Consider the following 64,960-nt stretch of genomic DNA (forward strand, 5'->3'; position numbering starts at 1 on the left):
CGTGAAAAGGCCCCAACAGGTTATTTTGAGGAAAAGCTGAACATGGACAAAGCTGCAGTGTTTATAATAATAATAATCCCTCAGTGCACAAGAGAACCTTGTGATTAACTATAGTGGTTTAGTAGTTTGAAGTTGAATTGACCTGTATATTGCAAATAATCTTTACAGGATATATTTTAAAGGGATAGTTGGGAACCAAGGTGGGACGATGTTGTCTGCTTTCACTAAAAAAACATGATGTCAACAGGGACAGCAAATATACTTTGGGGCTTTTTTTTTGCCTTTATTGGACAGTGAAGAGAGAGCGGGAAGACAAGCAGCAAAAGACCACAGGAGGAATTGAATCCTGCAAATGGGATCTTTGCCCTACAGGTGGCACCATCCGGCACCCTGGAAAACAGATTTTAGCCACTTAACAAAAGGCTTCTCTGATAAATTCTGCTTAAAGGGACAATGTGTAGTATTTATGGGTTTATATAACCCAAAATCCACTTTTTTATACATATTATGTGCTCCTGCATTGTCTAGTCGTTGTATAATAGTTTTTGTTTCATTTTCGTAGTGTTTCAAAAAGTCATGTAAAATAACATGGCCGCGGTTGCATTGCAACTGTTAGCAGCGAGACGCCATGTTTCTACCGGAGCCTGTAAGGACAAACGCGAGAGAACAAATCAAGCGTCTCTTTACTTGTAGCGGAAGTCCCGCCTCCTCTCTCTCCGCTTCGTCTGCTACGGCCGCGGTAGCTCGCCCTCTCCCTCGCCTCACGAACCTCATCTGCTGACACGGAGAAAGATGACGAGGACGACATTTGACCAGCTGAGGATACCGTAGCGCTCAGGGAAGGGAGGGGGTGAGCAGAGCAGCAGGTCTTTGTTGTAAATTTCAGCCTCTCCTCTAGATGGCACTATAAACTACTTATTTCCCCTTCAAGTCTGCGGTGTAATAATAGCAATATGTTCAGTACTTTATATCACCCATTAGACAACCCTTTTCCAACTGGAATCCATAGAGCAAATTGTGTTGCACAGGTGTTGTTGATCCACATCTGTCTCCATCAGAAAGTTGAAATGCAGTAGACCGGCGTGTCTTCTCATGTCCTCGCAAGCTACAATCACAAATTTACTATATGGGCTAAATGGGAGGAGAGTGAACGGTTTACAATCTTTAGTTGCCAGTCTGAAAAGGTTAATGGCGAGATAAAACGGAAAACATATTTTCAAGATGTCATGGACTTAATTGGCCATAGCAGCGGTTTTATTAGATGAGCCTTTTGTTACACGACTAAACTCGTTTTTTTTTTTTTCTCATTTCCCTGCTGGCGGCCGTGTCGTCATTGAGAGCAAGTGAACCGAACACAATAAAAAACAACGGAAATCACCTTAATTAACCGTTATCCACTTTATCAAATTTAGGTCTATTAGGGTGCTTTCACACCGACAGCATTTGGTGCGCACCAAACGTGTTGGTAATCTCGGTCCTTTGGTGCGCACCAAATCAACTGGTCCGAGACCTGCCTGAAGGGGTGATCACGGACCGCTTTATCCGCCCTACTTCGGTACGGTTCCTCTGGTGTGAAAGCGACCAAAGCAAATGGGACAAAACGGTCTAGTTTAATGCATTATGGGTTTGAGATACGGTGCCGATGGTCATCGCGGTCTGTTTTGGTTCATTTAGAACTATGCATATGTGGAAGCAAACCGTACCCACGTCTGTTTGCTACATTGTAAAATTTTTCTGACTGGTGCAGACCAAAGCAATCGAACTATCGGTGTGAAAATGCCCTTAGATTAATCTTCCATTTGGTTACCTGATTATTACTGTACACTTGTGATGTGTTCACCTTACCTTCTTTTGCCTTATCAAAATTATAAGAGACATTAAAATTGTGTTTTCTATTTTCTTATTATTATGCCTCCACACAGACAATAACCTTAGCCAGAGGCATCATATTTTCTTGAATTAATTCTTCATCTGTTGCAATTTCTTGAGGCTATGTTATGGAATTTGGCACAAACCTCACTTGGATTCGATTTTTTTTTTGGTGGTGCCAGTTTAAAGTCCAATGTGACCTCACAAATTGGTTTGTGTTATCTAACCAACGTCTTGCAGAGGATCCTTTCAAATTTGCCAAAAATGTTCGCGATCCGACTCACGGATTAACTGCTGAGATTTGGGTGGCCAAAGATAAAAAAAAAAAAAATTATTTGGCAAGGTCAATTTGGCCTCACGAAATCATGCGTTTGACCTTTTATTTAAACGTGAAATTCTTTTATATGCATGTTCTGTAGGTTGGAGGATATAAATGTAGACTGAAAGTGTTGGTCACTGGGGGCCTACAACTGCTGGGTGGTATTTCTAGTTGCTGGAAAATTGATTATAGTTAACTGTCAAAAGATTTTCTGTTGTTTATTACTTCCCTTTAACTGCAGTGAGGCTATTGTGCTCCCATTTTTCAACAATGAACCACCTGAATACTTTGCTTATAATATGTATAGTGTTATGTAATGAATTATATTTATCCTTTAAGTGATAAAACTTTTAATGGTCCGTGGGCATATATTCAGCTTCGCCAAGCTGTTTGTCTGGGTTTTAGAATAATCCTTTGATTATTATTTTCACTGGTAACTAAGTCTACCCTCAGCAATTGTTAGACCAGCAAACCCACAAGAAAAAAAAATCTTGAGTTGCCCCCAGTTTACTCCCTCCCCAGAGGCCTGACTCAGACCGTCTGCTTTTCTGTCTGAACTCGGAGAATGCGGAAGTGCAGACTCGACCATCTCAGCCGTCAGACGGGGAGGTTTGCGTACCCACAAGGGCCCGCACCACAACTCCCATGACTGCCACGGAATTTAAAAATACCCCAGCCTTGCCGTTTCTCATGCAAAGAGAGTGAGAACCGAGGCGGGAGATTGATCAGTGGCAGTATTCTTGCCGTCTCTGTTTGATCTTCACTTTGCTTTTTTTTCTTGTGGTCCGGCTGAAAGCAATTTTCTCATTTCTCCTCCTTCCTTATTCCCTCCCTCGACCACCCCCTCCCCCCTCGTCATCCTGTTTGTCTCACCATCTCATTTAAGTCAGTGACATTTGATGTGAAGTGGCAGAGGCCCAAGAGCTTATATAGGCACTGACTCATAAAAACACACATGCGCATGGAGAACTTGATGTGGAGGGAAAAGGTCAGGCCTGCTCTCTGAGGGCCTAATCACCCACTCTCATTGAGTGGCTTGCTCACTCAGTCACACTTGATTAAGTGTGTGTGTGTGTGTGTGTGTGTGAGAGAGAGAGAGAGAGAGAGAGAGAGAGTGAAATGTGACCATGGGTGTGACTTACTTGCATATAGGTAAACGTAGTGCGATCAAGGGATAGATTCCGCGGTGACTGGTGTGTGAAAGTGTGCCGCTTATCAGAAAATGTGACTTCCCCGACTTCTGAATGTCAGATTAGCAGGTGACTGTTGTGGGTCAGGTGACGCACTTACGAAATGTGCACGCAAACATACACAAGCAATCCTCTTGCCTGAACATGTGGTGTAATCAGCAGCCTTGTCAGGGGAACTGTGGGGCTGTAACAGGCTCAGTAACTTCTCCCTGAGCCTTTTTTTCTTTTTAGAGGGGGAATAGGCGAGATGAGTAGGCCACACTTCCCTCTACCGTCTCTTAATACAGTCTATTATCGGCTGAGTTTTTGCGATAAGTGGTTGTGCACGTTTGTGCATGTATGCGGAACGGTCCCCTTTGCCTCAAACCTCCATCTCTCATGTTTCTGTGCTTATTCCATCATTAGTGGACTTTCACTGCCGCCCCATCATAGCTTATTTTAGAGCAGAGGCAGCAGGGATTAAGTATTAAAGAGCCTCAGCTGCTCTGGGGCTCCTCTAGCTCAGTGTTTGACCACTGAGGTCTGATAATGGTGTTTGTTTAGCCATTAGTCAGGCCCTACTTAGCAGCTCTCTTCCCCCTGGATGCAGCAGCACCGATAGATGATGTATGGAGATGGTAAGGGTCGGTGAAAATTGGGATGGTCGTTGAGCGGAGTGGTTTTGATATCATCAAGAACATTTGGTGGAAGTTATGTGACGCTAAGGAGAGGTGGTGGAGGGAATCCAAGTAAATATTATATGTGAGGGAAGGAGAAAGTTTGAAAGTGCTCTTATGATGTGGGTTAAGATTTTGTGTTGAGGCGCACACACACACACACACACACACACACCTTTTTATCATAATCTCCCTTTCCTGTGATTAGGTCTTGCCATCTAACTAATTAAAAATGGCCCGGTCTATTTCCCTCCACATGACTCGCAGAGAAGTACTCCTTCTCGTTGAAAGCTGTTTAATTTCATGAGTTTTTTTTGGTTTTTTTTGCAGCTAATTTAGCCATTACCTTTTAAGCTCCAAACGTGACCTTTTTCCAAAATGTTGAAAACATGCAAGATAATCTGCGGGCCCATTACCTGATAAGGGTTTAGTCATGACCAAAAGCTGGAATCCTTCTGGGCCTCAGCCTTCATATTCCCCGTCCTCACAATACTGTCTACACTCTGACTCACCGTCACGAGTGACAGGCACCTGCCAACTCCAACAAAGAAGCGACTGTGACTCAGTCAAAAAATGTGTGGTTTACAATCTTCTGTTCTTCCTTCGATCATCTCTCCCCAAACACTGCCTCCTCTCCCGAGGTCACCGATTTTTCTCGTTCAGCTTTCGCAGCTCTGGACAGAAATGGGAGAGATTTTATATTAGTCACAGCTTGTGCAACTATTCATACACCAACCCTGCCTGTGTTTGAAGGAGGCGGCAAACTTATTTTTTTTTGTGGATTCGCTCAGTTGCTTCCTCTCCAGAGTTCAAGCCTAAATTTCTTGGCGGTGTACGGTAACCCAGTTTCTAATCTGTCTTCAACACATATTTCTTTTTAAAACTACACGTGCAGAATAACAGAATAAGTAACAAGTAGGAGGAAGAGAGAGATGAGATTTATATAATTTTTTCCCAAGGTCCAACCAAAACTTAAATGAACACTAGGCATCCTGTAGATGTGTAAGGTACTTATGCTGACCCTGTGTTGGGATTGGTGCAGAAAAGTACATGTTTTTTTGCGTTTCCATTACAAATATTACAGAAATAACCAGCCTCATACTGTTAATTTTTTTGACACCCTACCTTCAAGGTACCAGAGTAAAAATTCTGATTACCCGACAGACTTTTCTGTTTTTTCAGCTTTTCTGTCATTTCATCGCCCGAGGTTTATTCTCATACAAATCTCGATGTCTTACTGAGACAATTTTCTCGTTTCACCAGTACGACACAATGGCACTTATCTCGCTACACCTGTTCTGTTCTTACCCAAGTTGCATAGAAGCACCAAACTAAATTGTACATCCATCCATCATCTACCGCTTTATCCTCCACCATAAGGTCGTGGGGGGGTGGGGGTGCTGTGCCTATCGCAGCTGACATAGGGTGATAGGCGGGGTACACCCTGGACAGTTTGCCAGTCTATCACAGGGACACATATAGAGACAAACAACCATTCACTCACTCATACTCTCTCACCTACGCTCAATTTAGAGTGACCAAATCACCTAATCCCAAAATCTGCATGTTTTTGGACTGTGGGAGGAAGCCCGGAGAACCTGGAGAAAACCCCCACACACACGGGGAGAACATGCAAACTCCTTGAAGAAATGCCCTTATTCCACAAAATTTTACATTTTATTTCTATCCCAACAACAACTATAAATGAGAAATAACCTCCTCACACCCTAATTACAAAGTAAAGGGGAAAAAACCCCCCGCCATTACAGTGTTTAGTAAATCAAGAATTATTAGTTCTATTGTGTCTTCTGTAACAATTGGAAAAACTGCTATCAGTAATTGTAAACATTTCCATTATGAACACTACATTCGAATGTACAACATGTCATCCTAAGCTCTTCTTCTGTACCTCAGCTGTGATATCCTCTGTCGTAGCCAGCGCTTGGTTCCGTTTGTTTTTTGCCAAGTTTTACATTTTATATGCACTATAAAATCGCTTATATTTGGACGAGCGCACATTTTCTCCCCGGAGCAGCATAATGTTGTTAGTATTAAGCCATAAATATGTACTGAAGAGACGATTCAAAAAGGCTTAATAAATCAGGAATTAGATGAGCAAATTGAATGTCTTTCATTCATGTGTACTAATTAAAGAAACATACAGTATTGCATTCTAAGCTTCTAAATATGTCAGTGGCTGTCATTGTTTCTCTCTACTTTTAGTGTTTATTCCAACATCAGCTTACGTCAGCTCAGTATTTAGGCTCAAGACTTGATGTCGGTGTCGCTTTCCTGTGCTCAGTTTTTGAAAAGAAAGCAAATATACATAGCACCGGAAATGCTGACGCAGTCCCCCGAGACCAAATCTCCTTTAAACACACACCGGCTTCACGTCGTTGTCTACAGTTCATTGTGAATTCCTGTTAGAGGCAGAGTAGGCAAGTCATTAGTCACCATGAGATCAGTATTCCCCTTGAAACCAAAGGAAAAGCCGGGTTGTGTGTGAGACTAAACCACATTACAAGATACCTTCATGGCTCATTGGCGTTTATTCTGGTGAAGTGAAATCATTATAACCAATAAGGTGTGTAATGGATTCCTTCCCAGCAGTCAATCTGACTGCCTGACTTCTTAATCGCGGCTGCATGTGTTTTGGAACGTGAGTGTGTGTGCTGTACGCAAGTGGACTTGTACACTTGTAGAAAGAGAGGGTGGAGTGTAGTTCAGCGGACCTCCAACCAGAGGACGCAGGGATTTGTGTGTGTGTGTGCGCGCCTGAATCACTAACTGATTAACTGAATAAGATTTCTCGACTCCATAGATATTTAACAAAGATGTGGGAGTTGCAGGTCGGGAAAATTGATAACAATTTTTTCATAATCAATCATTTATTCACTTCAAACAACAGCGACTGCCTGAGCAGCGGGGAACGAGTTTGCGTTTGTTGATGATGATCTTATCTGATTCAGGCTCGCGGGGCATGCGATGTTTCCACTCTGTAGATGGTCATCAATAATCGTAATAGTCCTCGATTTTTGACTACTCCTACGAGTGAGGAGAAATAAATGTAAATTTCCTCCCCGTGGTGGCACTAAAAAAAAGATTATCTTATCTAAATAAGCAGAAAACAGTCCTATGAGATAAACGCCCCGGGCTGAATTTCATTCAAGCCCTGTCTTGTAACATGAAATTTTATACCATTTTTATAAATTGATTTTGGATGCAGAAAACCTCATTCTGGAAAATGGTCATTTTTCCGACTTTAAAGACTTGCAAAACAACTCGGTTGCTGTGTAAGCACAGTATTTCACATACGGTGTTGGATTTCTGCCGCATATCGTTGTGAGTGCATCGCTGTCCCTTCAACTGTTTCTGTGTATTTGCAATTGTCTGGACAGGGGTGACAGTGTTGGAATAGCCATTGGCTTCTGAAAGTAGCTTTTTTTTTTTTTTTTTTTTCTGCCAGGCCAAGCCATTAAATCAGGTTCCCCACATCTGCCAGCTGTGTCCACACACAGCAAACAACCATTCTGTCCCTGCTGGAGAGCTGCAACATCCAGCTGGGGGTGGGGAAGGCCAGTTAGCAGTGGGAGATTAGCCCAAGCTGCTGCTGTCCAGACAGAGAGAGAGAGAGAGAGAGGGAAAGAGAGGCTGCATTTGTGTGCTCACAAACAGAGATTGAACGATTACAAAAGACAGTGAAGTCAGTGGTCGAGAAAGGTATACGGCAGAGAATGATGTCTCGTCGCGAGTGCGTATCTCTGCAACAAAAAAATTAAATGTTTGTTCTGCTCAAGTAAGTTTGTGTGTGTGTGTGTGTGTGTGCCTGTGATTGTGCACTCTTGCCGCTCAAGTGTCCAGCTGGCAGAGAGCAGATAGCTGGAGCCTTGAAAATGGTGACAGAGCGCCGGCAAACAGACACACACGAACAACCTATCGGTCCTAATGAGGAAAAGTGCTGTGCCGAGAAGGATGTGGCGTGTGGGTGTGTGCGTGCGTGCGTGCGTGCGCTTGCACCTGCCTGGACGTATGCATTTGATGTCCACACCTTCTGACTTGTGGTAATACATCATAACTGATACATATACAAGAGGCCAGAGACGGGAATGCACACATGAGGGAAAAACAAGCCACATATGAGAAAGAAACGCACGCCCACAGAATAGAAAAAAAGTGAGACTCGCACTCTCCTCGGGGTCACGGGGCTGACTTTAAAGGTGTTAGCATATTTAGGCCAGAGCAGCTGGATCTCAGTAAAAAATGGACCAGGTCCATCAATCCCTTTGCCTGTGCCTGGTGCCATGAACACAATGGCTGCCTAGGAGAGCGTGGTTCTCCCAGTCAGTCAAATTGAAATAAATGAACTGCCAACCCTGACGGCAGGGTAATTGTTCATATGGAAATTGGATTGTCGCCGTCACACCAGCCTCCTATTGCAACTGGTGAAGAAGAAAAAAAAAAAAATTCCACAGTAAAGATGGGATAAGAGTGTTTGCATGTCAAAAATAAAATTGAGATGGGAGACATGCAGAGAAAGAAAGAAAGAGAGCTCTCCACACTTCATGTTTCATCTTAAACAATGCCGCTTGTTCTTGCCTAAGCCTTCCCTCAGTTAAGGTGGGGAAAAAATAAAGGACGGGGATCCGCCCCTTCATTTCCGGGTCCTTGTTTTCCTCGTTGTCATGTCGCCTTTTATCCAGCACTCAACATGCTGCAAGAGACACACGGAGAGATTTGTTTTGGAGTATTAACCCCTCGCTCACCTCATCCCCCCCAGAGCCTGAGGTCTCTGGGGGGACATGCGAGTAATTTAATAGCATTTCACTTTTATCAGTGTGTAACACTGAAAGCAGATTCAATATGATACACCCCCCCCCCCCCCCACCCTGAAAGTCAGTGTCAGAACCTCTGTCATCTGTCAAAGCCAGCTTCCCCGATGAAGAAAGTGCTGAATATGAATGATCCCAGCATGGGGTGATATCCTATTATGTTTCCAGGGCAGGGTGTCTGTTTCCCTTTTTTATTTATTATATGAGCTTCCTTCCGGTATCCGTTTTAATGAGTGAGCGGGAGCGCTCATGCTGCCTCGAAAACTTACCAGGTCAGCAGTTGTGCTACTGTTTTGTGCGTGTGTGTGATCTAATGATTGCACACACATATGCACTCCTTTATCATCTCCCCGTCTCTTCGCTCCCTTTCTTTCCCCTCATTTACTCTCTCTCTCTCTAGCTCCATCCATCAGATTGTCTTGCACACCTTCCCGGTGGCTATTGTCCGAAAATCCTAAAAATAGGAAGATTGGCGTGAGGAGTAGCCGAGGAGCATGCGGACTACCGTGCTGGGTTTTAGTGGCCCTGTGTCAAAGAAACACACAGCGTGGCTTTTTGAAAGAGAAGAGTGTCTCTGTGTGGTCGGAGTAGGATTACCTTGTCAGCACTTCAAACTGTGCTGGCGCACATATTGGTGTGTGCACTTGTGTCTCTAAGCCTATGAGTCTGTGTGTGTGTGTGTGTGTCTGTGTGCACACCTGTCATTTTTCAATTATCTTTCATTTTCCTCTGCTGAGAGCTGCTTTTCCTGTCCAGACATGCCCCGACTGGTGGAGGGAGGAAGAGAGACGGTACAACTCCCAGTTATCAACAAAAGGAGTGTGTGTGTGTGCCTGTGTGTGACGACAAGTCGGCCAACAATGGGATACACCTCTGTGTGCTATTTTCAAGTCTGTGCATGTGGTACCGCACCAGCTTTTCTTTAACGTTTATTTGCCCTCCAAGCAAAGAAATAAACTTGAGTGGGGAAAATTACGACTCATTGAGTCGAATCATGACTAAGCTGTTTATTTACTCTACTTAAATCGTCGTTAAGTACGCCACAGTGTACAGCGCCGATTCTGACTGATAATTCCCCACATCAGTAGCAGCTGGTTAAAGCTTCTAAAGTCCAACCGCTGACCCGCGCAATTACTGTTTAACGTGTAGAACAGAACAAATGATATTAAATAGCATTTGTTCTGTTCCTGGAGTGGAACAAAAACCTGTATCAAGATGGAGAAAAGCATTCGCTTGGCCTGTACGAGATGGAAGTTTTCCCTATTCTCGTTCTTCTGCACCCAATATTTTTTTGGGAATCGAGGTTCGCTCTCGTTCCAAGTCTTATTTGCTGGACCCTGTTGATTTGTCGTAAATCCCTCAGCGCTGCCTGATAAATGGGGCCCCGCTTGCGAGCAGGTGTCGTTCCGCGAGGTTTGATTTGTGGTTTTACGGCCGACGTGTTTTTAACTAAGGAATGCAAGGAGGAAGCCTGGTCCAGTGTGTCCGTGTGCAGGTTTCATTCATAGAAATCGTAAAGAGAAACATGTTGTGTGTCTAGATAAAGGAAAAGAAAGATGGGAGGTAACTGAAGGGATGAGAGAGAAGAGACCTGCAGGCAAATATCATGACAAAACGATGTAAATTTGCAGGCCATTTTGTACCTCTTTATCCTCCCCACGAGAGGGTCGTGGGGGGTGCTGTGGGGGGTGCTGTGCCTATCTCAGCTGACATAGAGCGATAGGCGGGGTCACACTCTGGACAGTTTGCCAGTCCATCACAGGGCCACATATAGAGACAAACAACCATTCACTCTCACACCTACGGTCAATTTAGAGTGACCAATTTTCCCTAATTGCATGTTTTTGGACTGTGGGAGAAAGCCGGAGAACCCGGAGAAAACCACGCAGAAAGGTCCTTGTTCCGAACTGGGTTGGACCCAGGTCTTCTTGCTGCAAAGGCAAGAGTACTAACCACAGCTCACAACCAGTGTCCACGAAAGAAAATCTCTCTATATTCTGTAGGGGCGTGCCAAAAAAATCGATTCACATAAGAATCGCGATTCTCATTTACTACAATTCAGATAGATAGATAGATAGATGATAGATAGATAGATAGATACTTTATTCATCTCACAGAGAAATTCACAGAATTCAGAATCCATATAAAAGAGCCTCCAGGGCCACTTTTATTTGTGTTACTTATGCAAAATGTGATATTGCTTTCATGCAACAGTTACAACAATTCCATCTAAGCATGGATAAATGTTTAAAACTTCACTCCATTTGTCATTCTGTCTTACAAACCTCACTGGAGTAGATCATCCTTTGCACACCTATAGATTGAAGCAGAAATCATTATGAATCAAATGGTTTTGGATCGAATCGTAGCCCCAAAATTTGGAATCGAATCAAATCGTGAGATAGTAAAAGATCACCACCCCTAATATCTGTTTCTGTTGGTTGTTTGTCTTTAAATATAGTAATCTGTTAGATGATTTGTGGCCTGCTTCTTGCATTCTCAACTAAATAATCAGCAGTCAAACTACATTAAATCAACAAATGGTTGCCAAAATAAGGTTTTTACTCCTTACTTTAGATGAGTAGATCAAAAGCAGGTGTTGTTGTTGTTTATCACAGCAGAGCTGACAACAGTGCTCTGGTTCCCCTGTGAGGGGAGCTCCACTGCCACACAGAGTCGGTGACGGCGACGATTCAGGTTAGACATTTTACTTTTGTTCTCGATATAAAGTGAAGTACGGACTGAAGCAATTAGTCAAGATCCCCCTTCAGCCGCTCAACCGTGACAATCAAGCTGTTTTTAATTCAACAATTGTCAGTCACACAGTCCCATCTTTCATGTGCCAGCTTCATTAGCACATGATGTGTTTCATTACTGTTTATCCCAGGCCATTGGAGGCTTCATTAGCTGAAGGCTGGTGCAGCACACGGCTTCTAAATTTAGCCGCTTTTTTATTTATTCACAATGGCCATGTGTTGGATGGTGTACCCAGTCGTCGTCGTCGTCGTCGTCGTCGTGTGTTTCTCGCAGCAGCTAAGAGAAGAGATTGAGGATAGAGAGGTGGGCTGACCAGGGGGAGAAATTGAGTGGGCCTCGTCTCACCTGTCTCTACCCCCCCCCCCCCCACCACCACCACCACCGCCACCACCACCACCAGATGTCTGCCTCTCCTCGGCTCTTTGAAGCCTTTAATTCCACCGTTCAGGATTAAACCCGTGGAAAAAAAAAAGGATGAAAAATGATAGGGAGCGACAGAAGGAGACATCCTTGGCGAGAACGGGCTCCTTTGAAATATGTTGCGAATTTAATTTGCACTGACCCACAATGCAGCATCTTAAGGCATAGTTGTGTAACACCGTCGTCTGATTGGGGGTTCCGTGTGTGTGGGATTTGCATGAATAGAAGTCAGACTTTTTGAAGTCATGGATGTAAGTGAAGTTTTCCTAAGTCTAAATGAGTGCTTTGGGACCATTGTCCTTGTATTGTTAATTGCAGTATGATAAAGTTGCTTTGTCAAAGCATGTGTGATTGGATGTCAAGGGATTTTTTATTTTTTTTGACATAATCCACCATTTCTAAACTGTCTCTCACTATTTCTCTGCCTGCGTGGTCTGTACATATACATATATATATATATATATATATATATATATGGATATTACCGTTCTTTGTGGAGAGCACACTTTCAAAGAAGCAGTTGAGCTTCATTTACTGTCTATACTCTAGGAGATAAATACTTATACACATAACAAATACATATACACTATACATACATACAGCATTTGCTATTTGTTTGCTATATTATAATTGTTTGACTTTAAGATAATAATAATAAAAAAAAGCCTACACAATGAAAGCTAATAATAACAATAATCCTCGCGTTCGCGTATTGTGGCACCTTTCCGAAATATAAATCAATACGTAATAAGAAAACAGAGGTGGATAGAAAAGTGATAAGAGGCTGAAAGCATGCAGGTTTGGTAAAGGAAGGTGAGAGAAGGCATTTATATGGATGAGGGCCAGTGCTATTCACGCCTCAGAGTTCACACCCACTGTGCACGATGAAGTGTCATATAATGATTGCAAAAATGCCACTTGTCTGTTATTGCAGGGAGTGTGTTAATGTCATCATTTTTTTTTTTTCACTGAGGCCCAGATTATTATTTTGTTGTCATCTTATTTTTTGAGTCATGTTTATTCAGTCACACAGGTCCTGCAAAGTCATCATTTAATTCTATGGTCATTTTTTGTTGTTGTCTGAACCTTTTTTTGCTTTTGCCACCCCATTTTTTTTTAAGTGCTTAGTTGTGTTTTGCTTATGCTGTCAATATTTTGAGGTGGCAAGAAACATTTTGCAGCTTGAGCATTTTTTTTTTGTGATGTTTTCCTTTAAAAAGTCCAGCATAAAAGTGAGTAGCGCCCTCTTAGAGCTGACACATGCTTGTAATTGTCATTCAACTTTGCCTGTGGACATGTCTTGGTAATTGAAGTTTTGTTACTTCAGAGCTGACATTATTGTTGATTGTTGGCCATCCAGGTTCTTTGAATCTCTTCTTCTTAAAGGGGAAATATTATGCAAAACTTTTTAATAATTTGTATACTTATATTTGGGACTCTGGAGGCCCTATGAGTCACAAAGTGTGAAAAAAGACTCACTCACTGTTTTTGTGGTCCGCCTCAGTCTAAGTACAGGAGATAAAACACGCGATGTTGACTTCCGCACTCATTGCTACGTCGCGATAATACATTCCTGGAATTGTTGTCTCGTGGAGCTCCGCTTTGTACCTAAAAAAAAAAACGAGAGAGTGTAGGCGATGGCAATAGTATCCGGAAGAGCGGAAGTCCGCAAAGTTTTCTTTTCTTGGCTGCACAGTGCAGCACAGAGTTCTACACAAACTTCCAGCCTCAGAGGATTTACGTGTCCAGTGGATACATGTTATATATGACGGCAATGTGCCGACTAGAGTCGGCAAATGATTGCTTTTCCAAATGCTAACTGCTCTTTGCTGCCGGAGCCTCAGTGACACTGACGTAGTTTCCTGTGTCTCATTTGCATTTAAAGAGACAGGCACTCAAAACAGAGCGTTCTGAACAGGGCTGTTTTGGCACAGTGATGAAAGCTGCTGTGGTGCTTCATCCTTAAGGTATTTTGACCAAAGCATGTCACAGACATGTTCATTAGGACACCAGGGAACTAGGTTAACTTGTAGAAAGAGGGTATAATATGTTAAAAGTTCGCACAAGCCTGTCTGCCTCTCCCTATTAATTAAAGTTGTCAAAGGAAAAAAAAAAAACACACAACCACACATATTTCTGTCCTCAAAAAGACAGATGGGAAGTTTTATCACACCATTTCTATTTTAAGGGGAATATTTAAGGTCGTCAAATAAAAAAAAAGGGCACAATACATGAATGCGGTGAAATGGGTTTTGAGGGGATGGAGGCCTGAGGTAGTAAATGAGAGGAAAAATAACACCATCAATTCAAGTAGTGGGCACTTGGGTGTTGGCAGTGAATTTAACTGCATCCCTTAAGGGCAAATGTCTAATCAGTGGCCTCCCCACTCAGCCGAGTGAGGGAAAGCACACAAACAACTTCCCAGAAAGTTTCATCAGGACGAGGTTTGACACATGCCAATAGATGTGACTGAAGAGGTGAACCCGCTCGCAAACGTAGACACATATTTTCTGTGTGGGCAAAAGCCGCCTCGAAGCCACCTGCAGTTCCATATTTACCACAGCCTGGGCAAACGGCAGTGAGCGAGGACTCCGCAGGCACCTGCTGTTTGCCGATACATGACGCTGTCTCTATTGTGCGGGGGATATAATGTTGTATGATCGTGTTACCTGAGACAAAACAGTGTTCTTCCAGAGCATGCTGCGTTTGGATGAGTTGTTAAAGACCAAAAAAAAAAAGCACAGTGCAAATGAAGTTGGAACGCAGCCAAGCCTTTCAAATAGGCTTTTAATGTGTTATGGTTTCAGATCTAGTTCTTGGCTTTAATCTCTCCCTGCTTCCATTCAGAGCAGGTTTATAATTCACCAGTGATCACTCCTGATATTAACTCAATTAAATCTAAAATAACATGCCCTTTATAGAACTGGAACACAAAGATGCATCAGACACCAACAGCGTAAAATGCACTGTTGGCTTGGAGAAGTGTTTTACTCCACTGTTATAAATCTATATATTAAAATGCTTTATATTTTTTTTACAAATAGTGAATAAAAACCATCTTGATTTTATTTGCCAAGTGTTTTAGATCAATATAAATACTGTATCACAGTTGCACGTAAGCTCTGTGTTTTTATAGAGGAAATATGCTGCTGTTTCTCCGGACATTGCTTTGTGAACAAAAGCTTCCCGCGTGAGATCCGTCAGTCAGATCGACTGGGATACTTTTGCTACTCGGAGATGCAGCAGCCAAAATTAAATTTACCTCAAATAGATTGGAGTGACTGGAGTTCAATTCAGAGACTGATATCTTAAAACCCTGCCAAAATTGATTAGATGCAACAAAAGGAAAAAGAAGAAAGAGCGTTGTAGATTCAGTGAAGGGGGGAACAATTTCACAAGAAAATAGAAGGGAAGCTCCATATCATTTTTAATATTTGCATGGTTTTGAAGACAGAGCAAGGATACGGTTAACTTAGCCGAAGGTCTGGAATAAGTGCGGGCAAATAGCCTGGCTGTGTTTAAAAGCTGATTTTGCCTTTGAACAACCCACTCACCATCTACCGATCTACCTACTACCTCTTTGAAACCTCAATAATTAAGTTTGTTCCATGTTCACTCTGTGCAAAAAGGGAAGTGAAAAGTCTATTTCCCAAACTGTAGCATTGTAATCATATATGACATTTTATTCTCTGCATACATCTGCGTGTGTACCGTCGCTCATAATAAAACGACTCTCTCTTTCTGTTCCCTGTAGAGATGGCAAGCTGGGTCTCCCTTCTCCTCTTCCTTTTCTGTCAATCGATCTCACGAGCCCAGGACGAGGGCAGCGACATTTCCATCCTGGTGTTCGTCTCGGAGACGCCCATCAACAATGTCGTCCAAGACCCCCACACTGGCCGCATCTACTTGGGATCGGTCAACACCATCTACCAGCTGGGACCGTCGCTCCGCCTGGAGGCTCGTGCTGAGACGGGCCCCAAAGAGGACGCGCGCACCTGTACGCCCCCTGCCTCGGCCTGCCAGGACACGAAGCTCATGCCCAATCTCAACAAGCTTCTGTTGATCCACCCGTCCAACGGTTCTCTCATAGTCTGTGGAAGCCGCTACCGAGGCATCTGCTCCCTCCTCAGCCTGACCAATGTGGAACAGCAGGTGTATTACAGCGACAGCAAAGGAGAGAGGACTTATGTGGCGAGCATCGAGGATAGCGTGAACGTGGTGGGCGTCATGTCCACCTACTCTAAAGACGCGCACAACTTCAGTGTGTTTGTTGTCGGGAAGGGCTACGGAAGCCTGGACAGCACAAAACTCATCAGCACGCGCATCCTCGAGGACTACGGGGACTGGGTTGTGTTCGAGAGCATCATCGAGGCGTCCACGGTGCAGACGACGCCGTTTGTTCCCAAGTACCTGCATGACTTCCGCCACGCCTTCAAAGAGGACGGGTTTGTTTATTTCCTCTTTTCGCGGACACTCGACGGTGGAGACAATAAAAACTTGACCTTTGTGTCTCGTCTTTGCGAAGTAGACCCTCACTATTATTCCCACACGGAGCTCCAGTTAGACTGCGGTCCAAACAACCGATACAACAAGGTCCAAGCCGCATATGTGGCGTCTCCAGGGAAAGAGCTGGCACGGCTCATGACGGAGTTCAGTAAGTATGGAAAGGTCAACTCCTGGAACAAGGTTCTGTTCATGGTGGCGAGTCCAGATGACGACGACAGCGAGTCTGCCCTCTGCATGTATCCACTCAACTCCATCAATGAGCGGCTGGTGGACATTATCGGTGCCTGCTACAGTGATTCGGGGAAGATTTCCGGGTTCGCTGCTGTGGACATTCCCTACTCATCTAAAACTGATGAATTCTGCACGTCAAAAATTGCAGTAAGTGTTTTTATATTGTCAAAATTAGGTTTGCAAAATTCCGGGAATTTTCAAAGTGGAAAACTTTCCATGGGAATTAATGGGAATAAACAGGAAATGTTCAAAGTTGGAGGTGGGGAACATAAAAATATTTGGTAAAAAATATATATTGTAGCAGCTATTCCTTAGCCACTAAAATGACTTACTGCAGGTCTATTGAGGCCACGCCCCCTACATGCATTGTAGAGGGCTTTTTTTTTAGATGGGATGGGGGTTTTGAAGTTTTGAACGTGAACATTCACATTTTTTGGGGGGTCAGTAAAAGAACAAATTCTTCGATGAAAGACGGAGGTGTTCCTAAAGTTCTATGTACGAATAAATATGACTCAGTTTCTTTAAATTGTCCAAAATTCCCAGTTACTTGCAGTGGAAAGTTTCTAATTTGGAACATTTCTAAATTTACAAACTCAAGTTTCCATGGAAAGTTTCTGGAAATTTACTGTGAATTTTCCGTCCCTTTGCAACCCTTGTCAAAATCTATGCTTATTAAATAGGGAGGTTGGAACTCTACTATCAATAATGCACCGATGTGTCACCGTTTAATTTAATGTCCGTGTTTGCTGCTCTGTTTGAAAATTCTGCCCGACACATTTTTTTCCTCCCAATGCCCTCCACTCATCCAGTACAAAAGTCCTGCATATAGAAATGTTCGGGAACATTTCTGCCCATGGTCTAATCTGCCCCTCTAGAGTATTTGGACCATAGCCTGGAAACCAGACCAATCAGCAAGCTCATGTTGATTTGCATCCACTGATGGGTCTGGTCCCATGCCCTCTGAGACAGATTCCCATCTGTCAGGAGACAGGTTGGTGCAATCACAAACTTTTGATTTGGTACCGTGGCTAACACGGGGGAGCACCGCTGAAGCATTTTCAACCAATAACACGCAAGGATTGTTTTCACAAATCTATTCTTGAAAACTATTTAAATAAGTTTCTATCTAGTCGTGTTCCCACAAAAAGAAAGGACGTCTATGGCTGAGAAAAACAGGTCCGTGTTTATCCCTAACAGCTGTCACTCTCCATGCAGCTTATTTATCCCACAACGCTGCCAACAAGTTAGATTCCCACATAGTTCCTTTCCTTATTTTTGAATTCAAGTGCACAGTGTGCGACCAATCTTTTATTCCTCATTTATTTTCTCTTTGCAGAAAGATACTTTGGAAAACTTTAAGTGTGGTGCAGACTTTCTGCCCTCCCCTCTGGCCAGCAAGCCAAGATTTGCCTTAAAGGCAGATGCAGTACTGACCATGTCGGGCCTTCTGACCGCTGCGGCTGTTGCTGTTGAGAATGACCATACCATCGCCTTCTTGGGGAATAACCAAGGAGAGGTCTTCAAGGTGGGGGGTTGTCTTTTGATCTTTTGCTCTTCTGTATATTTTTTATTTTGGACCTTTACTTGAGAGAAGGAGGGGAAATAAACCTCCAATTTGACTGTTTTGTTTTCTGCTCAGGTACACTTGACTGCAGAGCCATACGTGTACAGCAAGACTCCTGGTGAGACCGTGGGAGAGAAGGTCAACAAGAACCTTTTCTTTGACCTCAGTCACCTCTACGTTACCACTGAGAAAAAGGTATGGATGGCGGCACCGTTCTCTCACTGCTGTTGTGCGACCGAGAGAAACGGCGCTTTGGGTAATGAGAGTCGATGCCGGTGAAGGCTGCATTGATTAAAATAGATCGGTATCTCTTACCTGGTTATTCTGCTGCAGGCAAAACACGCGTTCTCCCAAAAGCATTCTGTGTGGACATGTGCGAGGAAGATAATTGTGTTCCTCATGTTTGTCAATCAACAGATGAATATGTTTTTTTTTAAAGGAGATACAAACAAAGCGAGATGTCTGGCTTGTTTTTTTAATATACATAATCTGTATTTACCATTTCCTAAAAGGATTAATTGAGCCTCATTAGTCATAACACTGAAAAATACATTTTGACTGTTAATCAGCTATTTGTTGTACAGGCTTGTTCAACTGTGGAGAATGAGCACGTCTACACTGACGCATTCACTGCAGAAATACACAAACGTATGTGGATGATATCAAAGATGATACTGGGAATAGTGATAATAGTGCTGCACCGCTCGCAATCTAATTAGAGATGTAGCATCATTTAGTTATTTTAAGATAATTGTATCTCATGGAGCACTGAAATGCGACCTAATTTGTTTTGATTCATGTAAATTTGAGGAAGTGGGCAGGGATAAACGAGCTAAGACGGCGTGACAGACGATTTTGGTGGACGAGGCCTCTGCGTTTTATACCCATCTGGGTACCACTTTATAATAAGTACACATTATAAGCACTAGTTAAGCATTAATAAATATTGAATTCATTATTCATGCGTTCATTTATAACGCATGAATACTCATTAGTATGTAGTTTACAAACACAGTTATAAATGTTTTACTCATGTCCTGAGCGACTGCTGGACACACAGAGAGGTGAGAGAGCATTCCCTTGTAAGTCGATCAAAGAGCTCGTTTGTTGGAGGTGGATGCTGATTGGCTGCTTGAGTACAGCAGCTATTTGGACACAGTAAAACATTTATAACTGTGTTTATATACACATAATGAGTATTCATGTGTTATAAATGATGAATTTAATATTTATTAATGCTTAACTAATGCTAAAAGTGTGTACTACCTTTTCTGCAGTCACACCCTCATGATGTTACTTAATGCTTACACACTGGACCTTTTAAACAATGCTTAATATTTTATGCTGCGTTACCTTTAATGTGTACGACGAGCTCATATTCCATGTCGTAATGCTCCAGATCATCAAGGTGCCCGTGCAGACGTGCCTCCAAAACAAAGACTGCCAATCATGCGTGCAGCTGAGGGACCCGTACTGTGGCTGGTGTGTCCTGGAGGGCAGGTGAGTATCCGGCGCTCGCACACACACACACACACACACACGCATGCATCCAATTACAAACGCACACGCACTGCGACAGACGAACACAAACATCCGCACATGCAGTTCCATCTGTAAAACACAGCGGGGGTATTTGTTCAGTATTTTATTGCAGACACTTTTAGTACCCCCTGGTGTTTATATTCCATCTCCTGTTGTCCGTGCAGCCATGAGGAATTAAAGCTGTTTGTCAGCCTCATGCGGTGAAGGCAGTCTGTGCAATTTACTCTCATCAGCCTATATTTATCAGGGTCTGGAGGGTAGAAGGGGTTGAAATGTGTCATTTTTTTTTTTTACTCGGATGCGATCAGGAATAAGGACAAAAGCAGAAAACCAATTATGTCTCAGTCTCTTTCATACTCTGCACAACCTATACAGTTGTAATGATAAGTTTATGCATCCGTAAGTCAGCTGACATCATTTTATAATCATTGGATAATGGCAGAGTTGGTGACACAGTATAGGGGACATTGTCATTTTGTTTCAACCAGTTCCAGAAATATCTTCATTGTTCATTAAAGCTGGCAATTATCAACAATTAGTTTGAACAATGTCACGTCCAGTCATCGCGCTGACGTCATCAAATTGCAATTGTTTTCCCCCCCATGCATCTGTTCAAAAATAAAAAACCTTTAATTTAATGTCATCCACATAAAATTCGATGTCATCCACATATAATTTAATGTCATCCACATATAATCCGTGTTGTAACGCAGGCTGCAACGTTTACTGGAAATTTTAATTGTAATTGTGAAACAAAAAAACAAATGCAAAACCTTTGGTAACACATAAAGGTGCATTATGTAATAAATCTAAAGCAACTGGCCATAACATCCTCCTAATATGTCAGAGACTCAGGAATAATGTTCATATAACAAACTGAACTCACCAACAACAACAGTACAGACAAATGATTTGCATGAAAACATTTTTTGCAGACTGAAAATCATGTTTATGTTTTCAAATCATGTTTTGGCATGTGGCGCCACCTACCGCCGTCTACGAATCATTGCAGTCAGTAGAGTCTCAGCTGCCGAGCAACCACGGGTTGCCAGTTACGTCAGAAAACGAAACCTAAAAGAGCTCTGTATTCTGAATTTGAATGTAGTAACCGTTTTGGGCCACATTCTTACATATGGCACCTTTAACGTAACAATTGTATAACCAGGAAGTTATATAATGATATTACGTCTTATTTCTGTAGTAATCAAGTACTAGTTTGGTAATAAAAATAGAAAATATGAGAAGGGCATAAGGGAGGATGGAAGTGATCAATTCATTCTTGTTACCAAGTTGCATGGAAATATGATTTCTTTATTACCACACTATTACATTGTAAAAAACAAGTGTTACCAAAACTTTATTTAAAAAAAATCTGTGTTTGTCCGTGCGTGAAGTCACTTGGGTTCGTTACTCACAACAGTACAGTGAAAAACAGTTGGGACTCCAAAGGCTTTGTCTTCGCCGAGACTTTGTGGAAAGCGTTCAGGGGGATGTGGAGCAGGGGCTGATGGGGGAACTTTTTCATCCCTCGTCTGAAGGTGTACCAGGAGGTCTGAGTGCCGACGGGCTGAGGAGAAGAATGGCTGGCTGTGGAGCCCGAGGCAGCAGTGTGTCAAGATTGTCTCCTTCTATCCCCCAAACCTTTCCTGCAATAAGACTCAGAAGGTACAGCGATGCTTCTCTTCTCGCTCACTTTTTTGTCCTTTGTTCTCCACACCTCTTTTTCTCTCTCGCTGCAGTACACCACCCCACTTACCCGTGCATCGCACATACATGCACAGCCTGAGTAATAAACTGTTTCCATTGTGAATCAGAGACCTGGGCTCTAGGTCTTCCTGCTCTGTATTGATCCATCCAAAAAAACTCCATCCTGGCTTATTATAACTGACCTGGTTGATTCTGCTCACAACCTGAAGATGGAGAGCATCTTTTTTATGTGTTTTTTTTTTCCCTCCCTCAGTTTTTTCTTTCATTTGCTCCCTCAGTACTTCTCTGTACCTTCCCTTTCTGACTCACGTGAGTATCTTCATCAATCTCTCCCCCCGTCTCCTCTTCAATCAATCTTCTGCCTTTCAGAAGTGAACACTATTTCTGTCTTTGTATCGTCACGGATAAAGCGATTTGAAAAATTTGTTTGGCTCGGGAGAAAATACTATGCAGCAAAACTTAACCCATGATTAACCTGAATGATTCATCTTGAAAGACAGTTGTCTGCCTTTTATTCACTTTTCTGCATATTGTCTCATCAGGTGAGTATAAACATCCCCTCCTTGCCTCAAATCGGAGCCTCCGACCGCCTGCACTGCACCATCGAGTCGTTCAAGAGCGACGGAGTCATGTCTGAACCTGGTCAGGTCTCCTGCAATCTACCCCAACCCTCACTTATACCACAAACACCTGAGGGCCAAGGTATTATCTCTATAATTTGTTATATCCTGCCATGCACTGTTATAACTGATTTTGCATTACTAACTTGGTAAACTGGGCAAATGTCCTGGTGCTCGAGACCTTATTGTTACTCAGCGTCAATTAGCTACTTTGCAAATAGTGCTGAACGATTTTGAATAAATACCTAAAAGCGATCATTTCAACAGAAATGCGAGGGAATGGTACATTTTTTTTTACATCATTATTCTCAATTAATTTTCATTCAAAAACAGATTTAAAAGGATTAATGTGTGATATTTGTTCAGCTCTGTGAGAATCAAAGATGTACTCTTCACTCTGTAGAATAAGATGTGTATAGATCAAGATAATAATTCATCTAAAATTGTATTTTGACACACATTTTGGCTTGAATAAATATTGCCCTATTTGCAAATGCGTTTAAACACAGATGAATCTTCCATGTCTAACTAAACTGATCAGGAGAAGAGAGGTCCTATGCCTTTTTTTTTTTACATCACCTAAATTGCTGTTTGTGTATTCTACATTGCCTTTCTCTATGAAAACTAAGAACATGGAAGGGAGAGGCAGAACTTTGGGACAGACGCTGCCGCTTCACATCGCTCCTCTGATTCCGTAACACTAGCAATAATATGTAAAATCGCACTCTGTGGGCAGCTTTATATCGGCTTTGTTTGTGTGCAGTTTAACAATGAAGAGCCGGCACAACAAGGCCTTCTTTTTCATCTCTGTTTAAAAACAGGCTATTATCAAAATGGCCTCCCACAGCATCCACAGTGTTAAATTACGGCCTTCTTCTTCCTCATCCTCCTCCTCCCTGTCTGTTCTCCCTGTGTTGTTTTACCTTCAAATACACAAGTGACATCTATTAATAAACTGCTACTTTGCAAAAAGATGCCATCTCCTACCCATGCGTGTCTATAAATGTGTTTTCGTGCAGCACATGATAACCCTCTCCCCCCTCTCTGCCGTTTCGTCAGACTTTGTTGCTGTGGCTGTGAGCGTCTTCGTCAATGAGACAGTGGAGTTGGCCACGCGGGAGTACAAGTTCTACAACTGTGCTGCCACAGTGTGGAAATCTGAAAACACGCCGTGAGTAAAACCTGTTGTTTTAACTTATGTTTATACATTTTTATTAAGGTTTTTTATCTTACCACAATTATTTGTGTTGTTACGTACTAGTGCAGTGCCTGTAGAAAGTATGTATTTCCTATAGTGGGAGCTGAAGAAGATTTTTCATTTATGGTAATGCATGATAAGGAACATAAAGGCTAACATAATACATATCCCCAGCGTGGCTAGCTGTTTTGTGACTGTCAGCCACGCCAGTTTGCGTTGGTTGCACAGTGTTTGTATTATGCTAGCCCTACGCTAATCCTAATCGTAGCCTGGCTAGCTCACCTTTGGAAGCAGGTTTCGCCAAGTTAGCTGCAAAATAGCAGCATGCTAATGCTAAATAAATATGCGCTTGCTTATTGGTGAATGGATTCGTCATTTCAGTATAACACCATGTTCTGCGTTTGTACCGTGTGAAATGAGCCGCTGCCACATTCCTGACGCGCTGCCTGGTGTAGCATGTTGGTGTAGCAACATGCTACACCAGGCATTTTTTTAGGTTTTAGGGTGATCTGACCGTCGGTGAGATATGCCCCGTCACAGACAGACAGACACACGGACACAACTTGCTTTATAGATAGATACTGAAATAATACCATGACTAAGAAGGGTAGAAAAAAACATCAAAGACCTTCTGAACCCTCATGTATAATATTTATCATTTTTCATTTTAATTTTTATTACAAGAAACCACATTCATATTACAGGCTAACCACTCAGTGTGAAATTGGACCCAAACTAGAGCCTTACTCCTTATTCTTATGAAGTATACACTCATCTACTATGTGTTTTTACTGCACAGTGTGTCTATATATTGTTCTATCCGTCATCGCGACGCCTACTGTGATTACAGAAGGTTCTCCAATAAGTCATACTCTTAATCCATCAGTTCTGCTCTGTCACTCGCTGAAAGTACACAGTGACACTGAACACAGTATCAGCTGACAACCTTGATGTAAACGTATCACCATGCATGAGCAGATGAGAGATCAAGGCTCTGTTTGTAAATTGTGATGCATGGCGCTTTTGAATGCACCTCTTGCATTTTCTCCACTCCTTTTATTACCGTGCCGAGGAAATTGCCTCAGTTTCCTTTTCATTAATCAAAAAATGAAAGTCGATTTTTGCCATTTTCCCCCCCCCGCTCTCTGTGTTTTTTCCCTTTCATTTCTTTTAAGCCAAGGAGTTTGTGATGAACGAGTCCTGCTTATGTGAAGTTGCAGAGATCTATTTCATTGTCAGCAGCATGGATTTTTGTGCCGGACGCTGTTTGATGAGTTTGCATGTTTTACATTTGTGTGTGTGCGCGCATGTTTTTATGCGCGCATACGCTCCCGACTAATTGTGTGCAGGAAAGCATTTTTCTATAACTTATTGGTCTGTGTTTGTGTGTGTTTTTTTTTTTTTTATAGTTGTATGTCATGTGTGGCCAGTCAGTGGGGCTGCCAGTGGAACGTATTTGACCATACGTGCGGTGACATGAACGACACTGTGATGGGTCCCAATATCATCAAGCACCGTCAGGTTAGTCATCCGAAGGTTAAACATCTCACTGGCAGGTCACAGATTCTTCCCTCTGATAACATGTGTATGATCGATGTTGAAAAAGTACAGCAGAAGTTTGGTTAAGACGCATCTAATCGCCACACATGAGGCTCTGCCTGAGTGATCCAAATTTTCTCCCTGAAATTAAAAATAAACTCTAATCCCAGTATCAGCTGCCACCATCTTGTGTGGCAAATGTTGTAGGGTGGTGGATATCAATTTACAACTCAGCAGATGTTGCGCCGATACACTTATCTGTTGATGCATTTGAGGGAGTCCGCTAAGTGGTTGGCATATTTAAAAATGTAAATGATGGAGAGCGGGTTTGATTGGTTCTGATGCCTTCCCAGGGAACAAAGTGTCCCCAGTTTGAGAATCCCGATCCTGTGCTGATTACCGTTGGCTCCAAGACGTCGATCAGCTTTGAGGGGATCAATCTGGAACTCTACAAGGTAAAGTTGCAAAATCGCCGAATTTAAAGCAGTCAAGCAAATCTTTTTTAAGCACATTTTGGCACTCAAGTGGTCTCGACAGTGCTTATAGAAATCGGTGTTTCTGTTTCACAGAAAAAAATTATTAGCTTACTAAAAAGTTCTATTCTTGGCTCCACAGTGCAGCACAGAGTCCTACACAAACGTCCAGCCTCAGAGGATTTATCTGTCCAGTGGATACATATTATATATGAGGCCAATATGCCTGCTCAAGCCTGCAAATGATCACTTAATGATCAATGATCCAAATGCTAACTGCTGTTAGCTCCCAGTAGCCTATGTGGCTGATGTCATTTCCTGTCCCTTAAGTTTTGTAAATATTTACAAATGAGTTGTAATGAGCTTTGTGAAGTCATGTGCTTTTTCAAAATTAATCTTTGGACATATATCATTTCTGATATGTTATGGCAATTATCTTTAGTAAATTACATATCCTGACCAGGTTAGGGAAAGATTATCTCACCTAAATGTGGAGAAAGAAGGCCTGTTTTTATCTACATGTACAAGATCTAGATTTCTTGTTTAGTAATGTGAAGAAAGACTGTTTATTATTTTGTAAATTGAATTTTTTTTAGGTTAACACCATATTGCTTGATTTTTATTTTTCCGGGCTCTCCAGGGTCGCGTTTTCACCATCGGCACAGAGCTCATGAAAAACGTGGAGGAAGAGGTCAAGTTCGAGGGCGGGGAGTTCTATACCTTCAGTGGCCACAATGTGAGTACGACTGTATGCTAGTTGCTTGACGCTTGACTCAACTGCGTCCCCGTGTTCATGCTGAACTGCTCTACTTCGCTTGTTCACATTTGTTCACTCGCTCTTCAGCTCAACTCTGATTTGAAATTGCAGTTAAGAACGGATATGAAATACACTGTGGACAATCACTTGTTGTTGTGTACTGAAAATGTTCACATACTTTGTTCCTTCTTGAGCTGTTTTTTTTGTTTGTTTTACCTTTGATATTCTGTAGCTCCCTCTAATGGTCAGACTTCCCTCTCTGGATTTGTTTTAGGACTAGCTCCTCATTCTGTGATTGGGGAAACTCAAACAGTGCCAAGCCCCCAGCTATGTTATTTTCTCGACATTGATTTCTCCAGCTGAAAATCTGCCAGACTCTGTATATTTTGTTCTGTCTCCCACCCCCCGCCCCCCCATCTTGGCATGAGGGAGCAGCAGCCCACATTGTTTGCTGATTACAGAGCTTAAATACCATTAATCACCTCATTCTGTATTAATAATTAATTCCTCATTTTCCTTTTCTTAGTTTTCCTACAATAAATCACCGGAGACCAGTGTTCTTTTCTACATGAAGGACAAGGAGTCGGGCAAGAAGATGGACAGCACACTGAACGGTATGCCCTCACATTCTAATGTGGAGATCGTATATTTGTAATGCCTCGTGTGTACGCTGCTTGTCCCAGTGTGGGGACTCCATCAGATATGGAGGAAGATCCCTTTCATCTACAATTGAAATGAAGGAGGAAAATCGATTGGTTAAGGCTTGCGTGATGAAACATTTCACAATATATCATAGAGGACATCATTTGCATTTGGTTTCAGAATGTTGGTTCGGGGCTAGGAGTGGGAAGTCCACAGTTAAGGAAAATAATATTTATAATATGTATATTATACATATGCGTTTCAAGTTTGCACACTTTTCCTTTTAATAATGGAAAGTTTAGCATCTTGTGCAAACTTTTGTTAACACTTTAGAGAAAGGAACACATATTCACAGAGGCGAATCTAGAGTCTGTAGGGGCCCTAAGCAAAAATTCCCAGGGGGTCCTTCCAACCAGTGTTCATCACCATTATTTTACAAATAATCGGACACCAACGAAAAATGTATGGGTTCAAAATATTTTTTATTTTTTTTCGAATTGAATGAAATAACATGGAAAAACCTTGTAATTAAAAAATATGTGAAAATATAAATGTAAAGAACAATAAAACACTGTAAATAGCTTTTAAAAAACTATATAAACTTAGTTAAAAAAAAATACATTACACTGTAAAGAACCCACATTATAAAACAATATAATATATAAATACAATATAAATATATATAACAATAAAATACTGTAAATAACTGAAAAAAACATATAAACCGAGTAAAAAAGATATGCATTACACTGTAAATAATCCTCTTAATTTTCCAACTTGCAGAACGATAACTTCACACAGGTTAAAGTGAGGTGGGGCCCCTTTAGGGAGGTTTCCAACTGAGATGTCATTGCAAATCGCCCATTGTTTTTTTTAAGGGGGTCTGGGATGCACACATTTCAGTAAAAACAGCCCTCAGGCTCCGAGTGTCGGGGGGCCCCCTATCAGCTCGGGGCTCCAAGCAGTTGCCTGCCTTGCCTGTTCACAAGCTGCGCCTCTGCATATTCACCATGAACTAGGTGCTTTCTAACATGCATATAAGTAGCATACTAGCATACTACTAGCTTTATTAGTAATTAGTGAGCATGTATTAACACCTTATTCTACATAACTATATTCTTATTGTAAGATTTTTCCTAAATAAGGTGTTAATACTTGCTTAATAATTACTAATAAAGGACTATTATGCCACTTATATATGTTAGTAAGCACCTAGTTGATGGTGATTATGTGTTCCTTGATATAAAGTGTTACCAAAAAATTTTTTATAATGAATAATAACCCTTGTTAAAATCAAGTTTAATGTGTGGCTGGATACCTTATTCTTACTGACAGAAAAGGCTGTTAGCCTATGTAAATCTTTTGCCCTGTTTGATTTTTGCCGTCTCCTGGTTGAAAAATATTCCCTTGAACTGATGTCAGAGATTACATTTCTTTAATATATATATGTATATATGCAAAGACAATGCTGGGGGAAAAAAACAGTGTGAACAGTTTGTTTTTTTCCTCTCCCCTGCTTCATTCCATGCAGTCACTCTGTACAACTGCTCAGTGGGGAGGGAGGACTGCAGCCTCTGTAAGAACGCCGACCCGGTGTACCACTGCATGTGGTGTACCATGCAGAATGCATGTGTTCATAAGAAGCTGTGCAGTGCACAACCCGGAGCAGAGGATCCCTCCAGCATCGAGTGCCCCAACCCCCACATCACTGATGTGAGTATTTTCAGCAGCGCTGTCATATAAAGCAGTACAAATGGTGTTATTTGTATTTCGAGCAACTTTTGCTTTTACTCCACTACATTTTCTCTTACTATATGTTACTCGTTACTACAAAATAAAAATCAAAAGCAACAGGGTTAAGTGTCTTGTAGCAGAGCCAGGAATTGAACCCACAACCTTCTAGTTGGAAGACCACTGAGCTCCCATGGCTCAATCATTACTCCTCACTTTTTTTTAATACTTTGACTTCTAAAACTTAAGTATCAAAAGTAATTTCCTGATATAAAATGTACTTAAGTACAGTAAATGTCATAGTACTTAAAGACTTTTACTTAAAGGTGCGTTATGTAATAAATCTAAAGCAACTGGCCATAAAATCCTCCTAATATGTCACAGAGACTCAGGAATAATGTTCATATAACAAACTGAACTCACCAACAACAACAGTACAGCCAAAATATTTGCCTTAAAAAAATATTTTGTGGTCAGTCAGGGTTAGTGTTAGGGAGAAAAAGAAACCTAAAAGACCGTGGTATTTTGAATTTGAGTGTAGTAACCGTTTTTGGCCACATTCTTACATATGGCGCCTTAAAGTAATATTCTAAAAAGTGACTTCAACTTCTACCAAAGTAATTTTCTGGTAACTTTTATACTTTAGGTGTTGTCATCTGTTTGTGTTGACACTTGAACGGTAGGTATTTGATTAGCAGAGAAAGTATTGACTTTGGTGCTTGGATTGATGCATTTGATGCAAATGGCCATACATTTTTTATTTCTTGCTCTTCCCTGCCCGACAGTCAGTGGGAAAGTCTGTTTCTCCTTCAGGGCGTGTTGAGATGATCTGCAGCACATTCAGATTGGATCGATTCTCTCTCTGTGCTCACTTAATTGTCGCTGCCTCATTGTCATTGACAAAAATCCATCAGTAATTGTGTTGATGTGTCATTGTAACAGAGGTTGTGACCGTACAGTACATACTTCAACTATACCGTGTATATACATTGATCAGGCGCTGGATTAAAACCAGCTACCCTTTTTAACTTTGTAGCTAATACATCCTGGCATTCACAAGGATCTAGATTTCCAGGTATTTTATAGCAGCGTACTCATTTGAAGCAGATTTTCCTCAATCAGACTTTTGTGTTAAGTTATCAAAACCCTTAACCTTTAAACACCCACGCACCGTGTCACCTCCGATCCAGATCATCCCCCGTTACGGACCCCTGCGAGGAGGCATCTCCATCACCATCCGTGGTTCCAACCTTGGCGTCCACAAGGAAGACATTAAAAACATCACTGTAGCCAAACAGCCCTGTATCCATCAGGAGGAGAAGTACTCTGTTTCCACAAGGTAATAAACACAAATCTTAATGTGAAGTATTTATCCATAGTTTATGAGCGTCCGTGCACACGGTCTTATAATGGTTTGCTGGATAGTTTTCATCCAAAGCTGAAGTTGTGATTAGGTTGTCAGGTTAAGAGTGCTTTGATTCTCCTTGAGGGTAATGTGTGTATATGGGATGGCATATTTTAAGTAGCTCATTATAGCACTGTATTGATCTTTAGGTCCCCAGATGCAGGTTGATTCAGAAACACAATTACTCTTTGAAAAGGGGATTGCATTGGCGAAAAGGAATTCAGATCATTTTCTTAAAAAAACAAAACTTCTTAGGTACCGAATTAATATCAACAAACTATACTTCACATGTTGTAGCCCATAATCCGCAGCACAATCTTCACCCAAACTAATCTAATGTAGTATTTTACTGTTACATTCAAAGAGGCGTAATTCTGATGCAACAATGTGCAAGCTGCGTTTTGCGGCTGTGGATGCACAATTTCCGTATTGTTTAAACAAAACTGTCTGAGCAGTTTACAGGGAAAATGTCTCCTTGGTGTGTGATGGGAATGTGGTTAAGCAGAAGACTCAAATGATTACTGAAGCTTGATGGAGGAGAAAAGAGCTGAGCAGTACACGTTCAATTTGTCTACAGACACGTGATGGACTGGCAAAGACAGAGGCAACATGAATAAATGGAGAAGCTGCAGTTCATCTATATATATATATATATATATATATATATATATATATATATATATATATATATATATATATATATATATATATATATATATATATATATATATATATATATATATATATATATATATATATATATAAAAGAGCTTTATTTGGTCTATTATGCCAGGTTTATTCAAGACACGCTTGGTCATTACATACGCATGTTGTGTTGGTTACGCTCATTGACAGCTTGCTAGTATAAAACCAACTTTCAGTCGCATCATTCCAACCCATAGGCCAATGATCGCAGAATTTGACAGACTAAAACTATTGTGTAATTTAAGGGAATTAGGGAATACATATTCACTATTAACTAGGTGCTTACTAACATGCATATAAGTGGCATACTAGCACTTTATTAGTATATTAAGCACTTACTAAAACCTTATGTAGGGGAAATCTTAATTCATCATAATGGAGGTAGAGTAAGGTTATGTAGAATAAGGTGTTAAAACGTGCTTAATGATTACTAATAAAGGGCTAGTATGCTACTTATATATGTTATATTGGAGTGAGACATCGTGGCATGCAGGGCAAATGTATGGCAGGCCCATTCGAGGTTACCACCACACGCCCAATATATATTTATTTATAGTAATATTTCATGCATCCCAAGCTTATTAATATTTTATACAATATGCTTTATGTATCAATAATGCTTAATACTCCTAATGCTTTATACAGTATTGACACCCTCCGGATACGATCCTACGGGCTTCCCGACACAAGTCCACCTACGTAACCACTGCAATTCTTATTAGGTGGCATTAGAGGATGTAACGATTAATTTACGATGTAAAAGTTGTATGCTGTAATAATGCAGGTTGCTCTTTGGAACGTCGGTGTGTCATTACCCGACCTGTACCGGAAACTCGATCCGTTCTGCGCATGTGCTTGGCTGAATTCCTCGAACCACTGACACTCGGACACCTCTCTTGCCGCTCAGTGCAACTGATCGTAACGGAACTGTCTATAGGTGTCGCGGGTGCGAGCGGTTTTCAGAGGATGGATGAAATTCGCATCATATGCTTAGCGCGAGCTCAGCCCGTGGGTGTATTGGCTCAACCAGAGACGGTTCGATATTGTGCTCCTCGCAGTCTCTGCAGGCAAAACTTACCGGTCGCGAGTGGCTTTTCTCAGGCTCAACAAATTAGATCACAGATAAACTCAGCTAGTATATACATATTCAGAACCGCCTTTTACAGTGATGTGTAACTTCAGCGTGAGAACACGGCGGTGTGGCGTGAGAGCGTGAGAAGTTAATAAAAAACGTGTGTCTCACGGCCAGCGCGTGAGAGTTGGCAGCATGGTTCCCGAATCTAAAATGTTACCATATTATAAAAAGAGTGTTTCCCAATCCTGGTCCTCGTGGACTTTTGCCCTGCGTGTTTTTAGATGTTGCACCTACCTGCTACAACGCACTGATTCAAATGTTGAGCTCGTTATCCAGCTCTGCAAAAGCCTGATAACGACCCGCGCATTTGAATCAGTGTGTTGAAGCAGGAGCAACTAAAACATGACTGGGAAACACCGTTCTATGAAGTGAGATGTAGTAGACGTTATCGTCGTACAACGTACAAGACCGTATCTCCGTGTATGATTCATCCGCTGTCTTCGTTAGCTGTTCGCTCCATTAGCGCCGTTAGCTCTTCTGGAGCTAACAGCTGTGTCTGCACATGTATTCTTTAGCTCTGCCATCTAAGATTTAGAACCAGAAATTCTTCCGCGTGCCACTTTCATGTGTTGTAGTGTCAGCTGAGGTAGACATAAAAGCTTGTTTTTGACCTCCGTTGACACTGCAAACCAACACAACATCGATGTTGTTTGAACTTTGCCCTCCAAGTTCAAATGCATATCAGAATTTCAGCTAAAAAGTGACAGCTCTGACCCGTATGCAGTGAAGGTGTAGTGGAACAGCCAATAGAAAAGAACCACTCCCTCTTCCCTGTGAAGGGTTATGCAATTATTAATCAATTACAGCAAACCAAAAACTTCCGCTCCCTTAAACTTTGCGTGACTCGACAAGTATCCTTGACAGTTAAGTAAACTATGGAAACATTTAATTCTACCCAATGCATTGCAGTATATGAGTCTGTAGACGGTTTCGAATGTAACATCATCTTTACAGAAACTGCACTTGTCAGATCAATTCCGTGAAGTGAAAAGTTCAACATTTCCTTCGATTTAAGTGGTGAAACATTATAAAATTGTCCTACTCAAAGTTCAGTTGCTTGAAAATGAGGGTGTTAGTGCTTGTCTAAATGTACTTTCTACTGCGGGGGACTATGACTAAATGATGGTTTTTAAATACTCTCTCTGGGCACTTGGCAGGTGTGTGTGACTGGTGATTGACAGGACCCTCTTTTTCGGATTCAGAGCTACCTGAGTTTGTTGAGATATGTGCCCACTAAAGCACTGAAAGTTTGCCACGTGGCTCTGCCACAGATTTTTTTTTTCGTGGTGTATTCATACTGCAGGGACCATGTTCCAACTCATCCCAGAGGACATCGTAATAGGCTGAGTTTTGGCATAAAAACCTCTAAATTGGTGTTTAAAAATGTTCTGTTTATGCCAAAGGTCTATAAAGTAAAAAAAAAAAATCACATTGTTGCCCCACTCTCAACACCCAATGGGACAGGATCTGCCATCCGCCATCACGATGGGGCATAAACCCAAAGAATTTGTGAGACTAAGAGGAATGTTTTCCACCGTTACATCATCCACCTCTGAAGCTTTTGTTCATTATTGGCTTCAGTTTTACTTGGTGCTTTTGCACTGACCTGTTTCCCCCTCAGGACTCCCGCAGACTTGGATGTATTTAGTTTCTTACACAATTCTCAGTCAGCTACAATGTGAAAAAAGGTTCCCTGAGGGCTGAATATTTTTTTTTTGCTTCAAGTGCCTGCTCGTCTGGTATGAGACATATTTCATTCATAGCTGTTGAGTCAATAGCATTTATTAAGCATTTGATTAGCCTTTTTAACATGTCTACGCAGTTTTTTTTTTTTTTTTTTTTTAATTGCCTTCATTTATGCATCTTTTTTGCTACAAAAAGTTTTAATCATTACAGAGAAACTCTTCCACTATCTGTACTAATTTGTGAGCGGCTCATTTGAATGCATACATTTGCACAAACATTGCACAAGGCTATCTGTTCCCTTTCAGGGCTGAATATCAAACTCGCCGAGATGAGGTTTGATTTGCAGTCGCTGTTCGGGTTCAGGGAGTGCTGCTCAAATTATCACACCACACACGAACCAGACGCAGCTGAATTTTGATTGGGTATATATTGTCAATAATTTTCCCAGACAAAGATTAGACATTTTCTTGATCCAGCTTCTCGAGTGTGAGCATTCATTGTGTGTCTTTGCCCAATATCTGTGACAGCGTTTCTGAGGCAAATGACTGATCAATTAAATAATCAGCAGAATAATCAATAATGGAAACCTGTATTTGCTCTCTGCGGGGTGCATCGATAAACCAAAGGGAAAACTAGAAAAACAGAAAGACAACACAACATTGTCGATGCATCATCCCTCCACCAAGTTTGGTGCAAATTGGTTAATCAATTTCATGTGGAATCCTATCGAGTAAACAAGCAAACAAATGTACAGGAGGTGAAAACATAACCTCCTCGGGGGGATGGTGATAGACATCGCCTATAGTATTGTTGTCTTATGTTGCTCTTTGTCTATCGATTTGTCTAGTGTGGTGTGTGAGATCGGCCCCGTTGTTCATCTCAGAGAACACTGGGGCGAGGTGGAGGTGGAGGTGAAGGGCGGGAAGAGAGGAACATCCCCCATTTACTTCACCTTCAGGGTAAGTACTCACACACACGTCTCACCTGTCCCTTACCGGAACCTTAAACCTTCATTAATAAATGCCAATACTGCGTCAGTAGTTCAAACCTTAAAGCTGCAGTGCAAATCCTTTAAATAAAAACAAACGTCTGCTTTATTCAAATCATCGTCGAGTGAGTTCACACAATGCTGATTAAGCCTAATGGCTCCACAGCACTCTCTGTGTTTTGCATAGCATTTAAATCTCATGTCTCCTGGCAACATTACCACGCTGCACACAGGAAGGGATTTGTTTAATGTCACGATAGGCGGGCCCAACAGCAACGTTGCACTGGTGAAGCGAAACCGCTGCAAAGAGCTTGGAGTGTGACTGAAAACCCAAAGAAGCGGCCACAAAAAAGTTTCAGAAGTGAATTCTACTGTTCAAAATGAAAGTTGTTTTTTTTTATCCCCGCCCACCCCTGCTTTGCTGGTGTATGCACACAAACGCTCCCTCCAGTCATGTCTGATCATATTGGTTGACAGAGCCAGATTTTAGATGCTGAATATAAATAATCACGAAGAACAAACGGAGGCATAAATAACAACAGCATCAACAATAACAAAAAAATGACACACAAATGTTACACACTGCAGCTTTAACCGAACGTTGGGAGGAACTAGAATAGAAAGAACATTAAAAAAAAAAAAGATGTGTGTACAGTGTACGCACACACACACATGCACATACTTATACAAGCATCACATCTGCCTCAATTTGCTGAGCAAACATTTAGACGGAGTGCTCCCCTGTGGGGAATCTTTAGTGGAGGCACCGTGATGAAAAGCCAGTTAAATAGCGATGCTGCAACCTGTTAGCTGCAAGTATTAGAGAGGAGGGGAGGAATGATTACGCTGCATCTGGTTAGAGAGGAGTGCGTACAGATCCTGGCCTCTTCTTACATTCCATTAATATTGCAGTATGACGGCATATATATACGGTGCTCCTGTACATCGGATGCTGTGTTTGAACGTCCATCTCGAATGACATGCTTTGTTATGCTCTGAATTGTGCAGACGTTAGAGATCATAAAAGAATATCAGCTGAATCCTTGTGCGTCTTGGGTGTTTGATTTTTTGGGGGGATTAAAGTTGCCTCTGTAATTCTTCTACGGGAAAGATAAGCATGGATTTGGGTTGTACTTTTGTCACACACTTTCTCTCTCTCTCTCTCCAGGACCCAATTCCTGAGGCGGTGAAGCCTGCAAGGGGTCCTAAAGCAGGGGGAACCCTCATTACAATATCTGGGCGATTTCTGGACACTGGCAGTAAGGAGGATGTCCAGGTTACCATTGGAGGGGTGAACTGCACTGTGTAAGGATTAAGTAATTGCCACACAAAGTTCAGTTTTCAGTTTTAAATAATTCTATTAGCTTGAATATTACTTGTTATTCACACGTGGATTTCTCTTCCAATTCTACCACATACACACTTTATGATTAGTATATATATATAGTTGATGTAAAAATGGAATTGACCTTAATATTGAAGCATAAGCATGATTTTCTTTTTTACCTTTACCATTTGCCGTTGTGACCATGAGTGTTCTGTCAAAATCAGCCCACGGTGACATTTTAGGCACAGGTAACAGAAAAATAACGAGCTAGAGAAGCAGCAAAGCCAGGATTTAACAAGCTGTCAGGCTGCTGCCATGTTGGCTTCCACTGCGTAGTGACCTTGTGTGGCCTCCGCTCCTCCAGCCAGCCAGCGCTGAGTTATGTCCTTGTCTTGGCAGGGAGCTTTTCGGCGCAGAGATCACCTGCAGGACAGGAGAATATCGAGCAGATAAGGTGCCCTCTGACCCTCTCAACATCGCTGTGAAGTACGGGAAGAGCTTCACAGCTGCCATTCCGAATTCTTACCAGTTCTTGGAAAATCCCAACATACTGGACCATCAACCCAAAGGAAGCTTTGCTTGGTCAGTGGAGTGGTGCAGTTGTGATATTCATTGGTTTAATGTACTTTGTCACTTTGTTATCGACGGGGATTTTGTTCTGTATTGTGTGTTGGTTAATATTTGGTTGGTTTTTGGGTAAAACTTTTAATCATAGTTGTCAAAAGTTCACCTTTTCCAATACTAAAATTGATACCCAAACACCTTTTAAAAGCAATTGTTTGTATGTTAACCTAAGACTGCGTAGGTCGCCATCACATCTGCTGTTATGGTATGTGTTAGTATCTTAATACCAACATTTAGTTAAGACATTACTGTCCTGTTATACTGTTATACTTTGATCAAATACCCAGTTTTCTTCGAACATCAGATGGTTTAGATGGAATAAATATACAGTAAACTGCATTTGTGTGCTTCCAACACTGGTAGTTAAAGTAGTAGAATTAGTTAAATTGAGTTGTGTGTCATAGGATGGAGTAGGAACATAACATAGAAGTTTATACTTCTGCCTCTGTGACGAGAAGGAAATATAAATGTGTTAAAAAAAAACAAGTTTCGAATAAACAATCTACACTAAACTAAAAACTGCGTTAGACCATACTGTATGCTGTAAATAAGTGGTGTTTGGAAAGCTGTAGAAAGCTAATTTTCCACCGTATTTAATCAGAAGTTTTTATTTCCCAAATATCTACAAGATGTGATGGTTAGGGTTAGGGTTAGGGTTGAAAAGTTTGATCCAAAAGAACGGCTGTACTTGCGAATACTATTTTTCATAATTATGATTGGAAAAGAGGGTACCAATAATAGCCTTTTCATGTTGTAACCAATTACTTGACGATGAGGATGAAAAACAGATGCCTGAGATGGTTACCTTGCTTTTATGTGCAACTGAAAGCACTGCTGCGTTTGTAGTGATTAGGCACACGTAGAGCGCTAGCAGGCTCAGCCAATTTGTTTTCATCTCCAGTAAAAATATACCCCAGGTGCACTTTAAGAATTGTGATTGTCTTCCTGTAACTCGCTCCATGATCCTGTCTTTGTGTTGCCAGGAACAGTCTGCTCATATATGTGTGTGTGTGTGTTTCTTGTAGTGGGGGGAGGAACATTGTGGTGACCGGCTCTGGTTTTGACCTGATCCAGACAGCTGTTTTAATGGTCCAAGGAGGCGACACAACATCATTTGAGGTATCACTGTGTTCCTTTATTCATTCTATCTGTGGCCCACCTCTAATGGCTATCTTTGATTTGCCCTCCTCACATTTTGTCTTCACTGTCTCTTCCCTGTGATTATTTTCCTCCAATGATTTCCACTTTTCCCCTCTGCTCGACCCATCACAGTGGCAGCACTGTCCATCAATCTGCCACAGGTCATGAACCCAGGCCGTAGTGGTGATACATTGACTCTGTGACACATTCAGTGTTTGAGACACAACACACAACATCTCTCTCACACACACACACACACACATGCACAGACGTTATTTACTTTCTCTTTGGTTCCACTAATAAGTAGTACTTTAACTTCACCTCTTACGCCATTAAAAACCAAAGACCTGTACAAGTGCAGATAGCAGTACATCTGTTTCCCGCCCTCCTCCAAATCTAGCTATGTTTCTCAGCCAGCTTTATCAAGTAGAACTGACTCTGCCAGGGAACTTGAAGAGAGTTGCACGCACCAGCTTGCCCTCCGGTGTACTGTGCAGTGTTAAGCAGCAGTAATTTTGTTCATTTCATTTAAAGACCGAGATTTAATACCAGCTTTAAGGTTGCTGAAGATTATGCGTCTGTGCCGTCTTTTACCCACTTTATTCCCAGCCAAGTCCATGGTCTTTGCCACCCAGCGGCCGGGGGGAGATTTGGAAGGAATTCTGGCAGCCGCAAAACTAACAGCAGATGTAATATGTTATCTCAAAGGCCTTGGCTGGTCAACATCATTAAGCTTCTCTTGGTTTAAGTCCATTCATTGAACGAGACCCAAATATTTTGAGTCATTATGGTTGTTGGCTTTTGGTTAAAACATGTTGATGAGATTGTAGGTCAGAATAGATTGGGTTGGGTTTTTTTCAGCATTGAGAATTTAGTTTACAAAACAATTTTCACATATTACATGGCAGGTGTTGTTGTGTTGCTAAGTAGACCGACTGGAAACACTGGCCTGTTTACAAGAGAATAGTGGACATTCATATAGGCAACATCACTGCTCTTACACTTAGAGGTTGACCCCATATGTTTTACGTTGTATTGTGTTTTTACATGATTCAAACTAGGACACAGAACTACTTTGTGATAGTGTTGTAACCTACAGTTCTGTCTAAAAACCAATTACAGTGTCAGTTTTTGCTGGGATGAAAATGCTTTTGACCTATGCTATTAAATGTTGATAGCAGAACACAATGACCAGACTGCCAGTCAAGTCTGTCTCCAAATAATTATTGAGTAGGACATAGGTCATTTACTATATTTAAAACACTTTTGTGTAACCATAGTTGAGTGTTGGTGAGTACTGAAAAGGAGGGGATTAGGGCAATATTTATGAATTCAGGTTATCACATTCTACGAAGACTGTGTGTATTTACGAATGTCATTCAGTATTGCGCACGTCGAGTCCAAAACATCTTATGTGGCTTATTTTTAAAGGGGACATATTATGCAAAAATCTACTTTTTAATCCTTATAAATCCTTATATTTGGGACTCTTGGAGTTCCTACCAGTCGCCAAAGTGTGAAAAAAAGATGACTCACTCATGTTTTTGTGGTCCTCCTCAGTCTAAGTACAGGAGATAAAACACGCGATGTTGACTTCCGCGCTTATTGGGACGTCGCTAAATTCCTGGAATTGTTGTCCCTCGGAGCTCCGCTTTGTCCGTAAAACACACCATAGAGCTGGTGAGGGCAACGGTATCCCGAAAAACCGGAAGTCCGCGAAAAGTTCTGTTCTTGGCTCCATAGTGCAGCACAGAGTTCTACACAAACTTCCAGCCTCAGAGGATTTATCTGTCCAGTGGATACATATGACGGCAATGTGCCTGCTAGAGCCTGCAAATGAACACTTTTCCAAATGCTAACTGCTGTTAGCTCCCAGTAGCCTCTGTGGCATTTCCTATCCCATAAGTTTTTTTTTAACTTTTTTTTAAGGTGGACATAAAGAGATACTACTAAACAGAGCGTTCTGAACAGGGCTGTTTTGGCAGAGTGATTGAACTGCTGTGGTTCTTCATTCTTGTTGTATTTTGACCAAAGCATGTCACAGACATGTTCATTAGGACACCAGGGAACTAGATTTAACTTGGAGAAATATGGTATATGACCCCTTTAAAACACTTTTGTATAACCATCGTTGAGTGTCGGTTAGTTCTGAAAAGGAGGAGCACCACTTTGTTTTCTGTATTTATGAATTAAAGTGATCACATTCTACTAAGACTGTGTGTATTTGCCAATGTCATTCAGTATTGCACACGTTGAGTCCAAATGTCATGTGGCTTGTTTTTAATGAATAGGTGTGACTCTTGTTTCTTCCACTTTCAGGACGCCCGTGAAAAGAACGACACCGTCATCTTGTTTCAGTCTCCGACGGTGAACTACTCTCTGAGCCTGCACCTCAAAACCTACATTAGGCTGGACAACTGGGTGAAAGAACTGAAGCCCTTCGACTACCACCCTGACCCCTCCTTCAACGAAGTGACAAAGAAGGTCATCACCGAAGCCAGCATCATCATCGTCACTGTGAGTACGCGGAAGCGCGCGGCGCAGTCCTGCGTACACGACAGCGCTCCGTTTCTGAGAAAATGGCCTCATTTGTGTGAAGTAATTTAGACAAACGGTGTTATTATCGCCAGGATAAACACGGAAAAGATGCTGAACTGCAGTTGCTCTGTCACGTTTTTAATCTTGAGCAGATTGTATCGCGGACTCCGTGTCACCGCATGAACACAATTATGAAAAATACAGAGGCAAATGTAAATGAGAAATTACAATTAGTCCTAATGAGTTTGAGCTTTTTTTAAACATGTAAAGGCATATTTCTTAACATTAGGGTTCAGGTTTTAGTGTCATTTAAAAGATAAAAAAGAAAATTGTGACTTTCTGTCACATCATTGGATAATTTTACCTAAAATACAGTACTGTTTAGCTTAAATTCTCAACGAGCTCTACATAAAAGCATAACAATGACATTTTCTCGGAGCAGAAATAAGACGCTGAAGCTAAATAATTTGAAGGATTAATTGATGATCAGTACGCCCCATAAGAGTTCCTCTTATTGTCTGCTTCTATTTCATGTCACCTTCAGGATGTAAAGTGTTTTCTCCTGAGGATTCTCTATGTGTGAGCACATTTTGGATAAATTAGATGGAAAGGCATCTGCAAGAATAAGCTCTGAAGCTTTTTCAATTACTCTTCCGCTGTAGCTATTTTCACCTTTCCCATATTCCAGGCTGCATTACGATAATTGAAAGTATGTCTGTAGATATAGAAGTGTGCTGTTGAATCTGAAAGTGTATTCTGCAGTGCCAGAGCTGTGGGATTCACTGGAGCTGTGCCTAAAGTGACTTGAAGAAGAAATTACTTATGCACTCACAATGACTATAATCTTAATCTCTCTAATTACTTTTGGCACTCGTGGTGGAAGAGTGAAGCACTGTTATAAATTTTCCACCCATTACAAAACGAATGCGCTTACAATGATGTTTTTAATACCCAACATACGACGCGTCTTGTTAGTTTATGAATACGGCGATGCACTCCCTGCCTCTGTCTCGCACAATCACGACGCGTGGAAAAATGACGGCCGCTTTCCCCACCCCGCAGGGCCGGGGGTTCTCCAAAGCCATGACGGCCAAAGAGGCTCAAGCGTTCGTGGGTGACGTTTCTTGTCAAGTCAACACGCTCCAGGACGACAAGCTGTTCCTGGACCCGCCGTCCACCACGCCCCGCGCTCGCTCCAGACGCCACCGCAGAGACACGAGGGCCGAGCTGCTGGATCTAACGGTTAGATCACACGCAGACAGATGATGGAAAAAAATTTTCTTTATGAATACACTGCACAAAATACTGCATTTGGTTGATTGATTGTTACTATGTGTAATTGTGATGGACATTGCACTTTGACGGTGCATATTTTGTCCAAGCAGTACTCAAAACTATAAAGAGACTATACAAATGTTTCATTTTAAAATCATTAATTTGAGGAATTAGAACCATGAAATGTTCTTATACTAATTTTCTAATTTATTGCCTGTGACTTGTTCAGTTAATTCCATCTTCTTCTTTTTTTTTAGTACCCAATTATGACAGATGGGCACTAAAGAGAATCCTTTCAACAAGCACAAACTTAACTGATGTTGCAACATAATACATTCATTGATCAGATAGGAATGCATTCACAGAGTGGAAATTAGCTCAGATCATCATCGGAAAAACTGGGGGATTGTTCAAGCCTGATCCTGCCCTAACCTTTATCACAAAAAAAAAATTGTACGTTTTATTTTTGGAATAGAATTTTCTGCCTCTTGAACAAGGTTGCACAGGCGGGAAAAACGCACTGGGAAGGCTCCACCTCCTACTCTACTCCGAAAGACTCTAGGAACTGTTGCAGTGTAGGAGTACAATCTTAAATTGTGTTAATAGGGAACAAAAGTATATACTGTGTTGGCTTAATCGACATCAACCCACCATATTTGAGTCGTTAATACTCACACCTTCAATCTTTAAAAACATTCTGAGCATGTACAGACTCACAGACGTGCTCGCATCATGAATCTTTATTTCTCCAGGTGCGTCCTCTGTAATGCTTGAGACCCTTTTTTTTTTTTTTTTTTTTTTTTTTCAATGGCTGAATAATTTTCCTCTGGCCCTACAGGTCCTTATAATTATATTTAATTATAGCTGAGCTACGGCTGTGATGAATACTGTGAGCACTTCTCGCTTGCTCCAAGTAAGCTATTGTTTTACGTCTTTGGCTGTGCTCCGCATTTAAAAAGTTACGCCAGAGCACTATCAATTATACAACCTATACCTACATTGAAAAGAAGTGTGTTTTTTTTTGTAAAGTGTCAGACGGAATACATTTGTGCCGGAGCACTGCTGCAGCACTGTGAACAGACTTAAATGTCCTGCAGGTGTTATGGTAAAACTGTGGACAATTATGTAGATTCTGCTCAGTCCCCCGTTTCCTCTCTAACTGTTGAACCCTTTTCCTTTGACACCTACCTAAATAGATCACTGGTGAAAATGCACTGAGCGCTTGCAGGTAATAAAATTCCCTCTCTGCGTTTATCCACAGATCAAGTTTGGGAAGGGAGAGTGGGTGGTCGGCTCGGTGCAATACGAGAGTAGGAGTGAGTCGTCACTTTACATCATCATCCCTGCTGTCATTGTGCCCATGCTGCTAATCATCGCTATCTCCGTCTACTGCTACAGGTAAGTTGAGCTCTTAACGTCACATGCACTGTAAGAGAAATTAAGTGTGCTCAATTTTTTTTATTTTTTTTTTATTGCATTTTAGAGCAGAGGAGCTGTAGAAAAGTGTTTTGACCTTAGACGGTGAAATATCTCACAGTAGTTGCTCTTTTAAGACAAACACTATTGCTGCGGGCTGCTAAACCTTCAATTTTAATCCCTTAAATCATTCATTTCAAGTGCGTTAGACTCTTAGCTCCTGTATGTTTACAAAATAATCACGGTATTTGCGAAATCAATCATCCTATTTGATGTAAATTCATTTTTACTGCAGTTGTACAGACCGCGCTGAGATTTTTTCTTGCAGTATGTTTGGGATAATGTGGGTCACAGAGAGCAGCTCCCTGTTTGAGCTATGAACTCATTTGTTCTGCAATGTTTTATGTAATGTTACAAGTAGCTACACTTTCATTGTATAATCATCACTTTAGATTAATTTAATTAAAGATTTTCTGTTCAGCGATGTCTTGTGGATATGTAGAATGCTGGAGAATGGCTCACCTTGCATGATTCCTGTGCTTTGTCCAAGTGGTCTCTAAAGGGAAAATGTAAATAATGAAGAAAGTAATTACAGTTCACACATGATCAATAAACATTAGAATCTCTCGGGTCGATGTTGCATGTTCGTGTCAACTATTATTAAGGGAACATAGTAGTATTTTAATGTTTTAAAGGAAAACCGTTCTCAATCCCTGTATTAACAACTGGGATTCTGGAAAAGTCTCTCTGTTTTCTTAATTTAATCCGTAGTGGATTTGTCAAACTCTACTCTTTCACAATTTTTCTTCGTCCTTTCTGCCGTCGCCCATCTTGTCTTGTATGGCTGACGGAAGCTCAGTGGTAGAGTGAGTCAGATTTCAACTTGAAGGTTGTGTGTTCAATTCCCGGCTCTACACTACCATTCAAAAGTTTGGGGTCACCTCTACACATTTTTTTGTGTTTTCCATTAAATGTTACACATTTATTCATCAAAAGAGTTGCAAAATGAATAGAAAATATCATAATTTTTATTCAAAATAATAATTTTTAGAACCAGCAAAACTGTTTTCAGCTGTGCTAACATAATTTCACAAGGGTTTTCAAGGGTTTTCTAATCATCCAATAGCCTTCTAACATGATTAGCAAACACAATGTACCATTAGAACACTGGAGAGATGGTTGCTGGAAATGGGCCTCTATACACCTATGTACATATTCCATTAAAAACCAGAGGTTTGCAGCTAGAATAGTCGTTTACCACATTATCAATGTATAGAGTGTATTTCTGATTCACCTAATGTTATATTAATTGAAAAAAAAGTGCTTTTCCTTCAAAAATGAGATAATTTCTAAATGACCCCAAGCTTTTGAATGGTAGTGTACATACAAAAGTGAATTGCAAAACTGTAGTGTAAAGCAGCTTTGAGTGGTCTTCAAGATTTGTCAAATTTAAATCTAAATATTCATAGAAAATGGTATAGTTTTTGTGAAACTCAAGTTCTCAACTAAAATGCGTCAGTTATCTTCACTGATTTAAAAGCATGTATTGTTTTTGATTGAAAATGAAAATGTGTCCTCATTTACACAAATGATATTTGCATTAATGACATAATGTCCTGTCTCTGCAGGAGAAAGAGTCAGCAGGCGGAGAGAGAGTATGAGAAGGTGAAACACCAGCTCGAGAACCTGGAGGAGAGCGTGCGAGACCGCTGCAAGAAAGAATTCACAGGTGATGACAGCCAAATTGCCCGAAACCTAAGTGACAGTATCATTAATGCTCATCAAAGGATCCATGTCTCTAAGCTACTATTATGTAATGAATTGCCTCGTGGCTCTGATTACATTTCTTTGATGCATTGTGCTGCCGTGAATTGAATAATGTCGCCACCGTTAATATTATGTTATCATTATGTGCAGCAGTAATGGAAAACTATTTTGTCATTACTGAATTCATGTCACCGTCAAGGCAATGTTTAGGACAGTATACGTTCAAGGCTGTCCATAATCTCGCCCGCCCCCTCCGTATCTGTCCACATTGAAACCCCCCCAATCCTCCCACCCTCCCACCCTCCTGCTCCCTCAGATCCTTCTCCTCTCTCCACCTCACTGTCCCCTCCGTCTGCATCGCCACCATGGGGAGCAGTGCATTCAGCTGCTCTGCTCCCCAGCTCTGGAACTCATCCGTAAATTAGACTCTCTTCCGCTTTCCAAATCCAGGCACCTGTTTAAAACTGGCATACGACATTTAACCGTCTCCGCGCTCTCTCATTCCTCTCCGTCTTTCACCCTGTCACCGTATTCCATATGCGTTTATGATGTCTGTCCTTGAGTGCCGTGAAAGGCGCCTTCAAATAAAAATGCATTATTATTATTATTATAATTTATTGGAAGAGCAGCAACACGACAACAGGAACAAGGATTTATTTTATCGTTTTTCCATCTCTCAGACTTGATGATAGAGATGGAGGACCACACCAACGACCTGAGCGAGGGACGAATCCCCTTCCTGGACTACAAGACCTACACGGACCGCGTCTTCTTCCTACCTTCGAAGGACGGCGCCAACGATGTGATGATAACGGGGAAGCTGGACATCCCGCAGTCTCGAAGGGCCACCGTGACGCAGTCGCTCAACCAGTTTTCCAACCTCCTGAACTCCAAGACCTTCCTCATTAATGTAATTACACTTGATGCCTCAGCTAGGCTTAGGACTGCAGTGACGACAATAAAACATCTAGATATGTAGGTGTGAAACTGTCTGGAAAAAATTTTACTCGCAGCTTAAATATGTATACGCTGAGCTGAAATCGCAGGTGCCGTATTTGCAATAATCACAGTCATTCAGCTCCCGTATAGGTTTAATGGGAACACAGTATAAATGCCTTTTATGGAGTTTTCTCAGGATGTCATTCAATGCAACAGTATGTCTACTTTAAGTGCTATTATGACAGTTTATGGCCTGGAGCCATACGGCTGCAGCTGCACAGGCAGTCGTCCGTAAGGATAAATTTGCGGGTGTTTTTTCTGATAGCTAATACGAAGGAAAAAGAATTTCACGCGCCTTTTCCTTTGTTACTTATGTTAGCTTCTGTTTGACACTCAAAAGTATAAGTCTGCTTCCCACAGCGGCAATGGCGCACACTTACCTACATATGTTTAAGCTTTCAAAATGTGTCATGAGCATAGTTGCCGTGACTGTAAGGTCCTTTATACCTTTTTTTTTTAATTCAGACAGTCCTACCATGAATGGAGGAGGCCTGAGTAATGTTTTCGTTAGCGGTGAACAGCGTTGGAAGTGAGAAGCAGAAGACATAGCGGGGGACATGGGAGACGTGTGAAGATTCCTAATAATACAGTACCGCTGGCACTGAGACGGCCTCTGAGGTGTTAACTTCGTGTGTGGGTGATTCCTCTGCTGCTAATTGGTATATTTCATAAGTTCGAATATTTTCAAAAGGCAGAACCGAATGTACCTTGATAATTATCGTCTTCACTGGCAGCAGTGGTCTCTTAATTATTGAAAAGCGCATTATGTTGGATGAACTTCTGCATGTGTAAGCGTCATGATTCGCAATGATTAATTTCGCTCGCCTTTTTTTTGTGTGTGTGTGTGTGTGTGTGTGTGTGTGTGTAGTTTATCCGCACCCTGGAGCGCAGTCATGACTTCAACGCCCGGGCCAAGGTGTACTTTGCGTCTCTGCTGACTGTGGCTCTGCATGGCAAACTGGAATATTACACTGACATTATGAGGACACTGATGCTGGAGCTGATGGAGGAATACGTCCACAGCAAGAACCCCAAACTCATGCTGCGCAGGTGAGTGAGGATTTACTCCCCCGAGTCCATCCGCAATGAAAATAGTTTATATCTGTTGTGAATAAGTCTGGTCTCAGGTGACATTTCTGTCTCCGAGTCCGTGCATCTCAGCGACTATTTGACCCATTGCCGTGAGGTTTTTTTATATATACAGATGTTTGTGATTCATAAGTCCCTTTTCTCAGTTTTTGACAGTGTCTGCGCATCCTTAAAACGTTTTAAATTAGACTTGCTGAAACCAGCAGATACCCTGTTTAAGTTTACCCAATATTTGACTGCCAAATACCTGATTTAGAAGAGCTGGGAATTGTTATCTCACGATCCGGTGGACTGTTTCTTCCTGTTGCCATGTTCTCCATTAGTATTGTAGTTCACTGTGAAAAGCCAGACGTCTGCTTAATGGATTCCAGTCTTTTCTCTTTCTGTTTCTTCTTCTGTGATGTTTTTTTTTTCTCTTCCCCTCTTTGGAGTTAAACTATTCTGTCACTTTCCAATTTGTTTTCTTTTAATGTAACTTTTGGCCAATGGGGGTGCAGGCTTTTCTTCAGGCCAGTGATGCTTTTGATTTCCCTGAAAACAGAAAACAAATTATATTGGTTTTCCAAGAGTTGCCTTAGAAGCATACATATAGTGTGGTTTAAATTAAATCAGAACTGCTTTCATCAGCATAACTTTTGCCCTCAGTGCTCAAGTCAACATTGAAAATATCTCAGATCCTTTTTTTTTAAACAATAATAATAGCACTTTTCTCCAAGAGAATAGATCAACACATTTCAAAAACCTTAGTTTTGGTATTTAATCATAATTTGGTTTCCAATACTACTCATAATTTCTTTTTCTACACACGTATAATGTGTAAGCGTTCAACTGCCCAATTTGTTTCAAACACAAAGCCTGAAGGAAAGACTGTCGAGCGTGTTTTAGTGCTCTTTGTTCTTTACTCTTGTCTATACTGTAATGATCATGACAAGGTCAAGTCATCCACTGACAGCTGCTTCACCTCCCACAGCAGGACCCACTTGTCTGACAGGACAGTGGCCCATCGCTGCTGGGTGTGATCTGCACCGTTTGCTACTACAGTAACTGGCTGTTACGCAACGTACACATCTTAATTATCCCCCAATGGAGAGGCTTATTATGCTGATTAGGCCATTGTGCCAACAGAGCCACCCTTACACACAAGAAGTCTAATTAGGCAGGCAACAGCGAAAACTAACACCCACCAGTGGATATCTGACATTAGGGATGGCCGATCTGTCAAGTCGCTGGTGTCGTGACTTTTTCAATAAAAAGTAATTGATGAGCTGTGCAAGAAATGTGCTAGGGGACGTGCGACTGTCTTGTTCTTAAGTTGCATGATGTGAATTACCTGTCAAATGTATTGTAACATACACTATTCGCCTTATTCTGATATGAAAATGCATGTACATCTGTTCCAGGTCAGAGACAGTGGTGGAGAGGATGCTCTGTAACTGGATGTCTATCTGCCTTTACCAGTTTTTGAAGGTAACATGGGGTGATTATAGGTCATTTACAGTGTATCACGTCTAAAATATGCTGAAAAATGTGTTGATTGAGTGAATATTTTGAAACAGTTTCGCTTAGTATGTATGATATGTCATTTTGGTAACACTTTAGAGTAGGAAATACATATTCACCCATAACTTGGTGCTTATTAACATGCATATAAGTAGCATACTTAACAGCCCTTAATTAGTAAAGCGAGATCTCTGAACAAAAAACCTTCTGGTTACGTAACCAGCATTTCTCCTGAAATGCTGTGGATTCTCCTTGTCCGGGCACTAGTCCGGGCACATCCGGTTGCGTACATTGTACCGCAGAAGAAGAATAATGTCCGTTGTGGAGGTGTTTCACGAGCGACAGTGTCTTCTGACTCTGGGTCTGACTCCGGGTCAAAGTCATAAAAGGGACTGCGGCGGGGAGTCGTGACAAAGCTATTTTTAAACATTGTTAAAACAATGTTTTGATAATGAGTAGCAGTGCATCCACCGTTCCAGAGGGGGGAGCTGCGCTTCTGAGAGCGGGTGTGCTGAATATGTCACTTCCGGGTATTGGCCAATCACAAGACAGTTGGGAAGGCTCTACGCTGGCTGGCCAATCACAACACAGTCTGTCTTCTGGGTGTGAGATTTCAGTCTGAAACACAGCGGCTGAGGACAGCGTCAGTAAGGAGAGATTTCTATCGGCTCGTTTACAGCAACTAGGAGGTTTTTGACCATAAAAACAAGTTCATTTATGTAAGAAAACCTCCATAACTAACATATATGTGCAACAGGACCACTCTTTGTGAGCTTTAATTATTGCTAATAAAGGGCTAGTATGCTCCTTATATTAAGCACCTACTTAATGGTTAATATGTATTCCCTAATCTAAAGTGTATGGTTGCAGCTTATCAACTTTCTCAGCCAGCTCAAACACATCATTTTTAAATGGGTCATCACAGTTTTAATTAATACCGAGCCCAGGGTTTGGAGCTGTAGCACGTCGAAATACATTTTATTTATTTTGACGTGCTACAGCTCTAAACCCTGGGCTCGTTTTAAGGAGTTCTTTCCATTTCAGTATTGATAACGTGCATTTATCTGTCTACTAAACTGCTAATCACAACAATTAGTCTGTTTACAACATCTGTGGCAACGTCTAAATGGCTTTGTGTGTGTGTGTATGTGTGTGTGTGTGTGTGTGTGTGTGTGTGTGTGTGTGTGTGTGTGTGTGTGTGTGTGTGTGTGTGTGTGTGTGTGTGTGTGTGTGTGTGTGTGTGTGTGTGTGTGTCTTTCTGGGTGTGTTTGTGTAACAGGACTCCGCTGGCGAACCCTTGTATAAATTGTTCCGCGCCATCAAGCACCAGATCGAGAAAGGACCTGTGGACGCCAGAGTGAAGAAAGCCAAGTACACTCTCAATGATACAGGCCTGTTGGGCGACGACGTAGAGTACTCTGTCCTGGTGAGATGGACGCACACACAAACACACACACACACACACATGGACGCACGCACGCACACACACACACACACACACACACAGACAAACAAATAGCTTGTATAAAATCTCCACAGCCAGAAAAATTGCAATCACTGCTGCTTTTTGAGTGCTGTTGTCTGCTGTATGAGCAACACAAACACACATACAGTGCAGTTGCTATAGTAACCACCCAAAAAAAAAAAAAGCCAGGCGACTGCCCGCCTTTGTGTGACATCCATTTTCAGTGTCAGTGTTCTCGGCTCGAAAAAATGACACGAGCAGCACATTCCAATACCGCAGTGAGATGCACGGCTTAGGCTCAAAGTGCTACAAGTCTCTACGAGCGTCGAGTACAAGCCACCTTTACGACGCCTTTGACCTTTCAACCTGCTCCTGCTCTGTAACCACTTTGGCAGCTTCCAGGTGTCAGGGAAAAAGCCTGTATGTCTCACATTGGCTTTGTGTTTCAATAATGGAAGCTAATTTGAGCGCAGCTGTTTTCAGTTAAAGTGAGCACAAATAAAAAGACCCAGGGGTATTGCCGAAGTCTCGGACAATTATCAAATTAGACTGAATTACACGTCTCCCGTTGAGATGGATCGCCTCCTGTGATTGAATAACAGAGGGAGAAAAAGTGTAATGAGCATGATTTCACAGGCAGTGTTTCTTGTTTGCTTTCCCTTGAAATGCAAAGGGGCTCGCGAGGTTAATCTTGAGAATGACTCGCCTGCTCCACTATTTGAGTCTGTAGAATTGGCCATTGAAGTTATTTCTGACAGAGTGACAGAGTGTGGGAGGTGAGGCGGGTCACAATGTGCTCCCACTGAGTCTTGGTCATTAGCTGGTCAAGGTGACAGGAGTCCTCCCCTCCCGCAGCAGGAAACTCTCCCCCCGAGTTGCCAACGTGCTGAAAGTGTGTGTGTGTGTGTGTGAGTGCGCTTTTAGAAACAGGGTTACCATGGTGACAACATCCCAGTGGAGCTTGATGTATGTAAGTGTACATTGGTGGCTGACTGGGTGCTCTGGCCATGTTTAAACCCCTGCATATTTGTTGTTTGTGTGTAGGTACTGACATATTATGCAATATCAACTTTTCAATCATTTAAATCCTTATATTTGGGACTCTGGAGGCCAGTATCAGTTGGCAAAGTGTGAAAAAAAGATGACTCACTCATGTTTTTGTGGTCCTCCTCAGTCCAAGTACAGGAGATGAAACACGCAATGTTGACTTCCGCTCTCATTGGGACGTCACAATGTGCTAAATTCCTGGAATTGTTGTCTCGCGGAGCTCCGCTTTGTCCGTAAAATGCACGAGAGTGGCTGGCGACGGCAACAGTATCTGAAAACCGGAAGACTGCGAAAAGTTCTATTCTTGGCTCCACAGTGCAGCACAGAGTTCTACACAAACATACAGCCTCAGAGGATTTATCTGTCCAGTGGATACATGTTATATATGATGACAATGTGCCTGCTAGAGCCTGCAAATGATCACTTTGCCAAATGCTAATTGCTGTTAGCTCCCAGTAGTTGTTAGTCCCTTAAGTTTCTTTACATTTTTTAAGGTGGACAATTAAGGTGGACTTAAAAAGATACTACTAAACAGAGCATTCTGAACAGGGCTGTTTTGGCAGGATGATTGAACTGCTGTGGTGCTTCATCCTTATGATATTTTGACCAAAGAACATCACGGACATGTTCATTAGGACACCAGGGAACTAGTTTAACTTGGAGAAATAGAGTATAATATGACCCCTATAATGTGTGTGTGTGTTTGTTTCCTCAGACGGTGCAAGTCCTGGTGCACGGCGAGGGTCCAGACGTGACGCCCGTCAAGGTGCTGAACTGTGACACCATCTCACAGGTGAAAGAGAAGATCATTGAGCAGGTGTACAGGAACCTGCCTTACTCCCAGCGGCCCAAGGTCGACAGCGTCACACTGGGTGAGTAAAGATACAGTAGACCACCCTAAGAGAGGAGGGTGTGAGGAAGCAAGAAATGTCTGCTAACGATGACTAATGTAGCAATAATAGAGTAAAAATGTCTAAATGGAGTCCGATATAAAAAAAAAATGCCCGATTATTATTCATTATTTTTTTAATTTTTCACTCTTTGTCAGGTTAAAAGAAAAAAGCTTTGCTTTTTCAGTGTCAGCAACATGAAGAAAAGCTGTCATTCCAAAACAAAGTTTTGCTCGCTACTGTAGTCGGAAACCGTGGGGACTAACTTGAAAGGCTAAAGCTCTATAGACATTTTCCATCATCAAAGCAATTTTTATTCCCACACATGCTGTAGATCTCGTTCCTTTATACATTTTAGATAAGCAGAGATGCGTTTTTCTTTCATGGGGAATCACAAAGATAACCCTCTTGTATTCGGTGGAACTCAAAAATGAATAATATTGTAAGTCGCAGATGGTGTAGAGCGCAGGTCTGCGGCTGTGGCAGATGTTTCTAAATTGAAAGTGTTTGGCTGCAAATCACATCTTTGAATTAGATTTAAATTATTCAGAAACTACTGAAGTGTCAGTTCTCCTCCTACAAGTGTACAGTTCTTTATCCAAAATTAGCTCAGAGAATACAGGACAGACGGAGGATGGATTTAAGACCACACTGTTGTGGCGTAACCTCAGGGTCAAATTGACCCATGATGGAATAAATGGGGACTGAAAACAATTTAGCAAACATTGCAATTCATCTCGACTTGGCAGCGAATTTCAAGGTAAAACTTGCAACATTTTTTTTTCTCCTGTCTTCACCACAGAGTGGCGTCCTGGATCAACGGGGCAGATTTTGTCTGATCTGGACTTGACTTCCCAAAAAGAGGGCAGGTGGAGACACATCAACACTCTGGCACATTACAATGTGAGTATGGAGGACACTTCAGTGTTTTGATGCCAATTATATCACAAAAGGAAGACTGAGAAAATCAAGGAATCGGGCAAGTAAACAGCTGTATGTGGGCGTGAGGATCTGTTTTTAGAGTTCAGCGTGTTGTCTCTCTGCTGCAGACCTTCAGTTTTGAATATATCAGCGCGCACCATACAATGTTTTGTTGGAAAAATACTATTTCTGTACTTTTTACAGACCAACTTAAATCCATGTGTGCAATCTTGTACTGCTATCTGGGTAAAATCTATATTCTGGGCATATTCTTCCAGTGTATTGTGAAACCAAACATGCTGTCTATTTTGTACAAAAGAAAAACCTGTTTATGTCCACCCATCAAATATACCAGAAAGCCCCTGTTTAACCTTTGTCCGTCACCGTTTCCCTCAGTAGCACGCCTAAAATTCAAATTTCTCACGAACCAGGCTGTCAAAAGTACCCGGTCCTGGTTCGCTCTTGTCAGCTCTTGATGGCGACAGAACACAACTAAATCTTCTTGGCGTGGTATTGATCTTTGGAAAATCAAGGTCACTCACAAATATCCTCTACCTGTTCTGCTCTTAGCCTCCTAAGTCCCCCTCTTTCAAAGGTAATCTTTTTTTTTTTTCATCCCACCCACTGATGTCTTGTTCTCAGAGCCTTGCAACCATAGATTCACCTGCTGTGTCAGAAGTCTTAATCACAGTATTTGCCAGGTCAATAATGGGTTGACAGCAGGGAAAGTGGCCTCTAAATGCACCAATAAAGTCCCAGTGTTGTTGCTCATTCAATCAAATTGACTATGGATTAGTTCTGGGGACCCTGAAAAAGACCAGTCGACCTCAGTCACAGTTTTTTTTTTTAATTCAGTGTATATGAAGTGTGGGTTGTTGGCGATGTGTCCAACAGAGGACTGTTTTTTGTGCATTCCAGGTGCGAGATAACGCCACATTAGTATTGTCCAGGGTGCTCCACACTCAGCAGAACTACTATCAGAATCAAGAAAACCACGAGGAGCGTAAGTGTCTTAAAATACATATATAACGGCAAGACACACTTGTTGAAACCTGCAACACAGAAATCCAACGAGTACTCGAGAATGTAAAGCTCGTTTCTGGAGCTTTTTCTCCAGGGCTTTTGTCCCCACTTTCATTTAACTTGCTAATGCACGTTGCTTGATGTGGCGTACTTTGAGATCATGCTGAAATAATATCCACTTCTTTTTTTTTCTTTTTTTACCTCAGCCTTTTTGCAGAATAGATGGTTGTTTAGAATTTCCCACTTTCATATTCTCTCTGCATTCATATTCAGTTGACAAACATGCTCTTGTTTTTCATCATTTGAATATTTTCTGTAAGGGTGTGCATGAATAAATAAGGTGAGGAGTTATTAGATGAAAGTTAAAAACTTTTTTTTTCCCCTCCTGGTAGGAAACGCTCTGTTAGATGATGACAAGGTATTTCATTTGGTGAGGCCGCAAGACGAACTGGATGAGATGAAATCTAAACGAGGAAGCATCAAGGACAAGTCGATGACCAAAGCTATTACAGAGATCTATCTAACACGGCTTCTTTCTGTCAAGGTACAAAATAATAATCTACTGAATCACACATTTTTGTTAAGGTCATCATAGGGAAATTACAGTTTTGCTTTTCCAGGATATTGCTTTCATTTGAAAAGACAAGTTTAACTGATGGCACAGAAAATTTTATAAATACTGAGAGCTCTGAATGTCTGTGTCATATCGCCACAGTATGTCTCAGAACTGTGCCTCACAGACAGTATCTGTGGCCTCTTTTAGGGGACATTGCAGCAGTTTGTGGATGACTTTTTCCGCAGTGTGCTGTGCTCTGGGACAGTGGTGCCGCCGGCTGTCAAGTATTTCTTTGACTTCCTGGATGAACAGGCACTGAAACACAACAATGTGGATGAGGAAACCATCCATATCTGGAAGACAAATAGGTAAAAGTACAGCACACTTGCTTACACGCTATAGACCATTTACTTGCGCCAAGAAGTGCTGGCAGTATGAAAACTAAAAACTGCGGCTCTGTAGAAAGATTGTGAAGTGGAGTATATAATAACATGTTTTGTCAATGCTAATGCAGATATACCTTTTTATTCTCATAGAGAGAGTTTTACCAATTTTATGTATAATTAGTTTTATTAGTCCTGTGGGGTTTGTCGTGATTTGTCTTTATGGGAGATTTTATTTATATCTCTTTTCAGTTTGTTTCAGACCGATTGTAAGATTTAAAAAAAGAAGGAAAAAAAAGAATTATTTAAAGTATTTTTACTTTTCAAGTATTATTACTCAAATTGAGTGAAAAATGAAAGTAAAAATACTTATTTATATACATACAGTATATATGTGTGTGTGTATATATGTGTATGTATATATGTGTGTGCGTATGTATGTATGCATGCATATATGTATGTATATGTATACATGCATATATTTATGTATATGTATGCATGCATATATGTATGTATGTGTATGTATGTATATATGTATGTATGTGTATGTATGTGTATATATATATGTATGTATGTATATATATGTATGTATGTATATATATGTATGTATGTATATATATGTATGTATGTATATATATGTATGTATATGTGTATATGTACGTATGTATGTATATGTGTATATGTACGTATGTATGTATATGTGTATATGTACGTATGTATGTATATGTGTATATGTACGTATGTATGTATATGTGTATATATACATATGTATATATATGTGTATATGTATATATGTGTATATGTACATGTGTATATATATGTATATGTGTATATATATACATATGTATGTATATGTGTATATATACATATGTATGTATATATACATATGTATATATATACAACAATACAATTTATTATTATTATTTTTATTATTATTATATACATACCTATATAAATTGTACTTTCATAAATATAGCTCACTCTTACACACACTCTGAAATGCATAGGCTGACCAGGTCACAGATCATTCTGCCTTCCATACAGTAACTTCCCAAGAAATAAAACTTACTTATCCAAGACAGAGCTGAATACAAATGCACAATTTCAGTTCACTTAGTTTGCATTTGCAATCCCCCTGCTCCCATGTGACATTTAAGTGCATAAATTAGTGTCACGTCGGCTGAGGCTCAAGAATACAAGACGATGTGTTGCATGTAGATGCCAGTGATTGACGTAAGGCGAGTAAGAGAGCACCCACACAAGGACAGGAGATGAGCGATTTAATTACTTGCCGCACTCCACACCACTTTCTGCATCCACCCATTCTGTTTATCAAATCAAGTGAGGGCCATGTATTAAATATGAATGTGTGTATAAGGCATAACAACAAACAAACATGGTAATTATATCCCAAGCTAATTTAATTCGGTGATTATAGAAACATTGCTATTTTTATGCCTCTATTGTATCCTCAGCCTTCCCTGGAGGTATTACCAAACCAGTATGAATTTTACACATTGTGCATTTCATGTCTCAGATAGTGGGGCATTCATACTGATTAGGGTGGAGAGTGTTTTTTTGGAAGCCGTTTCTTTTGAATTCACAAGTGGACACCAGGTTGGAGTCGAGCATATGGAGCTTATGTTCTCCTGCTCAGAGGGGGAAATAAAATAGCACGAGTGCTTTTGCAGTCTAACAAACTTGCAGTTAGTTCAACATTTCTGATTATTATTATGCATGAAGCTTGACTTTTGCCCAGTGCTGCAGGTCCGTAGATGGTCAAAAATAAGCTCATTTTGAATGAACAGCACAAATTCCGATAGTATTGTCTGAGATAGAAATATAAAGCCACAGTTGAGGGTATTGTTCTGAATAAACTGACACCTGCAAAAGGCTTTCTCCACCACCCCTGTTATTATCTTGTACTGCGCTCAATTGCACCTCAGGCAAACGCTCTCACACATGAAATGTCTTCCTGTCTCAAATTAATTTATAGTTATAATATGGTTGATGAGACCCCGCCCCCCCTGATTTTGGAACAATAATAATGGTAACAACAACACGACAACAGACTGATTTTTATATATTATATTTTTGCTATTTTTGGACAAATAGCCTTCCTCTACGGTTCTGGGTGAACATCCTTAAGAATCCCCACTTCATCTTTGATGTCCACGTGTCTGAAGTGGTGGATGCCTCACTCTCTGTCATCGCCCAGACCTTCATGGATGCCTGCACCAAGAGCGAGCACAAACTCAGCCGGGTGAGTGGATTCAGGGAGGTGGAAGTGCAGAAGGGCGGAGGGAATTAAAGGGCAAAAGAAAAGATGGAGTAAAGGATTGAGTAGATGATATCGAGGGTTATTTAATGTAAAATAAACATGTTTTTTTAATTATTATTATTATTATTATTATTGTGTTCTAGGACTCTCCAAGTAACAAACTACTCTATGCAAAGGAGATCTCCACCTATAAGAAGATGGTGGATGAGTAAGTCACTTTACAATTCAAGCTGTTGTTTTCTCTAACACTTGTGTTAATAATAATAATAATAATTATTATATAATCTCATTTTACCACCTCTTGCCTCTCTCTCTCTCCCTCTGTGTAGTTACTATAAGGGCATTAGGCAGATGGTTTCCGTCAGTGACCAAGACATGAACACTCATCTGGCAGAGGTGTCACGGGTGAGAAACACACTTCTGTGTCTCTTCAGTTGATTCTCCTATTAACGTTTTGCATCCTTAAGATTTTTCACTCTCGGTTGGTTCCGGCGACAGTGCAATTATTTCACATTTTTCCCATATTGTAATTGCTTTCTGCCAGCGTTTGTGCACATAACAGTTCTGAGCTTGTTGATTGGGTTTTTCTTGCCCAAATGCACCTTGGGAATGTTTCCTTGCCAGTTTGGTTTGGCATAAAAAGGGAATATAAGGCCTGTATAGTGCCTTTGTGTGGACATTTCCACAAGTCCGAGCTAATTCTGTGTCCATAACCACAGACGGAATCACACAACTGAGTCCAATATAGATTAAAAAATAAAAAATAAACACCCGAGGTCGTGCTATTAAGACCAACATTGTACCATTGATAAGGGAGTATATTTTGAAAGATTAAATGTTTAATGTCATGATTATAGCTTTAATATCTGATGTTTAACAATAATGGTCTCCCATATCCATATTGCTTTTACTGCCATATTAATGGAAATGCTTAGATTTTGTATTTAACCTTGAACTGTCATTTATGTTTTCCAGTCTCACACAGACAAACTGAACACGCAAGTGGCTCTCCATCAGCTTTACCAGTATGCCAGCAAATATTATGATGGGGTAAGAGGCCCTTCTCCTCCTATCGCACCCAAAGGAAGCTATTCCACTGAATGCACTACTGCCCACTACATTATTGCTTTTCCCCTTTTTTCCTCCTCCTCACTTCACTCTTGATATGCCAGAGGAGTGATTGTATAAAATTTTAATTGAAAGCGTTTCTGATGGGATGCGAATTGGAAAATTGCTCTGGGAATTGATTTTTAAGTGTCCATTGTGCATTGCCACTCGAGGTCACAAAAAGGGGATAAACAAAACCTAATGAACAAGTTGGATAAACAAATGGGGCTGTCAGTCTCCCTTGAGTGGGGCTGGCGAACAATAACGGCTTGTATGACGTGAGCGTTGATGTCGAATAACAGCAGTCTCCTCCCTATCTCCACCCCTTTGTCCTGCACTATTCCTCCATCCATCGTCCCTCTCCTTGTCTCTTTTCTTCTTCAATGTTTCCCCCATTCTTCTCTATGCTTATTCCTCTCTGTCATCTCTTTAATTTCCCCCCAATTTCCACCCTTTTTTTTCTTACACAGATCATCGCATCTCTAGAAGAGGATCCGGCTGCGCAGAGTAAACAGCTGACCCTGCGGCTCCAGCAGATAGCAGCCGCCCTGGAAAACAAAGTGACTGACCTCTAACCCCACCCCCGAGTGAAGAGAGGGAGGGAAGGGGGGTATAGTACGATACTGCCAGTGACTACAGGGGCTTATTTCTTTCGTTTTTTTCACAGTGTATAACACAGAAATAAGTCAAAGTGAGAAGGGACTCGTATACTGTAGGTGTATGTTGTGCATCGTGGCCCTGGGACATTTTTTTCTGTACAGCAGACTAACAGGGACTAATGGTATGCAGATAAAGCGCAAAAAGGGGAAGAAAATGATGGGTTACACTTTCATAGGTACGCCTTAAAGCTAACTTGCCAAACCTTAAAGGTCTGTGTGCGTGCACCCTCAAGCTTCACTGAATATTGCTCCTACATCGCAGTGTGGGAGACTTCTCACTGAGAATTAAGCCCGTCTGTGGAAAACTGGCATAGGAGATAATCAGATGTTCAATTTCTTTATGTGTAGAAAAGGTTTTAAGAATTGTATTATATATTTTTTTTATCGTGCAGTCTTTATGCGGAAAGCTTTATAAGGAAAAAAAAAAATTATCTTTTTAAATGGATCACCTTGTGGTACGGATAGTGTTTTTATTAGCCTGTGTGTGCGTAGATGTCTGTGTGAAGTACATGTGAACAAGAGCGTGTATCGCGTTAACTTGAGTGTGTGTGTGTGTGAGTGTGGGAAATGTTTGTGCGCACACAGGATGCCTACTAACAGGCGCGAGTGTGAAGAGACGCCTGCTTTCTGTCATTCAATGCCCCAAAACTGGTGACACACTGGAGCCAGTGCTCTAATCTAGCTTTTTTGACTGAGACCAAAGGCTCCTCATAAGGACACTGTACATTGTTAGATTACACACACACACAGTGTCCTTATAAGGACACTGGCATTAATATGAGCCTGTATAATACTAGCTCTCCACAATCTAGCAATATACTGGCTCATATGGATGCCAGGTCATTAGTAGCTTCAGAAATAGTCGAGTTAAATCCTTCACTTTTAGCCGGATTTCCTTTCGTGCTAATGGAAATCAATGATAGCACAGTCTGTCTCCCTTTATTGTACAGTGCCATGATACATTCCACTTCAACTAAAGCACACAGGGGGAAGTTTTTTAAGACATTTCATTTACTTACCGATTTTTTTTTCTTACAGTTTTTCCTTTTTTTTTTTTAAGTATCGGCAAGAAGCAACTTTACTCTGCCATGGAGCCATGTCATCTCATATTAGCCCTGCAATAACAATACCTTGAGCCACATTTAACTATTGCATTAGCGTTCTAAATTCATGCACATACAGTAGTAATTCAGCAATATGTTCAATGATTTTCTTAATGGCTTAATGCATTTTTTAGTGTTATCCTTTTAATGTTCCAAATAATCATCAAGCATTCTGCCTCTAAAGCTTTGAAAGAGCCTGTTGCATATGATTTTAATAATCTATTAGAGATGCAGTTGGTACTTAAGTGGAACATTTTGAAAAAAAAATTACAGTGGTTTTAGCCTTTGTATGGTGTGTGCGGGGGGGGTGTCAGGTTCAATCATGTACATAATTGTTATTATAATTGGAATATTGATATGTCAGTGTCAAAGCTGGGGTGTTGACAGGATGGGAATGAGAGTTTGATATTTCTTGGGCCATTTAACACAACCATGTTTTATCTCGAAATTGTAGGTTTTTCCCCGTTGACAGATGATTTAATTGTACTCCCTCTATCTGATCTTGGGTGTGAGCAGTTGACGGAGCATAACGAGCTCCCAAGACCACAGAATGTTAACGATTCCCGCCTTGGCTAGAGATGGGGTTTTCACAGACCTAGAGCCTGCCTGCCTGCAATCTCAGCATGGCACCATGGTATCCTGACCAACGGCACTTGGCTCTGCCCACTCGGTGCAGTGCAGAGTGGCACTCTGTATAATGGAATCAGCAGGGGAGGCTTTTGATCTTAATTGCATGCTGACTGCAGTCTCCATCCTTGTCTCCACTGTTGTTTACTGCTGACTCTTTTCTCACTGACAAAGTTGATGCAAGGCTTCTTTCAGAGCATTTCTTTAACCAAAAACGTGCCTTATTGAATAGGATGATACATGTATGTGTATTGTTTCTACATTAACCTAGGTGATTATGATGATGATAGTGCTATAGACACAGCAATGTATTTGGACTTGTGATATTATGTGTGCTGTCTAAAATGCTAGATGCCCCGCTGCAGCCATATGTGTGCCAATAGGCTGAAGACATTTCAGTAAGATTTCTTTTACGATTGCAGTTTCGACGTGTGCATTTTATTTGGGTGTCTGTGGTGTGTGCTTAGTAGGACTTTGACGGCAAAGGCAAAAAAAAAGCCAAAATGAATACATGTGTTATAGTGGCCAATGTGATTTGGATTTCCCTTGAAAATGTCTGGCGTTTCCAAATTAGTCTGGAGTCAAAAGATGTAGATTGAATATAGCGCAAAATTGTTCCAATTGTGTTCATTGTTTTTGCCCAGTGTTTCTAAGCTATTCCACAGTGTGAACGAAAAATGACTATCTATACTCGACAAATGACCTTTCTTACTGCTGTGCAGTTATTATTTTTATTTCTTGTTTGCTATACCATATAAATCTTTGTAAAACATGTTGAAATACTGTATTCTAACTGTATAATCCTATGCATTGAGTCCTGGAACAAAAAAGAGAAAAAGTGAAAAAAAAAAAAAAAACAGTTTGTGCAGTTGTCCAGACCTTTTTTTTTTCCCATTTTGAAACTTGTGAATGTGCTGTAACGATTAAAGAAACTGGGACATTCCATTTTCAGTACAAAACATGATAGGAAGCCAACGCTCTCCTCCCCCATTTAAGGCAGCTCAGAAGATGCTCGACGGTGTGTACCTGATTTGGTTGTACTGGAGGAACGTCATTTTACAAAGGTTGTGTGTGCGTGTGTGTGTGTGTGTGGCCGGAGACGTTACACATAGGTTTCATCAGACACTCCGCCATGAATAAACTCAGAGACATATGCCCTTCATATCTGCTGTGTGTTTTTTTTTTCACTTTTAAAATATTGATTTGCCTCAACTGATCCCTCAGTTCCCATGCATATTTCATGAGTTAATATCACCTTGGGTGATTGAGAGTAACGCTTTCCACAAGTAGCCAATTTCTTGTTGAGAGAACTGAATGTTTGCTGCAAGACTTTGGTATTTATACAGCTCATTACAAGACCGCAGATTTATTTTAGAGCTAATACACACACACACACACACATACACACACAGGTGGATTTATGAAAATGATCTCCTATTCAAACCAAGAAGACACAGAGAGCTTAGTGCTTGAACTTCAGGTTTTCTGAGATATACTTTCCTATTATAACCCTAAATTACTTTCCTGATAGCATCAGTCTTATGCAGCACATCCTACGATGGCTGGTGGTTTTTATTCCCCCAAATACCACATCATGGTCCTGTCACAAGATTCCGAATGAAAATGAGGAGCCAAGGTCTGGCTTCTCAAAATGAGTTGATAATGTAAATAGCCACGCTGCACGCAGTATCTCTGTCACTGGCAGTGAAGGTTGAAAAATTGCTGCGAAAACATTAATTAAGTACTGACAGCTAGGAATGAAATTGGAAAAAAAAAACGAAAGATGAAAGATGAAATTGCCTAATCTGACTGCTTAACAAACCCTAATGCAGGGGTGGAGACATCCAAGACAGACGGGAGGCCACGGCACACGCCGTCTTCTAACTCGGCAGATCATCGATGCAGCGGGAAAAAAGATAGGGCAACTCCAAGGACTGCTGCCAAAGCAAGAGTGGCTACACTTGATTATCGCAAACACTGCATCTTGTACACTGTCCTCCAAAAGTGTTGAAAAATCAAATGCAATGCTCTTCATATTTCTATCAAGAAGACCCCAGGTTACATCATGTTGGATGTCAACGGTATTTGCTGCTGTGCAATGATTTCCAAATAACTATGCCCTCCGATGTCAATTATTCCGCACACTAGGAATAATTGTTTTAAGTCAGCCTCTTTGCAGGGTCCCGACAATAAATTGGGTTAAAATCTGCATTTTGCTGTCTTCTGTTCTTCTGCCTCTGATGTTTCACACACACAACAGCCAGCCTCTTGTTCAGGAGATAGATGTGTTTCCACATGTTTCAAACCTTCTAATGAGATTTGGCTTTGATTTCCTCTGTCTTGGGGGAAGAGGAAGAGAACTTTGTTGGCGGGGGCGGAAACAATGATGGCGTGGTGTAAATTTTAAAACAGTTGTTCTGATGAATAATTTAAAAGCAGCACAAATGACTGATTCCAAGGGTCCTCTAAGCTCAATTGTAACCTGAGAGCAAATTTAAATATGCAGTGAGGCTGGCATGCGTTTGAAGAGACTCAGACCTGCAGGATTTTATCGCGGTTTAAGTTTAAACTCTTTAAATCCAGAGTGACCGGGGTTGAATCAGCAGGCAATTAATCTGTTCACTGAAGGAATGTAATGGGCTGACGGTGAGTCCAGGTTGATTTGCCAACTGTTCAGAGGGAAGACTAACGCTCTAAACCACAAATGAACACACTGGGTATAAATTAGTCGCGCAAGAATAAATATGTAGTGTAAGTATACAGACAAACAGGGACTCACAATTTGCATACGCAATACTTCCACATCAAAGATGATGATTTCCGCTGGACTTCAAAGCACTTCATGCTTGATGCCCCAGAAACAATTGAAGTTTTAAAAGTCATTCTCAAGGAGCAACATATAGGCCCTTTTTTTGAGGCCATTCCTTTAAAGCACATTTTGGCCACAAGGCAAAAAGTCTTTATATCCAATATCAAACACATAGTTCTTCTCTGTGCCAGAAGTCTCTGAGAAAACTAAAGGGGACGGAGCATTTGCAGCCAGGACCCTGCGGTGATGTGCCTTAAGGAAATCAGGCCAACTGACTCCGTAATGTAGAGGTTCAAAAACCATTCATAAAACATATTTATTAGAGGGCCTTTCCACATGTTTTGTTTTAACCCTTTAAGGTACTACTCAACCATTTGGTCGACCACACTTTAAGTCACTATGTCTCATTGAAAAATGCATCAAGCTGAACTCACTAACACTTAATGTGACTTGTTCTGAATGTTGTACTTTATGAATTATGCAAACCAGGTTTATTATGAACAGACGTCTCAACCGTTTGGTAGAGCAAATAAAATAAATGCTTTTGCTTTTTTTCTTGGTGCGTACCTTAAAGGGTTAATTTTCTTTCAGTGGCCTATATATTTCTTTTTTGGGGATATTTTCCGAGATATATTTACTATTTTTTTCTTGAGATTGCAAAGCATCTTGTAATCCATAAATAAGGATTAATGTACATAATAAAGCTGGTGACTTTTCAACTCCAGTTATATATATATGTAGCCAGTACTATCGCCAGTATTCCCATATCTTATAGAAAATGTGGTCTTTGATTGAGTGTACAATACCAAGGATGTTTGACTGAAATGAATGCAGATTTGCACTGACTACCTTTTGTAAGACCCCAAAATAACTGATGGGTTCACTCTGTCTCATTCCCAGGTACACGCACTTCACAAGTTATTTTTCCACACTGTAATCTCCTCAAGATGAGATCCCTTCCATACGCGACTGGTGACAAAATCCACTACTCTATAGTATCCCTTGAAACGGTGTTGTGGAAAACAACAGTAAATTGGAAACGTTCAGTTCACTCAGACTGAAGCCTTGCATTAGCTCCACTTGAACTCCGAAATGCACTTTTGCACACCATTTACTTTAATGAATCAAACCAGTGCACAATTACCCAAAGTGCAATTGCTGGAGAGGAATGCTGATTGGCAACTGGAGAGGACTGATATGGACCCATTTATATGTAGGGATCACCAGCTGCTTATCCAGTGGAAAGGGAGGGACATTATTACATTTGCAGGGCTACATCACCTGACTAAAAAAAAACCTGCAGCTTCTCAAAGTCTTGGAATCAGCTTTTCCTCAATTCAACTCAGTCGTCTATATTCAGGGTTTGAGATCTGTGGCCCACCTGTGATGCTCTGTGGTCTGAGAGTCTGACTCCTTGACTCCAGAGGTGGTTTTCAGGCCTCTCGAGACATTGTTTTGCTGCAGCTGATACTCCATCGTGCTTGTCCTTACCCTTCCTGACTTTTTCCTCAGCTCTTTCTGTACATTATCGGTTGTAATTAGTAATGTTTGCACGGACACCAATTAGTGATAGTGAATTTGTCCTCTGCATTTAACCCATCCTTATTACACACCAGTAGTGAACACACACACACAAGCCGGGCACAGGAGCAGTAGGCAGTACTTATCTGCGCCTGGGGAGCAATGGGTGATTGGGTGCCAGCCCTAGGCCCGTTCCAGGATTGAACCAGCGACCTTCTGGTTACAAGCCCAATTAATTTCCTCTTGGCCCGTGGGCTGCCCCACATCCTTCAGCTCCTTCTTGTTTTCTGACTTAAAAGCCCTCTAGTTCTCCTTAAGGAGAGCCTTCGCGTCAGGATTAATCCAGAGTTTGTTGTTAGAGAAACAACATACAGCCCTTTATGTTTATAATTGTGTGTCAGACTGTCGATGTCCTCCCCACGAC

At 41.2% G+C, this 64,960-nt stretch overlaps 1 protein-coding gene across 1 annotated transcript; it reads left to right on the plus strand.

Annotated features, from left to right (window-relative positions):
* Window positions 1-15,796: 15,796 nt before the first annotated feature.
* plxnb2b (plexin b2b) lies at window positions 15,797-58,392 on the plus strand (the record flags this gene model as incomplete). Its single annotated transcript, XM_083893982.1, has 35 exons — window positions 15,797-16,924; window positions 18,114-18,302; window positions 18,417-18,536; window positions 19,741-19,841; window positions 21,422-21,548; window positions 22,133-22,292; window positions 23,270-23,381; window positions 24,818-24,929; window positions 25,301-25,402; window positions 26,061-26,156; window positions 26,704-26,791; window positions 28,351-28,532; window positions 29,741-29,889; window positions 34,329-34,440; window positions 35,638-35,774; window positions 36,196-36,378; window positions 37,446-37,539; window positions 39,880-40,077; window positions 41,161-41,340; window positions 42,635-42,771; window positions 44,418-44,518; window positions 45,237-45,466; window positions 46,424-46,605; window positions 48,045-48,111; window positions 49,424-49,570; window positions 51,372-51,528; window positions 52,349-52,449; window positions 53,386-53,470; window positions 53,883-54,034; window positions 54,254-54,414; window positions 56,545-56,692; window positions 56,854-56,918; window positions 57,040-57,115; window positions 57,686-57,760; window positions 58,288-58,392. 35 exons carry the CDS (start codon window positions 15,797-15,799, stop codon window positions 58,390-58,392), a joined length of 5,559 nt encoding a protein of 1,852 aa, XP_083750108.1.
* Between the last annotated feature and the right edge of the window lie 6,568 nt (window positions 58,393-64,960).

Source organism: Microchirus variegatus, assembly GCF_963457635.1.
Source record: "Microchirus variegatus genome assembly, chromosome: 8".
NCBI lineage: Eukaryota > Metazoa > Chordata > Actinopteri > Pleuronectiformes > Soleidae > Microchirus > Microchirus variegatus.